General features: G+C 33.2%; 2 protein-coding genes across 3 annotated transcripts; both read right to left on the bottom strand.

Moving 5' to 3' along the window:
* Positions 1–37,213: 37,213 nt before the first annotated feature.
* On the bottom strand, positions 37,214–64,046 carry LOC139898776 (xylulose kinase 2-like). 2 transcript variants are annotated; one of them, XM_071881546.1, is made up of 13 exons: positions 64,029–64,046; positions 44,111–44,209; positions 43,794–43,872; positions 42,663–43,314; positions 40,217–40,305; positions 40,000–40,064; positions 39,809–39,864; positions 39,313–39,433; positions 38,834–38,908; positions 38,650–38,703; positions 38,296–38,390; positions 38,027–38,201; positions 37,214–37,714 (listed from the first exon to the last, which is right to left on the bottom strand). In XM_071881546.1, exons 3-13 carry the CDS (start codon positions 43,850–43,852, stop codon positions 37,485–37,487), a joined length of 1,671 nt encoding a protein of 556 aa, XP_071737647.1. In that variant the 5' UTR covers positions 43,853–43,872; positions 44,111–44,209; positions 64,029–64,046; the 3' UTR covers positions 37,214–37,484. The 2 variants fall into 2 exon arrangements, with proteins under 2 accessions (XP_071737647.1, XP_071737646.1); XM_071881545.1 differs by lacking the exon at positions 64,029–64,046 and having other exon boundaries at positions 44,111–44,259.
* LOC139898775 (xylulose kinase 2-like) lies at positions 59,573–63,768 on the bottom strand. Its single transcript, XM_071881543.1, has 5 exons — positions 63,613–63,768; positions 62,498–63,149; positions 60,052–60,140; positions 59,835–59,899; positions 59,573–59,699 (listed from the first exon to the last, which is right to left on the bottom strand). Exons 1-5 carry the CDS (start codon positions 63,669–63,671, stop codon positions 59,608–59,610), a joined length of 957 nt encoding a protein of 318 aa, XP_071737644.1. The 5' UTR covers positions 63,672–63,768; the 3' UTR covers positions 59,573–59,607.
* Positions 64,047–72,089: the final 8,043 nt, after the last annotated feature.

Here is a 72,089-nt window from a genome sequence, read left to right as displayed (position 1 = left end):
AGCGTAAGATGGTGATGTTGTTCGTTTTCCTTCTTTACTTAAATAAGTTAAGATGTCATCTATAAATACGATAACAGATTAGTCTATATGAATTTGCATACGCGGTTCAAGAGGTTTATGGATACGGGCGAGCCCTAAATAAATCAAGCGGTACTAAGAGAGATTTACAACTAACGTTGCGAGTTCGGAAAGTGGCTTAGGAGACATCGTCTCACTTAACCCCCAATTGATGATAACCGGAACGGAGGTCGATTTGGAACATACGGGATTCGTGCAAATAATCATGAGGTCATGGATGCGAGGGAGAGGGTATCGGTTTCCAACCGAAAATTACTCAGTTCACAATAATCTATACAAGATGATGGGGAAACATTTTTTTTTTTTTTTTTTTTTTTTTTTTTTAACGAATAGGTTTCGAGCTCCCTAGTTCTATAGGTGTCAAGTCAAAAGTCTTAACGTATTTCCTCCAATAAAATTTAAAGGCACACAATATTTTTCCGTCGGTCACTTAAATCGTCTAAGTAGTATCTGGGGGAAAGAGGTGGAATATAAAGAGCATGAGTCAAATCCTTGGTTATAAAACGTCTAGCGGAAATCGAATCGAACAAGTATGAAATATACGGTTTGTTGTGAAGAAACGTACCCGTTACTAGTCCATCGTCGTTCCGGGCATCCTTGGTGTCGATGTCGAAGGTTCAACGGCGTGCGTTGGGGTTGATTTTCTTATTTGGGCACACATTCCTAAAATGACCCAGTTGGCCACATTCGAAGCAAGCACCCGTTCTGTGTGCGTTGGGCATCTTTCGAGCGACGGGTCCTTGGCGCCGGTGGCAAAACCTGCCACATCCTTCAAAGTGATGCTTGTGGCATTCGTCACAAAAAGGCAGTTTTCCGGCATAGCCTTTCTTGTCGTTGGAGGTAAAAGGCTTCTTGGCGGGGTTGTTGTTATTGTTGTGGTTGCTTGATTGAGAGGCTTCCCATGTTCTTTTGTTGTTACTCGGGTGGTTCTCGACCATTGGTGCCGGTGCTTCCATTTCATTCACCGTTTCTAAGGCTTGGCGGGCCATTGTTAAAGCCTCTTGTAGGTTAGTGGGTTGAGATGTCATTACCTTGTGTTGAATGCTCTTAGGGAGGCCATCCATGTAAAGTTCGACTCTTAGGGATTCGGGAGTCATGAGAATTGGACACATCGAGACTAGTTCGGTAAACCGTTGATTATAAGCCTTGAGGTCATTTCCGGCCGTTTTTAAATTCCTTAGACCCTGTTCGAGCCTTCGAGTCTCGTCGCGCGGGAAGTATTCGGTGATCATTCTTTCTCTTAATTCGGTCCAAGAGAGTGTGTGGGCTTCATCGCTTCCCACTAATTGTACATACGTGTTCCACCATGAGAGAGCAATACCGGTGAAAGTGAGGGTGGAAAACTTAACCTTATCTTGGTCTCGACAACCGCTTGTGTTAAAAACGGTCTCCATTTGTTCAAACCATCGGGTGAGAGTAACCGGTCCCCCGGTTCCATCGAAAGTGGAAGGATTGTACTTCATGAAGTTCTTGTAGGAGCAACCTTCGATTGAATTACCGGCTCCATGATTGTTGTTGTTAGAAAAGTGATCGGCCACGGCCGTACCCACGGCGGTGGTTATCATTCGTTGAAGAGCTTGTTCTAGAGTTTCGAGAGGAGTATTGTGTTGACCTTGGTGAGCCATTGTTCCTTCATGAGACAAGAATATCGTTGGTTAGTATTTTCAACAATACTAACCGTGGCATGGAATAAGGATAGAGAGAAAATTTTCCTTGACTCGCCTTAAATTCTCTATGTCATAATGTCGGAACGTCCATGTGAATCACCGTAATATAATCCCGGAAATTATATTACCCTGATTCTCATGTGCATTTAACATTACTTCATAAAGTCAAGGTGGCGCACCAACAAAATTTATCAACGTAAGATCAAGATCGAATACGAGTTAGATATGATAGAAGAGTTCGAGTATAAATGCACAATTAGTCAAATAATTCCTACTTCAGTCTATATGCCGGTTGTAGTCTAGATTCACCTATGTACCCTATGACTCGGGGTGAACACAAATGAACTCTAAATCCCTACAACCAAGGCTCTGATACCACCTGTAGCGACCCTGACAAATCGTCAAGTGACGGCGTCGGCTATGTGGGTCCCATTACCTGATTATAAGTCTTTAAGATAACGTTTGACCAAAATATGTCGCCTTCATTTCAAAATAAAGATTGTTTCAAAGTTTACAAGAATTGTTCAACCAAAAGTTAAGTTACAACGTTATAGATACGATTGAAATCTAGGCGACACGGTTTAAAGTAAAGTCAAAAGACGCTCCATGAAATGCATGTATACTCGACATCGGATGCAAGTATCAAATAGTAAGCGGAAGCATGTTTCACATATCGTGCAAGACCTGAGAAAAACATAGAAATCTGTCAACGAAAAATGTTGGTGAAATCATAGGTTTAGTAAGTAAATTGTATTGAACCACAAGGTTCTTTAAGAATTGCTCAACCAGAATCATTCACATTCCAAAATAGTATTTGTATCACGAGCACCCAATTATCAAGGCTTAACCGAATCTTCCCTCTGAATTTTGAATTTAGTGTTAGAACTTACACTATACATTGTTGAAATTATATTTCATTCACTAACGGTAGCGAACCGTCTGAATGAGGGTTTGTTAAACCCGTATGGCCACACAACATAATTACACGCTTACACTTACACCCTGCAAGTGGAACTAATGATAATTGGATTGAGGACTTTTGTTCAAACTCGTATGCATCTTTGTATTCGTATTTGTTCACAATGTAAAAGCATGAAAAGTAAATAAGTATGAAATGTATGTGTTTCTCAGCCCACGATGTAAAGAATAAAAGTGATTGAAAAAGTGGGACTATGATCTCACCTTTGATTGCACGAGTATAAATGTACTTCACAAAGTAAACGTGTGCATGAATGTTGCTTAGCCTTGACCTAAACAAATAAGTTGTATCAATTAACCGGTTACGACACAAGGTCGGGTGAAATGTGTTCAATTAGTCCTATGGCTCAATACGACTTGAATAGTATAGCATGTGAATCACGTTGTCAAGTTTCATGCAAGAATCACGTACAAAAGCATGTTAGAACGATTGTATAAAAGTTTGGTTAAGTTTGACTAAAAGTCAAACTTGGTCAAAGTCAACAAAAAAGTCAACACGTTCGGGTCGGGTCCCGGACTATTTTTCTATGCTAAATATTCATATACAAGTATATTAAAACAAGTTTCATGTGAATCGGAGGTCGATAGCTAGTCAAACATTTCGCGTGAAATGCGCCAAACAAAGCAGAATCTGGCCAGGCCAATCCGCGCGCCGCGCGGGGATGGGGCGCGCCGCGCCACCATCTGGGCAGAGATTTCTGGTCAGTTTTTCAAAGTATGCACGAACCAAACATCAAACATTCACCATTTATGATCCGCAAACAACCAAAACATGTATCTTATATCCTCGGAAAGGTATTTTGACGAGCAATACAACTAACCACATATCATCAAACAAAAACATCATTTACAATAGCCGAAATCTCATCAAGTGATCAATAAAAGTCCATTTTCAAAGTTTCAAGTTCGTAAAACGTATTTTATGATTCGGGAATCCAATTTACACATACGATATGCCGTTTCGAAGGTAATTAAGCATACATTGCATCTAAACACTTACTAACAACATTAACAAGTATTCAACGCATCAAAAGTTCGTTTCAAAGTCTATCAAACCCTAGTCAAACATCACAAAATCCTTAATCGGGTTTTTGAAGTTTTCTTAATCAACCTACACATCAAATTGAAGCTAATGATGCTAGTAACACATTTAATACATGAACTTTAACAATTAAACAACATTTACTCATCCAAAATCAAAGATTAAGCACACCCATTTCAAAGTTCATACTAGTTACTCCCAATCAACAAATCGAGCAAACAAAACATATATTAATGCTAGACACGAGCCATAGACACTAACTAACACAATTTCAAGTCAAAAACACGAATTTATAGAAATCTAGAGTTTTTAGAAAGTTACCCAAACTCGATGAAATTGGTACCAAAATGTAGAGGATGAAGAGAGGATCACGAAAATGTAATTTGTTTTGAAGTTTGCTTCCAATCCCGAATTTAGATGATGATTTTATGAAGTTGGGGTTTGTGTGTGTGTTCTTGCTAGAGAGAAAGAGAGAGAGAGGGAGATGGTTGAATGGTGGTGATTGGGGTGGACTAGTTGACCTAGTCAACTAGTTTGCCCCGTGTCAATTTTAGTCCCTCGAGTTTAGAAGCGGGTGCGGGATTTAACCGATCGAATATTTTAAATTACACGAGAGTACGGGAGACGTTATCTTCCAACAACGAGAATATTTAAAATGTTACATAACAAAGGATACGAATCTAGATACGAAGGGTATTATTTAAAAAGAAAAAGACGGGCGTTAAAATAATTTAACGGAAAAATGCGGGATGTTACACATTACAGCAAGCATTAGGAACTCGTCTAGACATGAGTACTGCCTATCATCCACAAATTGATGGGCAGAGCGAAAGGACGATACAAACGCTTGAAGACATGCTACGAGCATGTGTTATTGATTTCGGAAACAGTTGGGATCGACATCTACCATTAGCAGAATTTTCCTACAACAACAGCTACCATTCAAGCATTGAGATGGCGCCGTTTGAAGCACTTTATGGTAGAAAGTGCAGGTCTCCAATTTGTTGGAGTGAAGTGGGGGATAGACAGATTACGGGTCCGGAGATTATACAAGAAACTACCGAGAAGATCATCCAAATTCAACAACGGTTGAAAACCGCCCAAAGTCGACAAAAGAGCTACGCTGGCATTAAAAGAAAAGATATAGAATTTGAAATTGGAGAGATGGCCATGCTTAAAGTTGCACCTTGGAAAGGCGTTGTTCGATTTGGTAAACGAGGGAAATTAAATCCAAGGTATATTGGACCATTCAAGATTATTGATCGTGTCGGACCAGTAGCTTACCGACTTGAGTTACCTCAACAACTCGCGGCTGTACATAACACTTTCCACGTCTCGAATTTGAAGAAATGTTTTGCTAAAGAAGATCTCACTATTCCGTTAGATGAAATCCAAATCAACGAAAAACTTCAATTCATCGAAGAACCCGTCGAAATAATGGATCGTGAGGTTAAAAGACTTAAGCAAAACAAGATACCAATTGTTAAGGTTCGATGGAATGCTCGTAGAGGACCCGAGTTCACCTGGGAGCGGGAAGATCAGATGAAGAAGAAATACCCGCATCTATTTCCAGAAGATTCGTCAACACCTTCAACAGCTTAAAATTTCGGGACGTAATTTATTTAACGGGTAGGTACTGTAGTGACCCGAACTTTTCCATGTTTATATATATTAATTGAGATTGATATTTACATGATTAAATGTTTCCAACATGTTAAGCAATCAAACTTGTTAAGACTTGATTAATTGAAATAGGTTTCATATAGACAATTGACCACCCAAGTTGACCGGTGATTCACGAACGTTAAAACTTGTAAAAAACTATATGATGACATATATATGGTTATATATATAGTTAACATGATATTATGATAAGTAAACATATCATTAATTATATTAACAATGAACTACATATGTAAAAACAAGACTACTAACTTAATGATTTTGAAACGAGACATATATGTAACGTTTATCGTTGTAACGACATTTAATGTATATATATCATATTAAGAGATATTCGTACATCATAATATCATGATAATATAATAATTTAAAATCTCTTTTGATATTATAAACATTGGGTTAACAACATTTAACAAGATCGTTAACCTAAAGGTTTCAAAACAACATTTACATGTAACGACTAACGATGACTTAACGACTCAGTTAAAATGTATATACATGTAGTGTTTTAATATGTATTCATACACTTTTGAAAGACTTCAAGACACTTATCAAAATACTTCTACTTAACAAAAATTCTTACAATTAGATCCTCGTTCAGTTTCATCAACAATTCTACTAGTATGCACCCGTATTCGTACTCGTACAATACACAGCTTTTAGATGTATGTACTATTGGTATATACACTCCAATGATCAGCTCTTAGCAGCCCATGTGTGTCACCTAACACATGTGGGAACCATCATTTGGCAACTAGCATGAAATATCTCATAAAATTACAAAAATATGAGTAATCATTCATGACTTATTTACATGAAAACAAAATAACATATCCTTTATATCTAATCCATACACCAACGACCAAAAACACCTACAAACACTTTCATTCTTCAATTTTCTTCATCTAATTGATCTCTCTCAAGTTCTATCTTCAAGTTCTAAGTGTTCTTCATAAATTCTAAAAGTTCTAGTTTCATAAAATCAAGAATACTTTCAAGTTTGCTAGCTCACTTCCAATCTTGCAAGGTGATCATCCAACCTCAAGAAATCTTTGTTTCTTACAGTAGGTTATCATTCTAATACAAGGTAATAATCATATTCAAACTTTGGTTCAATTTCTATAACTATAACAATCTTATTACAAGTGATGATCTTACTTGAACTTGTTTTCGTGTCATGATTCTGCTTCAAGAACTTCGAGCCATCCAAGGATCCATTGAAGCTAGATCCATTTTTCTCTTTTCCAGTAGGTTTATCCAAGGAACTTAAGGTAGTAATGATGTTCATAACATCATTCGATTCATACATATAAAGCTATCTTATTCGAAGGTTTAAACTTGTAATCACTAGAACATAGTTTAGTTAATTCTAAACTTGTTCGCAAACAAAAGTTAATCCTTCTAACTTGACTTTTAAAATCAACTAAACACATGTTCTATATCTATATTATATGCTAACTTAATGATTTAAAACCTGGAAACACGAAAAACACCGTAAAACCGGATTTACGCCGTCGTAGTAACACCGCGGGCTGTTTTGGGTTAGTTAATTAAAAACTATGATAAAGTTTGATTTAAAAGTTGTTATTCTGAGAAAATGATTTTTATTATGAACATGAAACTATATCCAAAAATTATGGTTAAACTCAAAGTGGAAGTATGTTTTCTAAAATGGTCATCTAGACGTCGTTCTTTCGACTGAAATGACTACCTTTACAAAAATGACTTGTAACTTATTTTTCCGACTAGAAACCTATACTTTTTTTGTTTAGATTCATAAAATAGAGTTCAATATGAAACCATAGCAATTTGATTCACTCAAAACGGATTTAAAATGAAGAAGTTATGGGTAAAACAAGATTGGATAATTTTTCTCATTTTAGCTACGTGAAAATTGGTAACAAATCTATTCCAACCATAACTTAATCAACTTGTATTATATATTATGTAATCTTGAGATACCATAGACACGTATACAATGTTTCGACCTATCATGTCGACACATCTATATATATTTCGGAACAACCATAGACACTCTATATGTGAATGTTGGAGTTAGCTATACAGGGTTGAGGTTGATTCCAAAATATATATAGTTTGAGTTGTGATCAATACTGAGATACGTATACACTGGGTCGTGGATTGATTTAAGATAATATTTATCGATTTATTTCTGTACATCTAACTGTGGACAACTAGTTGTAGGTTACTAACGAGGACAGCTGACTTAATAAACTTAAAACATCAAAATATATTAAAAGTGTTGTAAATATATTTTGAACATACTTTGATATATATGTATATATTGTTATAGGTTCGTGAATCAACCAGTGGCCAAGTCTTACTTCCCGACGAAGTAAAAATCTGTGAAAGTGAGTTATAGTCCCACTTTTAAAATCTAATATTTTTGGGATGAGAATACATGCAGGTTTTATAAATGATTTACAAAATAGACACAAGTATGTGAAACTACATTCTATGGTTGAATTATCGAAATCGAATATGCCCCTTTTTATTAAGTCTGGTAATCTAAGAATTAGGGAACAGACACCCTAATTGACGCGAATCCTAAAGATAGATCTATTGGGCCTAACAAACCCCATCCAAAGTACCGGATGCTTTAGTACTTCGAAATTTATATCATATCCGAAGGGTGTCCCGGAATGATGGGGATATTCTTATATATGCATCTTGTCATTGTCGGTTACCAGGTGTTCACCATATGAATGATTTTTATCTCTATGTATGGGATGTGTATTGAAATATGAAATCTTGTGGTCTATTATTATGATTTGATATATATAGGTTAAACCTATAACTCACCAACATTTTTGTTGACGTTTTAAGCATGTTTATTCTCAGGTGATTATTAAGAGCTTCCGCTGTCGCATACTTAAATAAGGACGAGAATTGGAGTCCATGCTTGTATGATATTGTGTAAAAACTGCATTCAAGAAACTTATTTTGTTGTAACATATTTGTATTGTAAACCATTATGTAATGGTCGTGTGTAAACAGGATATTTTAGATTATCATTATTTGATAATCTACGTAAAGCTTTTTAAACCTTTATTGATGAAATAAAGGTTATGGTTTATTTTAAAATGAATGCAGTCTTTGAAAAACGTCTCATATAGAGGTCAAAACCTCGCAACGAAATCAATTAATATGGAACGTTTTTAATCAATAAGAACGGGACATTTCAGTTACTACCCGTTAAAGTTCATATTTAATAGCTTAGTACGGAAATCAATTACTACCACCCAAATAATACTCAACCATGGAAAATTATTGCATTTCACACTTCACTATTTTACATATGCTTATCTTACATCAAACATCAAGCAAACCACACTAGTAATATTATACAAAACGTTATATGATCCCATGGTTTAAAACAACAGCGCATCTTTTAGCCTATATCCCAAAACGTTTGTGTTCAGGGAATCGCTTAACGCTAATCCTAGCTGTCTCCCTACGTTTTGGCTGAGGGGCCGAAGAACTGGATGCCGGGATAGAACTAATAGGAATAGCAAGAATAGGGGTGGAAGTGTCTGGTGGAGTTGGTGCCACAACATCCTCACTAAACTCGGGATTTGGATTTTCCAATTCAATAGCCTTTCATTTTTTTCCTTGTTCGAACTTGTCTTTCGTAATTTCCTGTATTTCTTCCTCATCAGGATCACTTTCCGGTTCCTCTTCAATTGATTCATCCGGAAATTGTGAGTCTTCCCCAAAGGTGTTGTTTTCATCATCGGATAGGTTAATGACAGGAACACTATCTGAGGATTCTGGTTCGGAGTCGCTGAATGTAATAACAAGTTCTAAGCCAGACATCTATCACACAAAAACTAGCACGTTAGTACCACATAATATTTACATATTAATTTTTAACCAACAAGGATAAGCAATAGTTTTCGAAATCAAACACGGTCAAAGTCCGGACTCACTAATGCATCCTAACAAACTCGATAAGACACACTAATGAAAATTTTCTAGTTCTCTAAGACCAACGCTCTGATACCACCTGAAGCGTCCTGTTCATATCGAATATAAACGTCACGTACTCATTGGTGTCATTGCGAGGTATTGACCTCTCTATGTGACATTTTTAAAAATCTGCATACGTTTTTATGATATAAACCATAATCTTTATTATAACCAAAGGCTTAAACAACATAATAATGATTATCGTTTAGCGATAATCTTAGTCTTACAAACTTTACATTTGATAATAACAATACGATTTTCAACATATTTCACATTACAAATCTTCCGATATGCAGTTTTATTTTTGACACAAACATGCATACTCCAAATCTTGCTTAAATTCGGCATAATGCAGCGGAAGCTTTTATTTATCACCTGAGAATAAATATGCTTAAAACGTCAACATAAAGTTGGTGAGATATAGGTTTAATGCTAGCAGGGTTATAAATATAGACCACAAGATTTCATATACATAAACGTTTTAATAAAAATATTCTAAGTGGTTGAGCACTTGATAACCATACTTAACATTTAATCAACGTCGCATATTCCCTTTATTATGAAATCTCACTACACCGTACCAAGTGTAGTCACCGAAACGAAGTACTGTGCAACCGTTGAATACTGGTCGTCCAGTCTGGTTGGGGTTGTCAGGCCCGATAGATCTATCAACAGGATTCGCGTTTACAATACCGCATGTAAATAGTAGTTACCAAGTAACAGGGAAGTATGCCAGTGGTACAACTCAACGTAGAATATATATTTTTAATCACTTGTGTCCATAACGTAAATCATAAAATGCATGTATTCTCATCCCGAAATATTTAGAGTTTAAAAATGGGACTATATACTCACTTTTGCCTTGAAGATATTTAACACGACTTGGTCTCCGATAGATATCACGAACCTAACCATATATATAATATATCAACATATTTTCTTTTCAAATAATCGTTACATATATACTTATAATACTTTTAATATCTATTAGTCCGTAGTTAGCAGTCCGATGTTAGTGGTCCACAATTAGTTGCTCAATAAAATAAATAAAGACCCCATCATATTCGTATCGATCGGAATTAATCTCGACCCATGGCACCGTGTTGTCAAATGACGTGTTGCGTACATAAAGTACCGTGTTGTCAAATGGCGTGTTGCGTACAATCATGAGGTCTTATAATTAATCTTCTCGTGTTGTTTACGGGTGGTCTTGAAATATGTAAAATCAAATCATGAGTAAATATATATAAAATATCATGTTAATTAGCCAAGATATGATTAGTTTGGTTTTAGTCAAAAAAATTTCGTACCTAAACTAGCTTCGGATACCCGATTTTATTTTAGTCGTAGTTTCTTCAATACAACTCCGTTTTTGTTGATTCAACTTGCCATTTTCTTGGATCGAGTCATTATTTATGAATATGAACTGTAAATACCTTAGTTTACATTCAAAATCACAGGTTATAGGTCAAACTTGGGTGAATCTTATGAAAGTGATCATTTTCATCATAAAAACAACATCTAAATGATCATTTTTAAAAATACTTACACTTTGAGTTAAACCATGAGATTTTTATATGTTAACATATTCATAAGAAATATCATTTTTCCAGAATATAAACTTCCAATTCAAAGTTTAAGATGGTTTTTAATTATCCAACCCAAAACAGCCCCCGGTTGCACTCCGACGACGTAGATTCGGTTTTAAAGTGTTCTTTGTAAAATCAAGTTGTATCTTGTTAAGTTAGCATATCATTATGATATATTATAGGTCTTGATGTGTTTTAAAAGTCAAGTTAGAAGGATCTATTTAGTTTGCGAACAAGTTTGAAATCATTCAAACTATGTTCTTGTTGTTATAATTTATAACTCAAAATAAGGTAGCTATATAAATATGAATCGAATAAGATTATGAATAAGGTTACTGCCTAAAATTACTTGGATAAAGCTACTGGAAAGGAAGTATAACTCTTGATCCTAAAGAGTGGTGAAGTTGGATTGAAAGATTGGAAGTAAACTTAGAATATAGACTTGAAATGAAAGTAGTATCTTGTAGTGTTCTTGTTTGATCTTAATATGATGGTTATTAAGGTGATTCTTGAGAGAGTTTTTGCTGGATTTCTTAGAGGTGAATGAAGCTTACGAGTAGGTGTTTTTAGCTAGAGAAAATGTGTAGTAAAAATGAAAATGGAATGGAGTATAAATGGTGGTGAAATGATGTATAAGTTTGTAATATTGTGTAAAAGTCTTGTAATATGCCAAATTGATTAATCATGCATGCTAAGATCCAAAATTTACTGACTCATGGCTGGTAATAAAGTGATTGTGATGTGTATATACCAATAGTAAATACGTATAGAAGCTGGGTATGATACGGGTACATATACCCTAGATATACTTGTAGAAATCTTGAGGAAACGGAACGAGGATTCAAATATAGCTATCTTTTGTAAATATACTTATATTGTTTTATGTATATAATCCCTTTAAAAGTGATTAAATACATATTTATATGATACTTGTATAAACATTATAAGTTATAGGTATATATGTCAAAGAACGTTACATATAGTTATCGTTTTGAAAACTTAAGTTAGTAGTCTCAAAGTATACTTATAACTCATTGTTATTAGTACACAATGATATGTTAAACCATCCTTAGATCATGTTAAATATGTATAAATATGTATATGTACACAATCGTATAATTATCATATGTTATATAGTTCGTGATATCATCGGTCAAATTGGACGGTCAAACATTGTGTAAAACTCTTTTCAAAAACACAAGACTGAACAATTTGGATTGCTTATCATGTTGGTAATGTTTAATTTATGTAAATATTAATCTCATATGTATAAAACGATCGGAAAAATCCGGGTCGTTACACATATAGAGGTCAAATACCTCGCAATGAAATCAACTATCGTGAATAGGTTATAATCAGTATGAACGGGTCCTTTCAGTTGGTATCAGAGCGGTGGTCTTAGCGAACCAGATCTTGCATTAGTGTGTCTAACTAGTAGTTGTTAGGATGCATTAATGAGTCTGGACTTCGACCTTAGCTGCATGTCAAAAGTTTTGCTTATCATTTCTAGTCGGAAATCATCTGCTTATCATCTTTAGGAAATTACCTGCTTATCATTCTTAGTCTAGACACATCTTACTGCATTAATTGCATGAATAGTGTATAGAAAAAATTCATATCTTAGCGTATCTGCTAATTCATATCTTAGCGTATCTTTTACTGTAAGCTTTGCCTGACATATTCCGTAAATTCCCCCGTAATTTACGACATCTTCTGTACTATAAATAGGTATTAGGTATTCTATGTAATTAGAATATCATTCGATATCCGAAAATCATTTCATATCGAAAATCCTCTATCTAACCGTATAGGATGAATTCTGCAACCAGTTCAAGTTCCTCGGATTCCGACAGCTATTTCGATATGGATTTTCACTCGAGCTCCGAAAGCAGTATAACTGGAATGGATCAACAAATCAGTCATCACCAATTTTGGATGAATTAGGGATGGGTTCGTAGTCGACTTAATCAATGGAGACGCGAAGAAGGCGATCCTTTCTACCAACCGAATTCACCTCTTGGTGAAGAACTTGAAGCACTTACCGGCGAACCTGTTCGTAATACCACTTTCTCTCTCATTTCCAGAGTACCTCGTCACGATTATATACTATCTCAATTTCTGAATCTTATTCATCCGCTCGTTCGAACCAACAATCATCCCGGAGTAATACAAGAAGTCAACGAACTTCATGCTCGAGTAATAGCTTTGGAGAATATGGTGCAAAACTTACCAGCTTCAGCAACATCACTGACATCAACAGAACTACCATCAACAACACACGCCTCAACATCACAATCCGTACCTCGAGCATAATCATCGTTCTACACGACGATTTATCTTCGTTCGACATGGCGATTATATAATCTCTAATGTTTTAGAGATTATCTATTCTTGTTCTAACGGTAAATCAAATGAGTTTAATATCATATTAACTCATTAAATCCATGATTACATCTGAAGAAAATATATATGTATGTATATTTTCATAAAGATTGTAATTAAAAATTCTTTTATATAAACTGTTAATGGTGAAAATATTTTAACGGGTAGGTAATACCCGAGGAATATTTAGATTTCACATTAATAAGTTACACTGTACCATTCTTCGAATCTGATTCAACGGTCATTTACTATCTTACTTACATCCACAGATATACGAACCTGTTCAGCACAGAATAACCATTTTCATTCAATTTCATATTTAGATTTTGACTTATCAGAATCCAACAAGTGGCATAATGAAGAATACATTGGACAAAAATAAAATTTGTTAGAAACAAACAAATTAACTATGAGAAATTTTGTTAAGAAACCACGCTAACAAAATCCTAGCTAACTGCTAATTCCTTATTACATTTTAATTATCGCAATTTATTTTATTGCAATTTTAATTCTCGCAAGTTTATTTATCATCATTTAATTTCTGTTATTTATTTTACGCACTTTATTTATCGTCATTTACATACTGTTAATTACGCATTTTAAATATCATGACACGTATACAAGGTTTTGACATATCATATCGACGCATCTATATATATTATTTGGAATAACCATAGACACTCTATATGCAGTAATGCTCGAGTTAGCTATACAGGGTTGAGGTTGATTCTAAAATAATATATATACCTTGAGTTGTGATCGAGTCTGAGATATGTATACAATGGGTCACGATACATATTAATTAATTCGAATATTATATATTAAACTATATATGAATTATTGAATTACTAACTGTGGACTACTAACTGTGGACTACCAACATTGGACAATTAAAATGAATTAAAATATTGATTATAACATATGAAACTAAACATTTCTTCAAGTTTGCCACTTGATTTCATCTTAAACCTCATTTGTATCTTGACGATTACAATCTGCGTTCAAACCTTTCTTGATTCTTTAAAACACCTCAATCGAAAGGATGAACCAACCGCACATCATCTACGGAAGAAAAGATTGATGCATATAGTTATGCACCTGAAAATACTCGGAACCTGAGTAAACGTTTAACACGTATCTGTGCTAGCTCCTTTGGCATTGCTATTACCGAAAATAACATTGCAATTCCTTTTCAAATTAGCCAATTTTGTCACAGCTCCAGCAAATCAGCTTCAATTTTTCATTCGAATAAACCTTATTATAAAGATTACCCCTTCATCATCGTTACCGGAGAACTGTATATATCCCATCACATTAGCTAGTAAACTTACCAACAACTTCATTGATCCTTGACTTCCCCAAAAAAAAATTTATATTCATTGAAACCCTATCAAATACTCATCCACATCTTATAACGAGAATTACCATACCAATTACTGGGAAGTAGCAATCAGTATTTTGAATCTCGCAACGTTTCTACATCAACGGTTATATGTATACATATAACATTTATCTCTTAGGATTATGATCTTCCATTCTGAAATTCTGAAAAGCACCCAGTTTACGAATTAATACTCTAAATTTTGAGAAAACTGAATGAAGCAGCAGAAACTGTAGACAACCGTAAACGATCTTAAGCATCGAAGGTTTGATGATAAAGAATAGTATGTTGGCAAAGCTCAGAAAAGTTGGAACTGAAGAACAGATAGAGCAAATCATGAAGGGGACTGTAGATAAATCACAAGGACTAAACATGCCTTCAAAGAATCCAAATGATTCAGTATCTGCTGAAGTCATTAACGAATACCTTACTCCTGACTCTACACTTTTACGAACAATCTTCTTCTTCATCCTTCAATATTAGAAATTCTAAGATATCATTGTATCTTTCATTATAATTATCCTCGATATTTCTGAATATATTTTCATAACTATTCTTATCTGAAATCATTTATCTCTTCACGCTATCTGTATTACATCATAAAGGAAACTGTTTAGTTTCTATATTCTGTAAACCTTCAAGTTTAAATTATGAATGTTTTTGAAATAGTGTGGGGAACTGAAACATGAGTTAGTATAATATAATGATACTTGATCAACGTGATTATATTATAGTAAGTCATGCTGAGTTTCTAATGAAACGTGATGATTCACAGGTCATAACATCATCATGTGCCACGTTACACGACTCTTACATTCTATCTAATCTATAAACACATCAAGAACATATTTTCTTGATAGTTCTATCTTTTCCCTTGAATTCTGATAATTTAACCAATCAAAATCGTGCTATTACAAATTCTCTTTTGGAACATTAGTCATGTTCATTCGAAACTTCATACCTACGAATCCTGGACCATTATTCGTTTGACTTAAAGTCGAAAAGGGAAAACAAAAGGATGGAACTACAAAATATAAAGGAAATGAAAAGGGTGGATTTATAGTGAAATATCAGACAGAACAAGCGAGACAGATCATCGCATTTAACCAAAGAGGATTCTAATTTCCTTAATAACCGAAGAATAAAATCTTATTACGAAGATTTTCTCTAAATCCCTTGAACTCCGGAAATCAACCCTATCTACATCAAAAGATATGACAAAACTTTATTTTCTCATTTCACTCTTTTGCGATAGTTTCAGTCGTACTCTTCACATAAACGAATTGTTTTATCCATATTACTCAATGATGATAAAACTTCAATTTTCAACTCGTATGTGTCAGGAAAACATACTTATTGTCAGCCATGATGATCCCAATCAAATTTCGGGACTAAATTTCTTTAACGGGTAGGTACTGTGACGACCCGGAAATTTCCGACCAAATTTAAACTTAATCTTTTTATGATTTCGACTCGATAAGCAAAGTCTGTTAAGTTGAATCTCAAAAATTTTTGGAACTGTCTACATGAACTCATTTATCCATTGACCATTCCCGACAATTCACGAACAATTATGTATATATAAATATGTAATATATATATATATATATATATATATATATATATATATATATATATATATATATATATATATATATATATATAATTATAAATATAAATATAGATGTATATGTAATATTTTGAAACAATAAAATACAATTTAATTATTTGAGTTGAATATGTAAAGTAGTACACAAAATAATGAAGTTGCTATTAAAATATATATATATATATATATATATATATATATATATATATATATATATATATATATATATATATATATATATATATATATGAATCTATACATAATTAATGTTATGAATCTATACATAATTAATGTTGTATGTATATTATTATATATAAAATGTAATATTCGGAATATGTAATCATATATATATAAATATTAAATAACACATGTAACATTAATATATTAAAGAATATAATTACAAGTTTAGATATAGTGATATATCAATATTATTATTATTACTCTCATTATTATTAATAATATTATTATTTGTATTATTAATATTATTATAACATATACTATATAGATATGAAAAATGAGACATGTAACTTGTTATTATTAGTATTAATATTAAGTATTATCATTAAAAATTATTATATTTATTAATAATATGATCATTATCATTTTTATAATTATTATTATAATTATCATTATTTATATTAGTATTATTGATATTATTATCATTAGTATTATTTCTATTATTATTATTATTAGCATTATATTGATTAGTAATATTATTATCATTTTTTTTAAGATTATCAGTATTTTTATATTTTCTAAAAATATTAATAATATTATTATTATTAACATATTTTTATTTACTAATTATTATTATTAATATTAATTATATAAATTATAAACAAAGAGAATTCGTACGAATCTTGTTACAAGCATCCATCAAACTGTTTTGAATTTTTGTTTTTGTCCCTCAACTGGATCACAGATCGAATAAGATCATAGCAAACCAACAAATTCTGTTAACAATCGTAGTCTAATTTTAATATTTTATTTTTCATTCGTCCTTTCTTTTGTACGAGTGTTATAAGTCGACAACAACAATTATTTATAAATTAACCTGTACCAGTTGATATGAATCATTCTATAAACCTCTGTTAATACAGTTCGTTTGGAAACCAGAAAATTAAACAGAAATTTTAAACAAAAACGTCGGTTCCCCTGTTCTTACTTCATTTTATAAAAAACTTGAATTTGATTGAATTTTCAAGAAGTAAAAATGCAGATAGGTGAGGATTATTTTACTTAATCTATCTGTAAAATATCACATGCTAATTCTTGCTATCGATTTCCAATTCTTGAGTCAAAGTTTTAAAAATAAAAAGTCAACCATTGTTCTTCATTAAAATTCAAACTGGTTTTGATGATTCAAGCTAAATTGAGGTTACAAAGAGTTTACAGGTTTGATTTAGGATCTTTTTCAAGTTGAAAATATCATCTAAAACGATCTATAATTTAAATTCAGCAATCGAGTGTTCTTCGTGATATTTCACTGCCGCTGCTATATTTTTTGTCAAATTTTTTTTTCTTTCTTCATTCTCTTTATGTTAATTACAACAAGTCTTTTCTGTTTCAATTTAGAATCACAACCCAAACCATAAGTAGTCGTATGGTGGTTTTGATTTCTGGTCGATAGTTGTTATGAAGAAGAGGAAAGGGGAAACAATAATAAACGAGCTAAATATATTTATGTGGAGATATTATTCAGAAAAATAGAAATAGGCGAGTGGTTAAGGGGTGTGTCGGGTGAACGGGAGGTCGCGGGTTCGAGCCTCGTCTGGGGCATTCTTTTTAGAAAATCTTCTTAGAGGGTATACACTATTATTATTATTATTATTATTATTATTATTATTATTATTATTATTATTATTATTATTATTATTATTATTATTAATCTGATTATTATTATTGTTGTTATTATTATTATTTTTAACGGCTATTGTTGTTATTATTGATATTATTAAAAGTATTATTATTTAATTATCGTTACCAATTTAAGTAGTAAATATTTTTTTTTTTACAAAAATGAATATTATTATTATTATTGTTAAGTTAAGTATTATTATAACTATTATACTACAATTTATTATTACTATCATTAAAAATTAGTGTTTTCATCATATTTACAATTGTTATTATCATTATTATTATTATTATAAGTGTTAGTATTAGTATTACAATTATTATTATTAAAATGATTAACATTATCAATATGGTTATTCTGGTTAAGTTAATTATTAGTAATACTATAATAATGCAATTACATATTGTTATCATTAAAATGAGTATTATTAACATAACTATAAATATCATTATCATAATTAATATTGATATTAAGGTTATTATTATTATTGTTACCACTAACATGATTATAAGTATTATTAGTTATATTATCATGAGTATTATTATTATGTAATTACTAAAAATCATTATCATAACTATAATTAACAGTAAAATTAATATTTTTTTATAGTTATTATCATTAATATCATTATTATTATCACTAATAGAATTATTAACATTATTACTTTTCTTAGAAATCTAAAGTATTATAATTATTATCATATAAAATATTATTTTAATATTATTATAATTACTATTTTCATTAGCAAATAAATGATATATATATATATATATATATATATATATATATATATATATATATATATATATATATATATATATATATATATATATATATATATATATATATTTAATACATATAACATAACAAAAATTAATATTTTTATATACAAAATGAATATAGGAAACATATACATATTACTAATATAAATATGATGTAACTAATAAATTCACATATATATAATTGTTCGATTGCAAATATGTGTATTAATATATATACAAATGATCTAGGTTCGTGAATCCGAGGCCAACCCTGCATTGTTCAATTCCGTCATATGAATATTTTTACTACAAAATATTGTATAGTGAGTTCATTTGATTCCCTTTTACTCCTTACATTTTTGAAACTGAGAATACATGCGCTGTTTTTATAAATGCTTTATTAAATGTTCTTGAGATATATTTTTGAACTGAGAATACATGAACTGCTTTTATAAATGATTGACGAAATAGACACAAGTATTCAAAACTACATTATATGATAGAATTATTTGGATTCAGAGGTTCGATTTCTATAAAGATTGTATTATCGACCATCGGTGAGATGATTTTGCATTGCACTACGCACTAGCTACCGAAATGGTTCGATTTAGTAGTTAGTAACGGTGAGATGATTTTGCATTGAACTACGCACTAGCTACCGTTTTAGCTACCCTCGGTGAGATGATTTTGCATTGTAATACGCACTAGCTACCGTTGTAATATTGTTTATGGTTCGATTTAGTAGTTAGTAACGGTGAGATGATTTTGCATTGAACTACGCACTAGCTACCGTTTTAGCTACCCTCGGTGAGATTATTTTGCATTGCACTACGCACTAGCTACCGTTGTAATATTGTTTATGGTTCGATTTAGTAGTTAGTAACGGTGAGATGATTTTGCAGTGCACTACGCACTAGCTACCGTTTTAGCTACCCTCGGTGAGATGATTTTGCATTGCACTACGCATTAGCTACCGTTGTAAAATTATATTGTATTAACTACCACGGTGAGATGATTTTGCATTGCACTACGCACTAGCAACCGTTAGTGAATTGTTTTGAAAGGTTCCGGTGTTCTTCATATGAATGATTTTATAGCAGGAGTAGACCTGCACATATTGTTTTTCTAGATATGAGTATCTTGTGGTCTATTATATTATTGAAAATAATTGTTTATGATAAACTAATGAACTCACCAACCTTTTGGTTGACACTTTAAAGCATATTTATTCTCAGGTAATAAAAAAATCTTCCGCTGTGCATTTGCTCATTTTAGAGATATTACTTGGAGTCATTCATGACATATTTCAAAAGACGTTGCATTCGAGTCGTTGAGTTCATCAAGATTAATATTAAGTCATTCATAGTTTGGATATATTATGAAATGGTATGCATGCCTGTCAACTTTCGATGTAATGAAAGGTTGTCTTTTAAAAACGAATGCAATATTTGTAAAATGTATCATATAGAGGTAAAATTCCTCGCAATGAAATCAACTATCGTGAATCGTTTATGATCGGTATGAATAGGTCCTTTCAGTAGTATTCAAGAAATCCCAGTTCACTGTGTCATACGCCTTTTGAATGTTAACTTTGAAAGCACATCTCGGCATGCCTCTACTAAGATGATAGTTTTTCATGACCTCTTGAGTGAGCATTATGTTGTCCGATATACGTCTACCAGGAACGAATGCAGATTGATTCTTACTGACAATGTCATTCAGACTAGTTTTAATCCGATTTGTGATTACCTTGATAATGCACTTATAAAGCACGTTACGACAAGAAATAGGACGTAACTCAGACACCTTAGTAGGCGTTTGAACCTTCAGAATTAACGAGATTAAAGTATGGTCAATCAATTAAGAAGCAAATATTGACTATAAATTTGGTAGGCTCAGATTTAATATTGGGTTTCAGGACAATAAAAGGTTCGAAATCTGTGATGGCTGCAAACACGCACAGTTGCATAAATTATATGTCTTCCGGGTGTTGCCCCGCCAAAATTCGAATTCGATATCCAGTTTCCCTTAGACATCAACTCAAATAATAACAACAATCATCCTAGCCATTGTTTAGGATATCTTACTACCATTGATACAACAATGCCCTTAAAATAAGAATACATATAACAACTTGATGTTGATATCATCGCACATGAATCAGAAAACAATTAACAACACGAACTAATCAATTCATTATCTTCTAATTATCGACACAAGAGATACATTCACCCTAAAACCGAATTATATAATTATTTTGCTGATTTTTTTGGTTTGATTACTTGCTACTCCGAAATTTTGGAGTACCGATTGAAATCCATACACTAAAAGAATCTAGTCGATTACCCACGGATCAAATTCGTGTGTAAATCACATAAATTCGCGGGTAATAAGTCAATACACACGAATTACCCACAAATGGAGATACATGGGTAAACCCTTCGAGGGTAATTCTTTAACCACGAAATTTTAACTCCGTGGGTGATTATACACACGGCATTTTCAATAGATTAACGTGGTAAATCCGTGGGTAAATACGTCGTGGGAGTTTTTGGTTGAACACAAAATACCCATAGATATATTCGTGGGTAATCTAATTGCATGCGTTAAATTGGGAATGAATATCTTAAAGTTACGTATTAATTTTGCGAGTGAGTTTATCATATACTCCGATATCTAAATGGTTAAGTAACCATTCGGGCATAGCCTGGATGGCCACTGAGCTATCCCCATGATAGCATCCACCCGGGTTCGAGTTTGAGTTCCGCCTCGGCTTGTTCAAAAAGGGAGATGACTGGAGGGATGTCGAAAGACAATTCACCCGGTAGCGGGTCTGGCACTTAGCGGGCTCGTTCCCCCAGGTTTACCCTCTGCGGGGGAGTCAAAGATTCGTTCGTAGGGGGGTTCCTGAGTAACCAAAAAAAAAAAAAAATGGTTAAGTATAATTTTACTTTTGTTAGCAAATTTTCCAAAATCATTGTGTTAGAATTAATATAATCCTTATCAACGATCAAGCATCAAATAAGCAAGAACTACTAAAACAAACACAATAAAGCAACATTATATTATAATATAATAATAATGAATAATGTTATTGCTCCTTATTAAATAAAGGCAATCGGATACAAATGTTAGATCACGAAACCAACATAAACATAACATAGATTTTACTGTAAGAAAATCATCATATTGGCTTGAAGTCTATATATGACCATAGATTCATCTTCAAGACTTCAACACTTTCACTTTCTCATGTATGATAAGATCTCATTCACTTTCTTCACAAAGCACATGTCCTATAACAGTACACATACATAAGAGAATTTTATATAATAACAAAAAATGTTGTTGCATCTAGCAACTAAACTTGCTTAATAAAGATGTTATTACGGAGTAGTTACCTCTAATATGAGTGCAGATGAATAGCTTAAATCGGAGTAAACGTCAACATTTCTGCAAGAAAATTACAACAATAAAAAATAAAAAACATGAGAAAATAAATTATACTCTGTATTTCACAGTACACGTACATATATATATATTACATAGAAATTGACCGATAAAAAATTTAACGTGAAAAGCTACTACTCCATACCTAAATTTAGATAGAGGATTTGTTATAAGAAATTAATTTTGCACCTTAAAAGATATGTAGTACTCCATATGAATTTGAAAAGAAGCACTAGTGTCAAATTTATCGTATGGATCCGGGAATTTTGGTCAATAACCGCAAAATTAAAAACACGTTCGAAAAATTCAGCGCGTAATAGACTTTCAAAATTTTTAGTCGTGGCAATTCTGTTTTTCCTCTTATAAAACCCAATTTTACCTGGGCCAATAATTTGTGGCAGAGACGTTTGATTATACGTATATTTAGTGTTAATGTTTTGCAAAAAATATACTATTTCATTATATGTATAGTGTATACCCACTACAATGGTTTTTTATTTTCTCAGTTGGTTTCTATTATTTTTTTAGTAGTGACTAGTGAGTCAAAAAATTATATGACATGTCTAAAATTCTGAATGCATTTATACTCCTACATTCTCCACATAATTTTCTCCACATAATTGTAGAAACTAAAAAAATAGCCACAAAATCGAGATGTGGGCAAAAGTACAAAACTGAGTATTATAGCCTCACACTAACCATTTAAATTTACCCATGATCATAAATTTGTGTCTAATTACCCACGAAATACCCATATTTTTACCCATAAAATTTTAATTTGTGGGTAATTCGTGTGAAATATTTTGTACTCTCCATTTTAGTCACAAATTAGACTCGTAAACAAAAATCATGGGTAACTTTATGGGTAAGTGCGTGAGAAATTTGTGGGAAATTTTCGATAACAAATTAAATTTTCAACAATGGGTAATACGTGGGTAGTTTGTGGCTAATTAGCCACAAATTAGTATTCGTGGGTAAAATTTGTGGGTATTCGACATGTTTCTTGTAGTCCATATCTTCTAAAAACAAAATCTTTTATTTCTATACTCCGTATAAGAAATATAGACATACGAACTTTAACATTTAAAAAACGTAGACGAACAAACTTTAAAAATAACAGTGAACACTCCTTTAGCACTAAAAATCACAATAGCGAGTTAACATTTTGTGATTGACACTACATCTTATAATCTAAACCATTTGAGTCCAAATTTGTATGCCAATTTAAGTAGTAATCATGAACTGCAAATTTCAAATTTTTACACTTGTTGACTCTTAGAAGTCAAAGTATCTCAACATTCTATCAACCCAAACTGAAATACATCTACATTAATCCTCAAAAAAAAAACCACATAAACCAAAATGGCAAGAAATGAAAATTTCAAATAAAAAAGCAAATCTAGTACAAATATTTAGAAGGTAAATAGCTTACCTACAACTTAATACCTTCGAATTATAAGCAAAAAACATGAGCGTATGGCAACTTAGGTCAGACACTCTTATCGATTGGTTCAGAAACCAACAATCGTTGACCCATAAAACCATCGGTACCAATCATCGACACAAAGAGGTACAATCACTCAAAACCAAAATTTCAATCGAAGAAACAAACAGATGCGCCTCAATCGACATATTAATCTGTACATGGCGGTGGTACCACTTATAGCCTTCATTCGGCACTACAAAATCGAACCAGATGTAGATGGCGGTGGTGAAATTTGCTTCCACCGTCGACCGGATAAAGCCTTCAATCGATGAATATGGAGACGGTGTTTTAAGACTGGTACCAATCATTGACACAAAGAGATACAAACACCACAAAATCGACATTTCAATAAAAGAAACGAAAATACGCACTTCAATCGACATCTACATCCATAGATAGCGGTTGCACCACTTGTAGCTTTCAATCGACACCCCAAAACAGAGCCTGATGTAGAAGGCGATGGTGTTTTGGGTTTTTTTGGGGAGAATTTGTTGAAGTCCCAGAAACCGTCGCCAAATTAGGGTTATTTACGGGAAAGAAATAGATTAAATAAATAAAGGCGTGAGGAGATGTCGTGTTGAGGTACTGAGACGACACAATCCTACGAGGTAAATAGTATGTAAGGGTTAATATATATTAATTAAGTTTGTACATGTCTTTATGTAAGCCAAACGTCCAAATTCGGTAGTTCAATTACTATATATGATAAACATCCGAGAATTAGTTAGAGGTTTCATCATTCACAAAGTGGGAAATGATTTATCTACCTCTGCATGGTTCGATACATGGTGTAACTATGGACCTCTTTCCTCAATTATTTCGATGAGGGATATTGGTAGATCAGGTTATAATGTTTATAATGTTGGTAGAACGGTAGCTGATTTAATTTTTAACTTGACATGGAATTGGCCGAGTGAGTGGAGAACTAAATTTCCTTTGTTACTATATTTTGGTGCTTGATGCAAGCTGCCCAGATGTGGTTAAATGGAGGGGTCCAACTGGTGATTTGCATGATTTCTCTGTTCGGTTAGCATGTGACTCATTACGGCATCGTGATACTACGATTGAATGGTTCCATATGGTTTGGTTCTCGCTAAATATGCCGAGACATGCTTTTATCTTATGGTTGCTTATTAAAGGCAAACTCAATATGCAGGACTGTCTGAACTCTTGGGACCTTCATGTGCAAGGAAATATATCGATGATATGCTCGTTGTGCAAGATGCAACAGGAATCTCAAGCTCATTTGTTCTTTGAATGTAGTTTTTCTGCGCAGGTTTTGGTCGAAGGTAAAGGGTATTATTCACTTACCAAGCCCATCAATGGAGTGGAAAGTGTTGATGGATGTTGTTTCTCCTTATGTGCATCGACGTGTTGCTTGAGTTATAGTGGCCAAGATTGCTTTCGCTGCTTCTATTTATTTCTTATGGCAAGAACGCAATTCTCGTTTATATAAGGGTGATTCTCGTACGGTGGAGCAAGTGTTTCATACTATTTTCTCTACGATTTGTCTTAAGTTGATGTCCATGAAGTTCAAGGAATCGGTGCATGTTAAGCATATTCGTTCGGTATGGTTGCTCAACTAGATTGGTTGTCGGGGTATGCTGTTTGTCTCATATGCATGCCGGAAGATTTGCCTTGTTGGGTGTCGCTAGCTTTTGCTAGCTTTGGTAGTTTTGGTTTGTACTTAGATTATAGGGCATTCTCTTGTAGCCACTGAACTCCTCTTGTAATTGTTTTAATTTTTATAATTTTCACCCAAGGAAAACCCTTTACCAAAAAAAAAAATATGATAGTGAGAAATTTGATGTGAAAGAAGGATATGAAGGACATTTCTCGCTTCATTTGTTATAAGATCCAACTCCAAAAATATTAAATCTGAACATTTATGTACGGCATCAATCAATACATACCACGAGTAATAATACTCATTAATTGTTAGCAATAAAGAATTTAAAAATATGAAAATTAACTATATTGATAGTAACACTAAAACATACAGTATCTAGTAGGGTCTTTTGAGTATAAAGAATTTATACTTTTATTTTTTTGTATATTGTGAAAAATCTGGGTTTTTTTTTTTTTTTTTTTTTTTTTTTTTTTTTTTTTTATTTTCATCTTCAAATATAAATATAAAGAAATGACTAAATAGAGTGGTTAATTAGTTTGATTTTAGATTTTCAATTTTTTAGGTTTATTCGATTAAATTTATTTGGTTTTGATATTTGTTGGTATTTTTTTTCGGCTAGCGGCTAATATATACCAGTATAATACTAGAAATGCTTAACGTGGGGCTATATGTTGTCGATTGATGTTTGCCCTCGGAATAAATCCATGTAGCCCAGATCACGGATGAGTTCTCCGTGAGGTGGCCTTATCAATCTTCTGGGACCAAACTGTGAATCGGTCCGTCTAGCGTGTTGCTGCTAAGCGGTCGAGTTCTAGAGTGAGAATGTATTGTGTGTGTGAGAAAGTGTGTTCTCTGCCACAAGTCACTGAATCCTGAAATGTGAGGACTCGGGGGGTCTATATATAGGCACAGATCCTCCGTTATATTCGGATACACTTGTCACATGATGATTGATTGATTTATGTGAAATATGCGTGAACAGACTTGAGCTTCACGCTGACATGGCATGTGTGCTGCTCACGCGCTTATTTAAGGGCTTAAGCATAGAAGTTGAACGGCTATACAATAAAAAATACCGTTTGATGATATTTTTGTGCCTTTCGAGTGCTTCTTTTCTGTAACAATGATGTTTTTATGTGTGTAGCCCACATGCTACACCATTGATATTCATGGGAGCAAAATTGATAATCAATCATAGATCGAATCCCAAATTGAAAATCAAAATTAGACCAAATCCAAAACCGAATTAAGATTCAATTAAATTTTATTTAAAGTCAAATTCAAATTTAAAAACGGATTTGACACTTATTGCTTATGAGATGAACAAACACTCTAAAACTATAAATGAAATGTAAAAAAATAAAAATTGTATGTCATATAAAACTGTGAACAGTGGGTAGTTTTTTTAGCTTGTAATGACTAATAAGTGGATATTTTTTAATAAACAAAGCACAATGTCCGTGATTGAAGTCTTGACACTCTTATAGTTACTACCATTGAATCATATATAGCATAACATTATAACTATAAATATGATCAACAAAATTTTGGTTAGATAATTGGAGAGGTGATGGACCTTTGAGCATTAAATCTAATAGATTGTACCATCTAGACTCTAGTCCTAATTGTTGCATTGCTGATCGCTACCAAAATAATATGTGGGTGTGGGACTGGAAACGAGAGCCCATTGGGCCTAGAAAGTCACAGGCAGTTACTATTTTAATGGAGGAATTGGGCATTCTTGGTCTAAATCAGAAAAGAGACAAATGGGAGTGGACTCTTGCTGCTGATGGGATCTTCACATTGAGTAGCTCTAAAAAAGGCATTGCCAAAAGTATTTTACCTATTTCAGACACTACTACGAGATGGCTTATATTGTTTCCACGCGCGGACAGTTAATATTTTTATATGAAGACTCGCATGAAATAAGCTACCAAACGCGTCTTAATTTTTCTGTTCGCGGTATGGATATTCAGGGATATTGAGTGATTGTTATGTGATTATAGAGTAGAATCATTGGACCATTTATTGTGTAGTTGCGGTTTCTCTAAGGAGATTTGGAGAAAAGTGAGAATTTGAGTCCGTATTCATGGACTTCGTGAATTCTCCTCATGGACGGATTGGATAGGACGGTTTGATTCTTGATCTTCTTCTATTGACTCAAAAAATAGGCTCTATGTTATTGTGGCTTCCTTACTTTAGCATGTTTGGAGATTTCGCAGTGACACCTTATTTGGTCGTTCCATGAAGAATGACACTTTATTTGATTCTATTCGTTACTTTTCCTTTAGTTGGTTTTATAATAGGGGAAATTGTAACATTAGTTGGTTGATTGTCTTGTGAAGCCTTTGTAATATGTATTTGTTTTTTTCCTTTCGTAGCGCCCTGCTAGTGGGGTTTTTTATATAAAAATATCATTTTTGCTGGTTAAAAAAAATGTGGTGTGATTTAGTTTTCGTTCACGATGGCAGTTTTGTATTCAAACAACCAATAGTAAATCAATTTGAATATTCTTTTTTAAAACAACCGTACGGGATCACTCAGGTGGGACTTAACCACCCACGTGTTCATCTCTCACAGTTGTACAACCCGTCCCCAATTGCTGATCAGGAGGACACCCGGCCCAATCTGAGAGTATGGGAGGTAAAATCCCCCTCCCCACTGCCCCGCAACAATTTGAATTATTAATTATCCACCTTTTTGAAAAAATTATCACAAAGATTAAGTTCTACCAAAGAAGAAATAAAGATAAATGTGTTAAATGCCTATAATAGAGTTATATAGAAGTAGCAATATGTTTAAATGCCTCATACATGTACCTATAAATGTTTTTAAGTAACCTTCTTACACAAGACTCTTTAATGTGTATGATGACACAAATCTCTTCCACCACATACTTTTAGGATAACCATTATACATTGCATAGTTGCAGGTATATGAAATATGAAGTAAAAGAAATAACCACAGTCTGAGTAATTAATACTCCGAATACTTTAATAAGTGTACAAATGTAGCTTCTCTAAGTAGCATATGCTACATTTGACAAAAATGATATCTTAATCTACAAAAGTTGACATTAAATTCTCTTACACTATATTATAGGAGTATATATCAATCAAATAGTATCAATGTCAGTATATCAGTTAAATCACTCACTTCCATCACTAAATTTTCTCGCTTCATACAGTCACATCAACTTCATGTCAACATTTTCTTAAACTTCCTCTCGTAACATAATGAGAGCTGGATCACTATCATTCAAGACAACTTAAACCCACTATACTAACTAAATAAACCAAATATGAGTCTTAAAGTTATATGTACTTTAATATAAGAATCAAAATCTATTCTCAAATATGCTAAATAATCATGAAGTGCATGAAAAAATAAGTGAGGGTGGATGAGGAAGCTTGAGGACATGGTTGGTGTCATTGATGTCCTCGACGTGTGAGTAGGATCAATAAAAGTGACTTAAGCTGATGATTTTTAGACGAAGTCTAGGCTAATTTCTAAACCAATTTATAGTTCAAAAAAGATAAAGTTAAAAAAAAAAAAAAAAAAAAATTATAGTTCTAAAATTATTTCCACTTTTACAAAGTATTATGTTCTCTAGATAACTTAAAGTTAAAATCTAATGTTTTATCGTAGTTTGTGAGACACACACGGGCTAAGTTGTGGCATGTGTACTATAAAATCCCTTTATATATAGGGAAAACGATGGGCGGAAAAAATTCGTTATTTGCAAGTGTCCGTACATGTGATGGGGCGGATAGCATTAAAAAATTATACCCTCGGATACGGAACGTGTAAAATTTTGTACCTATTGAGGCGACACGGGCGAGTCGTGGATGTATAATACTCGTGAAGGATAAAATCCAATCCGCGAATTTGTGATAGTCGTTTTAAAAAACCCGCGGGTATACCCGTTAACTTGCATAAGTATCTTTAATTATATATTTTATATTTTATATACTTATAAATTTTATGCATATTCATAATTATTTCGAGTTTAGTCGCTGGTAGTGGGTATCTATGAGTACAACTTACATAATATGTATGTTTATTTAAACCCGTGGGTATTTCCGCGGGTCGAAGGCGAAAAACTCTACGCGTTGATAGGCAGACTGCCCCCACAAGTAATAATTTTTTTTTTTACAGGTAGTGTATATAATGAATCGTTACCCATTATTCGCAGACGTCATCCATATAGCTTTATAGGCCACATTCATCAATCAATCTTCAAGTTGATCGTAAAAGTTTTTCCCTTTGATTTTTCTTTTTTTAATTAAATAAAAATGTTACAGTAAAAGATTTTGTCGTTGGGTAAAATAGGTTGAGGGGTATAAAGCAGGGACAAATTGTAGACTTGTTGCCACAAAAAGGAAACATAAATAAAGTTAGAAATTGTCTCTCAAATCCCAATACTATTATTTTTTTATTTTCCATTATCTTTCATCACCTTTCTCTCTCTAAAAATTCTGTTAACAAAACCCCATTCCCATTGCTCAACCCCATTACCATTTACCATACCCTCATTTCTTGTGCAAATAAAAAAAAGATGGTGCTTTTACTCCACATTTTCAATCTGAAACATACCCTTTTGTTTCTGGTCCAAAAAGAGCAACAATGGAGGTGGTTCTTGATGAAATGCTTAATGACAAAAATACCCTTCTGGGTTTCAAAGAAAAAGAGGTATTTTCATTCATAAAGTAAAGGTGGATTTTGGGGATTTCACAAAATTTGATTTTGTGTTGTTGGGAAGATTTTAGGCATAACAGGATGAAGCCAGGCATGAATCTTTTTCCCTTTTTGTTAACTTAGAAGAAAATGTGAATTAATTACTGTTAGTTAATACTATGAGGTAGTATATGTTTCTGCTTTTATTTTATATTTTTGTTTTTTCAAGAAATATTTGACTCCTTTTTATGTTTTAGTTTAGACATGAATCATGATGGGTGATTTTACAGGCTAATGATTTGTTAATCATGCTTAATATATTTATTTATGCTGAATGCTGATGTTTATTATGATCAAGCTTTAATTTTATGTTTTCCCCAATTTTATAATAGCTGTTTTGATGATGAATTTAGTTATTGTTCTGGTTCGATATTTTGTTTTATATTTATTCAGGAAGAAAGAATGATATAGTAAGTCAAACAATGATAATTCTGACTCCAAATTTGATCTATTTGGTGATTTGTGTGTTAGGGTTAATGATATTTCATTCAGTCTAGGTATTTCTATAGCATGTTGAGTAAAATTTTGATTTCTTAAAATTGCTACTCCGTACTTATTTATTTGTTTGTTAGTTAATATATCACAATCACAATCAAAATTCAAAATCCATATAAAAAGGTAAGTAACAAAAACAGTTGAATCATTTCTTGTTGATGAATGGTATCGTTATTTTTTTTTTGGCCGAAGTGAAAAGAACTTTTTTTTTTTTTACTTTTTCTTCTTCTTTCCGTTATACTCCGTAACTTTTTTTTTGTCTTTCCTTTTTAATTCCTCTATTTTACTTTACGTTCAAACTGACTATTAACCGACCAAAATCACATTCCTTTCATTAACTAATTAAAACCACCTCGCAGCAAAATACGAGTTTATTTCCCTCGTTAATATACATTTATATCATTTCATCGAATGAGAAGCATGGTCAGTATGTTATACAATTAGTCATGAAGGAAATTACTTCACGAGACCATACATACCAATTGTTAAATTAGTTCCAACCTCCATACAACAATAGTTGGACTAGGGCTCGTGGTTGGATTCGTTTGTAACTGTTGTAATGTTTGATCTCCGGATCCATTCTAATGTTTTCGTTATTTTATCATAAAGAACAATCGTTAAATTAGTTCCAAACCTCCGATAAGGTTTCTGGCAGAGAAATCGGTACAAGCGAAAAATTTGACCTTCGATCTGACTTCTGAAGTATATTCATGACCAGATCTAGAGGTTCAGCAACGGTTTGGGGACGATTCGAGAAATTAGTGCAGTCATATGTCAGTTTTTTCAATCCTTGTGACGGAGGTTAAAACCTTCGATCTGAACGTTTACAATTGATCTGAAGATTCCGACAATGTTTGGTATGCCCTCACGTGATGAACATGTGACGTTAATTAACTGTGGTTTTAGAGGTATTGAACTCCGCACACGACGTTTGTATACTACGAGGACTTTTCAGGCAACGATTGTATACTACTACTACTACGAGGACTCCCCATAATTTTGGACTAGGAGAGCTTTTTTGAACATACCATAGGGGCTCAGAGCGCAATTTTGTCTTATTCCTTTTACAAAAAAAGCTAGAATGTTTTCAATTTACAAAATTTTTAATAGAATGTGAAAGACGCTAAATGCCTGCATTTTCATAAAAAGAATGTTTTGTGAAGTTTACTTTTTATAGTGTCATTTTAATGGATTGTCATGTCTTCACCACCATTTCCTATAAATTCACCACCTATACTCGGTATATATTAGTACCACATGTAACACGTTATACAGAATAACTTGTTACCCAATAGTAGACTTTAATAAATTTATGATTTTTTAATTTTATTTTAAAAAGAAACATTTAATTAAAAAGATATAATCTAAAAACCAATGGAGTTACATTTACCTAGATCGAACAATTTAGATGAAACGACCATATTGAACATCATTGAACCCAAACTCTACACAAACAATACAACCACCAATTGAAATCTTAATCCACACCTCGGAAAAATGAAGACGATAGCTAGAGACTTTCTAATGAAACCGTAGTTTGAACTGCAAAACGATGAAAAGGGGAGCACCGAGACAACCACAAGAAGTACCCCGGGAAATGAAGTAGTACATCTACCTACCGAACAACGAAAAAACCATCCAGTTGGGACTCTGACCCTCTCAAATTTCTCCACCTGTCAACGACCAAACCTCACCCGAACCCATAAGTCAATATAAGATAATAAAAAGGATCGTTACTAATAAACCACTGAAACACCTTACCGCAATACCACCTAAGGAACCACATTACATGTTAGAAAATCCCAAATATCGGGGAATCCAAGAACACTATCCTCAAGACCGACTAAAAACCAAGAAAACTAGTGTTCGAATACCGATACAAACATAAAGCGCCAATCACTGGAAACCATATAAACTATAACTCAAACCCACAAAACTACCGCAAAACACCTCCTAATGGTGGGAGACGCTTGGACATCCGAAAGCCAGTGAGGTGAAGCTAAGGCCAGGAACAAGGTCGGATTCCTCCGCAAGAAGGAAAAAGACTGACGACGAGAGCAATGGAGCGGACTAAGCCAAAAAAAGACAACATCCGCAAGAAGTAGTATGGGGAGGAGGAAGAAGATGCGGACGGTGGAGCCAAGGGGAGTAAGATACACTGAAGGAGAAAAAAAAAGTAAGGCAAGAATCGTCAGTCGTGCAAATGATTCTGACGAGCCCACCCTCGCTATAAAATTGAAAGACATCAAATTCGACAACAACCAAGGGCTTAGACACCCCAATACGAAACCTTGACAGGTAATCATGGAGTACGATGAACAACCACCCTACTTTTCGCATGTGAGATTGTGACGGAGAAAGAGAGATAAGAAAATTACTAGCATTCGAAAATCGATAAAAAACCATATCTGAAAAACCGGCCAAGAAAAATTCCACCATCGCAGCAAACCCTACCACGACGACCCACAAAGTATAAACATCCTCGCCGCTTGGGGTGTTCATCGGTTCGGTTTTTGGATTTTCGGTTTATTCGGTTCGGTTTTTTCGGTTTTGAAATTTATAAAATCAAAACCGAAAACCAAACCAAAATCAAATTTAAATATAAAAACCATAACCAAAACCGAGCCGAAAACCGAATTTGATTTCGGTTTGGTTTCGGTTAAAACCGAACATCACTACAAATAAAAATCCTAACAAGCATAAACTTACATATAAATTAGGAATAACGGTTGTGGAGTTAATTTAAGTATATAGGGTATATAACGTGTTTATTGTTTAATAAAAATGTAATATTACATCGAATATAATATAAATATATAAATCTTATAATTATAAATATGTTTTAATATGTTATTAAATTGAGTTCGGTTTTTAATTCGGTTATTGGTTTACCGAATAAAAATTTTCAAAACCGAAAACTAAACCAAAAAATCAAATTACAAATTCTGTTTCGGTTTCGATCGATCCAAAAACCGTTTAAAATATTCAGTTTGGTTTATGTTGGTTTGGATTCGATTCGATATTCGGTTTATTCGGTTTGAAACCAAATGGTGCACACCCCTACTCGCCGCCTATGAACTGGAACCAGAAACGGAGAATGAGGCTAAAATTCCGGCCAAGACGCTGAGAGAGGGAGAAGGGAGAATTAAAAATTAGAGGAAGAAAACGAAGGAGAAGGACGAGAAAAAGGAAAGAAGTTGGGCCAACGTCGAGATGGCATGTGGTTGGAAAAGCACCTAACTATACACGATGATGTTTTTGTTGAGATCTTGGTATTTTAACAAGGGAACATTTTTTAGAAAATTGTTATTGGATATCTAAATGTAGGTTGGGTAAAATCAAAACTTTGAGCATTTAGAGTGGTGACGCGTGTTCGAAGTTCTATTGGAACTTTGAAATGGAAATAATGGAGAAGTGGTTCATTGTCCATATTCAACATTCAGGAGTATATGTGGACCAATAACAAAAAAGAATGAAAAAAAATTAAAAAAATTAGTCTGGAACTTTGAAAACGCAACCCCCAATTAAGGACTTCGAACTGAGAACATCGAGAAGATGCAAGGCTGAACGTCGGTGAGGTGTGGTTGAACGCTGAAAATCCCGCATTGAGGGTGAGGAATTTCGAAAAAAATATAACCACCCCTCGAACTTTAATACGTATAATGACGGAGATGGGTTTGTGATTGTCCATTTTAACAGCCAAATCTAAGAAGCAAAATAATATTTCCATGTAGAGATGGCAATGGCCACCCGATCCAGTAGATATCCGTCCGATCCAGCCGATACATAATGGATATGGATACGTATATGGATGAACCTAAAAGGATACGGATATGGATATGGATGAAAAAATTTCATCCATGGATATATCCATATACACCCGAAATACATTTATAAATACATAAATATAAATATAGCTATATGCAAACACAATTACTATTATAAATGCATTTATAATTACACATATATTTTTCTTGAAATTATATAATGAATTAACCATAAAATATTACAATAAAACACGTATATATAATCAAATATACATAAAAATTACACATTTAATTTGTCATAGACCATGTTTAATAGTAAGCTTAACAAATTATATTATATCTTCGACAAATATTACACGTTCTTATGGATAGATTTTAATTATGCAAAATTATATAAATTTTTGTTATATTACGTTTTTATTTTAATCACATTATGAAATATTGTAATATTTTTTGAACATACAATGGATATCCATTAACCCGCTTAATCCATTGGATATGAATATGGATGGATGAACTGAAATTAAACGGATATGTATATGGATATGGATATGGATGAACAAAAATTAAATGAATATGGATATGGCCTCACCCGATCCATATCCAATCCATTATCATCCCTATTTTCATGGGTTTGTGATTGTCCATTTTAATAACCAAATATAAGAAGCAAATTAATATTTCCACATCTATAGAACACGATCATGAATATATCATTTCACATTTAATACTAAAAAAATATATCTATATCAGAATATTCTTTACGAACATCAAAAGGATGTTTTTGAAAATATATTAACTGGAAGAAAAAAAAAGTACACACATTTTGTTTTCAAGTTGTCTCATAACCTAATCTACAAAGATCATAAAAATACACACATTTGTTACTACAAAGTTTGTACTAATTTTTGAAATGCATAAGTTGTAATTGCTACACTATTAAAGTCTTTAATAGTGACGATCTCTAGTTAAACGGTTTCAAACCAAATACTGATCACCCCTAATTAAAGAAACCACATATGTGTGGCATGCTATTTTGACTTTTCCCAGGAGACATTGTACAATGGCACTAGTTTAAATAATCAAGTACTAACAAATTAAAACCCACATGAATGATTTTAATATAACTGCACTGTGCATTGATAAAAGTAAGTGTCAATAGTCAAGTAACAAATAACAAATTTAAATCCACATGAATCAACAACAACAACAACAGTACCCAATACCACTTGAGTGGTGTATGGGGGAGGTGAGATGTAGACAATCCTTCCCTTATCCGAGAATAAAAACAAGTCATTTCTCCACCCAGAAAAGTAGAGAAAGTCATCCCTCTCTTTATTCGGCGGATAAAGAGATTGCTTCCGAGTGGACCTCCGGCCTTTTTTTATTTATTTATAAAAATAGTAAAATAAAATAATAATAAAAAAAAAAAAAAAAAAAAAAAAAATATATATATATATATATATATATATTGAGACGCCATGAAAATGATAGAATCAAAATTTCATGGGTTTAAAAGTCTCCCTGAAAATCAATTTAGGCTCTAAGCGGCTAAAAAATAAAAATACTAATACTAGTACTAGTGTTAGTAAAAAATAGTTAAAAGCAATAGTAATAATATTAATACCACAAATAATATTAATAATTAATATTAACACACCCATAATACAATAATAGTAATAATAATAATAATAATAATAATAATAATAATAATAATAATAATAATAATAATAATAATAATAAAAATAATAATAATAAAAGTAATAGTAGTAGTCGTAATAGTACCAGTACTAGTAATACCAAGAGTATTATAGTAGTAGTAACAATAATAAAAATAATACTAATAGTAGTAGTACCAGTACTAGTAAATCCACATGAATCATTTGACAATAATCCTTATTTTTATGAAATCCATATTGACCTTTCCACGTATAGAAATTCATACACTTTCAAGATTTCCAAATGTCGAGTGATATATCCAACACGAAAATTACTTCATCCACCACAAAAAATCATTATTTAATTGTACAGTACAAATACATAATGCACAGTTTATGGTCGATGGAGTAAATTTTATGTTGAATATATCAATGCCCTTTTCAAATATTCACCCCGTCTCAAATTAGTACTTCCTACTAATTAATGTTTTCCATAAAGTCCAAAAAACATAAACTTTATATGTAAAAGCAGGGAATGACTAGAGGAGAACAAAGTAATCAACCGCTCAGGGATCACGATTTTCACGAGCCAAATATTTTATAAATACATATATAATTAGAGATTTGAAAAGTAAGGGAATTATAGAAATACAACTAAAGCAGCGAAGATAAAGCACAATATCACAAAAAACAACAATTTAAGGCCTCTAAAAAAGGAATCAAAGATTCAAAGTCCACTACCATCCTATCTAGACCGAAAGGGCCTTTTTTAAATAGTTAATATTATTCGTTAGGGCCTAAGGCCCCTTTTTTCACTTCGTTCTAGACCATTAAATTCTCGGGACCTGTCATGCGTAAAAGTGTAAAATGTATTTGAAATTTGAACAAATATTTTGTAACACATTCGACTCATTTGAATCTTACTATATCGTTAGAAAAAAACCAGGCCTACGTAATCGAACCTGAACTTAATTTATCTTAGAAATTAAGTACTCCTGATACAGTAACAATTTAACATCCTGTTTATGCAAGTAATCTTAGTAAGATTTTAACATGATGCTTATTAAACATTTAATTCTAAATCTGTACTCATAATGTCATTGAACAATCTTTTACTATGAACTTACGTAATTAGAATTAATGAAATCTTATCAGCCCAATTAAACACAAACCTCATCAAAAATCAAAACTTTACTCGACCCGTAACTTCGAATTGATCATATAAGTCGTAAAACGAACCTCATCAACGTCCCATTTTCTGAACAAGCCGATTCTCAATCTCCATTCGTTTCTTTACCAAAAGCCCGTATTTTGCAACAAGTTTATCATCTTTAGCTGTTGCAACAAGTTTACATCCAAAAGCCGTTTTCTCTTGCTTATCTTTATACAAGCGCGAAATCGGCACAAATTTGCCCTTATTCTTGCATAGCCAACCATGGGCTGCCCTCAATGCTGCCCCTAATGAAGCCGAATCTGTTTAAGTTCAGAAAAAAAAAAAAAAAAAATCTTTCAAAAACCCCCAAGGGTATATTCGTCTTCTCCAACGTTGCAAAATTCGCTACTCGGGGAGTACTCAGTTAGGACTAATTAGGGAGTACGACCGAGATTGACTTTGACCGATTTTGACCAAGTTTTGATTGATTTTCCGAGTAATCACAAGTTTGACCGATTTTCTGAGTAAACTCAGAGTTTTGCCCAAGTTTGACTAAGTTTGACCGAGTACTCGCCGAGTAATTCCGAGTTCTGCAATACTGCTTCTCCTACAACTATTTTAGGAGGTTATACCTGGTCTTTGCACTGTATGTACATTGCAGCCGAAAACTATTGCTAGCTCACTCAAAATGGTAATGTTTGCTGATGCGCCACCTGTTGCAATTATTCGTTTTGGAGGAAACGGCATCCCGAATCGTTCTGCATGACCTCTCATGGACAGGAATTGGCCTTCGATTAGTGCTCGAATCTGTGCGTTCAACATTCACATTCTTTAGGAGTGAAATTTTGTAATTTAGCAATGTTTTATAGTATATAAAACTCGGCTAACAAACTGTACTAACCTCGGTAGAAGAATCGAACTCCTTTACTTCATGTTCAACGAGGCCATCCAAGGTGTCGCCTTTAAAATTCTCGAGCGTGTATCGATGGTAACCGACTGATAAAATTAAATAAAATGAAGTACTTATGGACAAATTTTAAATATAAATATGGTAAAAGAGCATTTTAGAGACCAACTTTGACTATGTAAGTAAAATAGATTAGCATTGAGTTTTAGATTGATATAAACCATCGTGACTAAACAGAAAATGAATTCATATAGACGAATCCTCGTATCAAAACAGACGAAATGCTTAAAGGTATCGTATAGTTATGAAATTATAACGTCATATTTTAAAGATAAGGAAACGACATACTTGGTAGAGGAGGAAGTATTTCATGATCCTTGTAGTAAAAACCTATCTTTCCATCTGAAACAAACAGGTTATGTTTGGTTAGGAAACTAAAGTAACCAGCGTAACAACTAACGAGTAGGAATCTAATCTATAAGAAATATTGAAATAGAATACATAAAAGCTTGATAAGAAAGTAAAACGATACCGTTTAAGGGTGGAGCTAGCTTCAAGGACTGATTAAAAACATCCCAAGATTTATCAGCGCATCGGTCACGTATTTCTATACACATCACAAATGTGTTCAAATGTTATACGTAGCATTAGTCTGTTTACTATTATGCAAAGTTGGAGAACTCGGGACTCGGGGAAAACTCGGGAGAACTCGGATGTTTACTTACGTTGAGATTTAGTTTTTTAATAAAAATATATATGTTCTAATAACAATTCTGATGGACTTTGACTAATTTGCCGAGTTTTTAACCGAGTTTCCGAGTTTTTGACCAAGCTGCCGAGTTGGAGTTGACCGAGAACTCCGCGAGTTGGCAGAGAACTCCCCGATTTGGCCAAGAAACTCGGCCGTTGACCGAGTATTGAACTCGGTTGGTGATCTAAACCGAGGACTCAGCCGAGTTGGTCGAGTTTTACAACACTACTATTATGTGCTATGAGAACTTTGAAGTCTACCTTCGCGTGTAAGAGACCCATTTTTGTAACATAACATCACCATGTAACTTTCGGAATCAACGGGGTTTGGAAAAACATGTCCTTCCAAGCTAGGGTTATGATCCATGGTTATCCCGAATACCTGAGAATTGCCCAATCATATATAGCCACATTTACGTATCTGTACTTTTGCATCACACAACTAATTGTTGTTATTCATTTGGCCACATGAATTTTTTATTAACCTGAGTATCCGACCCATTTTGCGAGCCGTTTGAACCACCGGTAGGCCGGTTGCGGGTGAACCTCCGTGGCCACAAAGGGGTATATTTTTTTCTCCTAGGGCTCGGCCTTGGGATCTCTAGGTAATTTCACCCTTAGCGACCAAGTCTTTACCACTGGGTCACCAACTTTGTGTTTCATTTGACCGCATTTTACCAAAGGGTTATTTGGACATTTCACTAGTGAAGTCCAATAAAGCTTAAAGAATATTAAAAAAAGATGAATTTGGACTTACAGTGTCACTGGTGCCAAGACTGATTGCCAAATCCCCTGGCGTGTTGATGGTCAATCCTGTAAATTTTTGTATCCTTTAGTATATATGTACCAAATTTGACTCTCATAGTCAAAAAGGACTAGTTTACTATCAGTCAAAAAGGTCAACCAGTTTGACAATATTAACTGTAAGATAAGGAAATTAAGTTTCACCTGCCAAGCTGTTAGGATTATCTCCGGACCACTGAATAACCAAACAATCCTTGTTGAACTCGAACCTAATAAACAGACCATCATCATACCTTAGAACCGTGTGACATGATTGAAAAGCTCTCGGAACAAAAATTCGTATAATTTTTAACAACATTATCCAAGAAAGTTAGATTTTCCACGCTACAAATACGATAAAGCTGAGATGTCATAAACTAACCTCTCAACAAAATATGGAGCAATCAAGCCAGCAACAGCATGTGCGGGAGCTAGCTTCCCAAGCTTTTCCTCTAAACCAGGAGCTGTTGCCTAAATATGGAGCAGTTAGTATTAATAATTACAAACCTTGTATGTAATATTTTTCTTACAAATGTTACAATATACAGTTTGATAATAAGTGTTGCAAACGATGTCCGCGACAGCCGCCATAACGGCTAGGAGACTTATCTGACTCGTTTCAGCCGAAGTTGGTCAAGGAAATTGGTCAACACGGTCAAAGTTGGTCAAGACGGGATCGAGACGGTCAAAGTCAACAAAAGTCAAAGAAACTCAAATCTGGGCTATAAAACAATAGTTTTGTTTACTGAGGATGTATTTTTGTACATGTTAATCACTTAATCTTTAGTAAAAACTTTTACCACAACACATTTCAGTTATTGTTATTCTTGCTTAATATATTTAGGTTTGAAAAGTATATGTTTAAAATAAATCTGGGTTTAAAAGTCAACGTTGGTCAACACCCGTCTCGGCCCCGTCTTGACCGACTCGACCCTTCAAGGTCCCAACTGACTCGTCTCCGTCTCACGACTTTTTCAACCTTGGTGATAGCTAAAGGAAGTGATTTCAACACTTCTCATTAATGGGTCAAATAGTGTCGTCAATTATCTTAAATGGGTCGAACAGAAATACCTAGGTACAAGAGGATAACATCAGATGTGATAGATCAATTGACAGTCTCTAAACGTCAATTTTTATTTGCAAACAAACCTACATTGTTTATTCAACGTTTGACATTACTATTAGTAATAGCACTGTTTTACAAAAGTAGCACATCATATATACTTGACATAATTACACCCCTCGTCCCTGTGGTTTATCCCAAAATACACTCCTCGTCCTTTTGGCCAAAATTATACATCCCTCGTCCTTGTGGTATTCAATTTCAACATCCCTCGTCCTTCCGTCAATTTTCTGTTAATTTCAGCCGTTAAATGAAGTCATGTGCAAATCATGTGAGGGTATTTTCGTCATTACAATTGCCCCCTTTCTCATTTAATTACTTTATTCTCTTTGACCTAAATTTATACTGTACGTATTTCCATCTCACCATTTCATCCCAACTCTCATCTTTACCTCACCAACCATAAATTGTATCATCTCACCAACCTACTACTCCATCCCATCAACCACCAACACCCACCGCAAACCAGTTGCCGCCACAGCCGTTGGTTTCTCCATCGCTTCCGACACAGCCGTCGCCGCCATCAAATCGCGTTGTTACAGAAGAAACAACAAATTTTCATTCATCTTTCGTTGCAAAATTTAGCGGAACGAAATAGCTTGATGAATACTCGGTACGAAACTCTAGCGCTCTCGTAATCGATTCGCCTGACGCTATTCAGCGATTATGTAATCGTATTTCAATGCCGGAATCTGATGCAGAAAACGCTGAACAAATCGACGGTGAGTTTTTGATAATGAAGGTCAGAACAAACTGAAAGCACCTACTGCGCAAACTGTAGTCGTGACCAATTTGTTCCATGAACTTGAAGATCTTAAGTAAGAAGCTATTTATTTGATTGGAATTGTTTTTTTCAAGAAATTTTATTGTTACAATTTATGTAGGTATTGTTAAATGTTAAAACTGTTGCAATTTACGAATATATACTGTAAATGTTGCAATTTATGATTGTAATCTGTTGCACTTTATGATTTGAGGTTCTGTAAATGTTGATAAAAAATTGTAACATTTACAAGGTAATTATGTTTCTTGGTCACACGATATTTTAGTATGGATTACTCACGTTTTTTTGTTTGATGGAAAGGAATAGGAATCACCAATCCGAGTCCTATAATATTGTATACATTTATGATTTATTTTTTTGATTATATAAAACTAGGGTTCTTGATTTTGGGATGATGAAACATTAGATGATGAGGATGTGAGAGTGAAAAGATAAGATAAATAAATTAATAAATAAGGTGAAAAGACTAAAGTAACCTCACATGATTTGCACATGACTTCATTTAACGGCTGAAATTAATAGAAAATTGACGGAAGGACGAGGGATGTTGAAATTGAATACCACAAGGACGAGGGATGTATAATTTTGGCCAAAAGGACGAGGAGTGTATTTTGGGGTAAACCACAAGGACGAGGGGTGTAATTATGTCTATATACTTTTATACTACATTTGGGCAAAAGAATGTTAGGGGTCAGCCTAACCCGCTCCAACCATCTTTAACCGTCTTATAAAAGCCATTTCAATTCGAACCTGCTTTATTCCGTTACCCAACCCCATGACCCGCCCACCTTGCCACCTCTAACAATAGCTATTATCACATTTTAACTTTCAACTACTCTATTTCAGATTTTCTTTTGAAATGGCACGCCACAATTTATGAGCTGTAAAATGTTAGTGTCAAAGTATCCAAGTAATACTAACCTCCAAAATCTGTTTCGACCAAGCTCGAGCCTTGATATCCATCAAGTTCATACCAGCACCATCAGTATGATCAATACACGCATACCCTCCAATGAGAATCGACGCAACAAACGAGCTCACCAACGCGATACGTTCAGTATCGTTATAAACTTCAGGTTGCGTTTCGAAAATCCTTCGAATCTGTGGGCCCGTGAACCGCTCATAGGCTCGAGATCCAGTCAACTTAGATAACTCCAGTGCACCACCCACAGCTTTCTCAATAGCCTTACATTGTTGTGTTGTGCTACTATCCATCCAAATTGGAGATTCTTTGGTTGAAAATGCTTGACCGAATTGGTCAACTAAAGTCTTCTTAGGATCTAAAGATGATAAAATGACGGAACTACCTTTCTTCCAATACACACTGCCGTGTTGCTGCCCACTACCCGAAACAGCAACAACTTTCTTGAAATCAAGTGAATTTTGAAGTCTTTTAAGTATAAGATCCAAAGCTTCGACCCACATAAGTGTAGGCGAAACGATTCTACCGTTAATCGATGAATCTCTATAGACACCATCTTTGGTTTTGTAATGTGATAATTCGGTATCGAAATTGACTATTTCCGAGGTCACAATGCAGAGATTAGAATCCAACACTGTTGCCTTCAGTGACCTGTGAAGTTATAAAAATAAATTTATTCTAGGGTTTAGCTAATACACTTTATCATATATCAATAATTTGTTGATAACTCAAGATTCAATTTTTACATATCGCCAGTTCGATGAACGCGTAATTATTAGCTTCAAGATTCAATTGCACCAAATACCCAATTTCTTAATTCAAGATATAATGAAACAATGTCAAAATTCTTCATTTCAAAAAAAAAAAAAAAAAAAAAACAAAAAAAAAAAAAAAACATATAAAAAGTTTGTAAGAAATCAATTCATATAGATAAGTGATTACTTAACCTATCTCTAGGCTCAAGATGCAATTTTTATACATACCCAATTAAAAAAATCTTACTTTTTGCTCAGCTACATGTTTAACTATAAAAAAACCCAAATAAATCAAAAGGACAACTAATTAGAAAAAAGAATTTATTTTTAATCAACTTTTGAATCACTAAATTACAGAAAAAGAATCAAACTTACTGTGTGGAGCTATCAAATCCAAGAAAAAGAGCATCCTTTGGGAGAGACAAATCCTCCATTACAACAGATCAAGATAGACCTAACAAAAGTATTCCACTTAACTTAAAAAGATATATAGCTCATTTTTCTTTTTTGATTTAAAGTGAAAAATAAAACAAAATTGAAATTGAAACAAGACTTCAAATTAGAAACCCTATATCTGCAATTCTTAAGCAATTAGTGAGACAGAAAGCAGTAAAGCAAAATATAAATGACTTGATCACACGATTAAATTAAGTAACTGATGTATCTGAATTAAAAAATGAGCATATATATACCTTGAAGTGAATGAATGAAGATTGTAACTTTGTAAGTGATCTTGAACAGCTGCGCAGAGGATTTAATATTAATAGATAACCCTGCGGATGGATTTATTTATTTTAAAGTGTGATTTGGATTTGGATAAGAAGATTAAAGAGAAGTTATGTGTATGTGCGTATATATACATTTTGTGTTTATCTTATTATTATCATCATAACCATTTTTTATCAGTTGTTCGTGAATTATGAATTGCGATTATCTAGTTGAGTAATAATTAATGGTTTTTAAAGATTATTTTGATTTTGATTTAATTTGACTGATTTTGATTTAGGGCAGGATTAGGAAAATGCAAATACTATACAAGTAAAAGTAATACAGTAACTAAACATAAAACTCAAATGTGTGTTTAAGCACACGTAATTTACAATTGAACGTATTTTTTAAAATTTTTTTAAAGGGTTTAAATTTTTTTAAAAACCATTAATAAATCCATACTTTAAAAAATGCTAGGTAATTTTATTCTAAGGTGACGTTTGGTTCGTGAATTTCAAATCCTGGGATTTCAAATCCCTTGGGATTTAAAATTCCACGATGTGTTTGGTTGATGGATTTTATTAAAAAAAGTTCAAAAGGGATTTTCAGTTCAATGACAAAAATAACCTTCATTGATAAAATGCATTATAATATTACTGTACTTATCATCAAGTTATTACCACATTATAACTTTAAAGTCTCCTCTCTTCAAACACATACTACAACACTAGTAAACAATTCTAGCTACTGTAATAATCGACTTATGCACAATTCTATCTACTGCCATGAAAATAATTGTATCTACTGCTATGAAAACAATTGTATCTTCAAACACATATTAAACAATGGTGACAATTTCCATGAAACAATTTTATCTACTGCCATGACACCAAAATAGAGGTGCATTTTTCATAATATTACATCCATTACCCAAAACAACTTTCATAATATTGTTTTAATTAAAGATTACAAACCAAAAGAGTAGTTGAACATTTACAACTTACATTTCAAACATAGATACTGCTAAATTATCTCTGAATGAAGTCCACTCGTTAGAAGTCCCAACGTGAATGCAATCTTAGCACCGCATTGCAAACTTGAGCAAAGTATCTACTAATTGTTTCTCCTTATCGACGAAATAGACTAATTATGCACCGATTCTTTTCATTATGAGCCATCATGTGAAGAAACATGGCAACTTGTTCATCAACATTCATATTTCTACTTGGTTTTAACCCTCCAAATGTTTCAAGCATGTAACACAACTTTTTAAAGCAAGCACGAGTCATTCTAATTTGCGCTATGGATCTAATGTCACTTACATAAACGTTATTGTACATTACCGAGTCTCGGTCTATATTTGATGATGAGTATTGGATACGTTTTTTATCTCGTATGCGTTTAGCTATGACAACCCAAAGAGAGATGACAAAGAATGCAACAGATGTCATCACTATGTGCCAAAATGCCTTTTTCCGTAGTTTACATTTTCTTGTAATTAAACTAAGCTGAGCCATGATCTATAAACTGTCGAATAACAAACCATTACAAAACACATATCACTTTAAATTAGCATAAAAAGTGGGTCTCTTTGAATGCAAATAAGTATAAATGTATAACAAGCATTCATTCATGTACTAGTTTGGCTTTTCAAAAAAATAAAAATAAAAAAATCATGTACTAGTTTTATTCAATCATAACACTCGTTGCTTGTGATGTTTCAAAAAGATGTTCCACATTAGGTCTAGCACATGTGTAATTAGATGCGGGTAGTATTCTTCCCTAATACTGCAAGATCCATTTCTAACACTATAGTCAAGCATCAGTGGTCAAGGCTTCCAAGTCTCGTTCAATGGCCAAAATAATTACTAGGTGGAAGTGAAAATCAAGCAAAATACTACAATAGCAACCACATATATTATAATAATTACCTTGAATTTGATTGTGAAGTCATGGATGAAGGGCAATTTTGTGTGATGAAATAAAAGAGCAGGTAGCGATATCAGTGAAGAACTAGGTTTAGATCTTTTATCTGGAGAAAGAAAAGAGCAGGTGGTGCGTTTTGTTGGGTTGGAGGGTATTTTTGTCCCATTTTGGTCATTGAAACTTACGTATTTTTATAAGATTTGAAATCCGCCCAACACTTCAAGGATTTAAGAATCCTTCCTCAATCCTCTCTACTTATTAAAACAAAGCGTATATTAGCTAATACATTCAAAAATCTCCTATCAAATTAAATCACAACCCTTAAAAAAGATGATCTAATGGCTAAGATTTGTCTTAGCTTTGATTATTGCATCTTAGTTAAGACTAATTGTGTTTATCTATTTTTACCCTTAAAACTTTTCCTTTAACTTCCCCTTAAACTTTACGGTTACTACTCTTAGAACTTCCCCTTTTATCACGCTCAAATTTATGACTGCTCATCACTAAAAAAAAAAATGGGGCGTCCCCTTTTCAATTGATTTAATCAACTTCCTAATTGTGATCTTCCCAGATTTTTCCTTCATACGAAATTCGCCAGAAATCATAGAAAAAAGCCGTACATCATCACCATACACACACATAGATGTGTAGATTTGCTCAATCCTACGTTCAAACCAAATTACATAAACAAAAAATCACGGCTTCTCTGTCTAAACCAAATTACATAAACAAAAAGCTACTGAAATCATTCTTCGAACCAAAAATCAGAGAAACCCAAGCAACAAAAATTTCGATCTGAACATAAAAAATTGTTTGGTGAATATAATTAAATTCTTCTCTTTATCTTCTACCCAACCCAAATTGATGATGTCAATGTCGCATAAGGATCCAGGGTTCATCCATGTTTTCCCAATATTTGCATCTATCATATCGTGAGGTTTGTTACTTCTCCTTATACTATCTATTTTAATTAGATTGTATCTATTTTTGACCTAATTGTACAAATATGAAATACTTGCTAATTGAATGGATATATATATATATATATATATATATATATGTATATGTATATATATATAACTCCAAAAACAATGGATTTCAGGATGGAAAAATATATGGTTTGTTTTCCTAATCAGATTGGTGAAAAGTGGATTTCAGGAGCTGACATGGGTTCGAGGAGCTGACATGATGCAAGGTATGCATCTTATTATTTCTGGTTTATTGATTTTATAAGAGACTGAATATCATGTAGTTAGATTGAATATCATGACCCTACTACAAGTAGTTATTTGTTCTATTCACATGAGCAGTCTGGAAAACAAAAGTGAGAAACACGGGTCAATACATCCTTTAATTCATAGTTACCTTGAATTGTGAGTACTGCTACTTCGTTACACAGTGTGAGTGTCTTAGATGGAAAAATATTTTATTTGGATAGGCTGGATTTAAGATAACCGACTAGAATCAAAACAGTAAGTCTAAGTCCCAATATGCAGATACTTTAATGGTTTAAATCTAATCAAGGGAAATCAAATCCTACAAATTTTCCTTAATGTAAACCGCCTCTTCGTTTAATTATAAATGGTAATTAGTTCAAAATAATACTAAACATTCCATGAGCTGTTTATGTATACCTGTTTAAACATTATCAAGTGAGGAAGTTCGTTGACATCTCATCCCATTTATATAAGTCCAGAGAACTTACTACTAATGGTTTATTATCGTGGTAGTTGATTTGAAGATTATTGTTACTTTGTGTTCAAGGGGTTACAGTTGAACCCTTATTTTTAATGAAAAATAGGAACATATTTTAGTAAAAATTAGTAATAAAAGGATTGATAACACCCATGAACAATTAGGAGAATACTCTGTCATGGGAATACCCTTTTGATGGCTCATCGTTGAAACTTCAAGTAAGCATTTAATATATATATATATATATATATTAACACTTCTCCTTATATTTCAATCTTTAGGTGCATCACCTTCTAATGTCTTGTTCGTATTGAATATAGGATGTTTCGTTACTCAATGATACATAATGTAAAAAAAATAACTTCATTTTCATGCTTTCCTATTTAAAAGCAGTAGTACATAATATAAGTTGGGTAACAGATTGCACTTGTGAAATTATGGAGGTCAGCTTATCCCTATATATAGGGAACTTCAAGCCCTTAATTAAGAGCTTTGGAAATAAATGAGCTAGCAAGTAAATTAATGATCTTTCTTTATACTTCAGGTATTTTTATTATATATTAATCAAGTAAAAATATAAGTGAGATTTTAATTTGTAATTGAGTTTCCAAGTTTAATGCTTAATTGTCAGGTTGATTTGAAGTTGTTTTGAGGTACAAACAATGGGTTTCTGTTTGCAATACCCGGAGCCTAATGAAGCAAAGGTGTGTTCGTAATCACACTTGCATATTGTTGGTTCATATGATTTTAATTTGTTTTGTAAGTGGTATATCAATTAAATAGTGTGTATGATTTGAAGTTTTTTTTTTTTTTTTTTTTTTTTTTTTTTTTTTAAAGCAATTTGAAGTTGTTTTGAACTATATACATGTAAGTAAAGCATAATGCACGATAGTTGCTGCCTTGTGCTGAAATGGCCCTTACATGAATTTGTAACAAACTTCTTAACATGATTCACCGTGTATTGTCTCTTAAATTAGTCGTATTTGTTGGGGTGTATATATAGCATGTCACTTTTTTGTGTTTCGTAATCCTCCCGTTCTTTTCAAATAGGATGTCGATATTTTCGTGTTGCATTTGAAGTTTTCCTACTGAAAAGTCTGACCTTTTTTCCCAATAAGGGGAGGATATTCGTATTCATATGAACCTCTAGGGTAGGCATGGTAGCCAATGAGTTCCTCTATTTTTTCATTTGTGTCGATGTGTAGACTTAAATGTCACAGATAACGGGAATAGTGTTAATGACATTCATTTTCTATGACTATGTTTCCATAAGTTTGTACCAATATTGAGAAATTCATTTGGCATTCATTTTCTAATGATTATTTGGGCAGAGAATCCGAATATGTATATGTCGAAATTGTGTATCTTTCAGGGACTGTCAACAAGTAAATGGGTCAAACATGGTGAAATCTATCAAATGTCTTTTAGTTTCACCATGTCATCATTATCGTATCTACATTGACATTGTAACTTTAAGGTGCTAGGGAGTTTTTCTTAAGATGAATACTACTTGTGAAAGAAAGCTTGTGCGTTCTGTGCCAAATCAGACCCTCGCCAAATGGTATTCTTCAGGTCGAATGATTATCAAATTCAGAAAACATACTTAATAGCTAATATTCTACATTTTCTTCAAGGTTAGTTGTTAATTTCTTAAATGTTTATCATCCACAACTCAAGATTTTGTCAACAGTTTAACTAAAGAAGCTAGGAGGTTAATAAGAGAACAACTCAGGCCGAAAAAAATGGTAATTGTCCTCCCATTCCATGTACTGGACCCTTTTTCTTAGTCCTTCAAGCATCAACTTCAAATCAATTGTTAATTCTATAAGCATTTCTTACTACTCATTTCACAGAAGCGGTTATATTCCTTTAAAGGTAGGCTCTACTAAAGCTTAAAAAGGTGCAACGTTAGTTTAGGTTCCTCCTTTTCCATCTGTTATTTGTTTATTAAATCTACCATTTGTACACTTATAGGTCACCAAATGGTAAAGCCAGCAGTCGGTCAAAGCGAGTTTGTGTCCAAAAAGTTAATGTTAATGTGTGTCGATAAGAGTTCGATTGACCAAAAACTTTATCTAACTCTATTTTCCTTTTAATTAAAATATATAATGTGTTGATTATAAATACAAAAAAAATGGCTTAGTAATAGTATTAATCTACTTTTTGTTAGCATAAAATGATTCAGGAGGTTGTCATTCTATTAAATTTGGAATTCGACTCGTTTGACCCGTTAGAAATAAGTAACCGATATTGAAGTGCGATTACTGATTTTATTCAATTTACTTTTCAGGGAGCTGCAACAACGTTGCTACTTGGAGTTAGATCAAAGGTGAAATGCATTACATATTTGTATTTTTCATTTTATTAATAATGCATAACGATCACCCATAGCTAAATATGAAGAGTTAGTCAAAATTATGTTGAGCACTTGAGGTACCTAATAAATCCCCATGACAACCCTATGTGAAATTGTTTGCTGATGAGACATAAAGAAAGTTATTTGTTCTTGAAATGCAATTTTAACTCAGTTAGGTAACTCTCTGTATTATTTGAAATGAAACACGATGTTCCTTTAAGTTGCAGTTCAATGATGTATTTCTGTTGCTCATTATACGTTAACAAGGACTACAGAGCATTTTGGCTGTTATGTTAAAAAAAACAAGAACCAAGACAGAATCATGTATGTTCATTAGAAATTTGTAAGTGCGTTAGACAGCGTGTTTAACATTGTTAATAAATTAAATTAGTTTGTTATATTATTGCTTAAGTGAAAGTGTGAAACATGCTTTTATAACCGGAAGTGAAACTTCTGTTTGTTGTATTAAACTAAGTATTTAATATATAATTATATCCAACATGTTCTCTGTATGTAGTTCGTCACTAAAGATAGCTAATTGGCAGACTTTTTAAAGACCAATAAAGAAATTTTCAACAAGCATTATGCCACATACCGAATGCTTTCTTTATTTATAATGATGGACATATGTACATATCAGGAGCCTACTTTGTTAGCAGATGATGAAATGATTTTATACAACAAAAACTATTACTGGTAGAAGACATCAACTGTGGGAGTTCATTTAACATGACAAACTACTTGGTGGGAATTGGTGCATTAACATCAACTGTGGGAGTTCATTCAACATGCTTATAAAATAAACATTTTATCTTAATGACTTTTGATGCATTAACATGTTTCCATGATAACGTTTGAGCCTTTGTAGTAAGTGGTCCATATTACTTTAACGCATGTAATATTTTTTGCTAAATTTTTTTTGAAAAGCAAGATGAATTATATTCACACAAATAGTACAAGAGTACAATGGTTGTCAATTTGACAGCATAATACAACTTGAGACTACAATCTATACAAACAACGAATTGCACGAACACGAGATTAACCATCTAAACAAACGACTAAATTGCAAAGGAAGCAATTACACCACCAACGGCTTTGTAAACCAATTATGCCACTCACAACACCAGTGTTTATGTCTTCGCGAGATCCAATCAAAAGCGAGTGCTTGAATTTCCATAAATAACGAAGGAACCGTCGTGGTCTTATTCTTGAATACTTTTGCATTCCGACATTTCCAAATCAAGTAACACGCAATCCAACACACCGCTTGCCATACCATATGCTTACTATCAGTAGCTGTCGAACCAAATGTACCTAGAAAAATATCGTCGAAGCCAAAGATAGCCGAACCATAACCCCACCAATTGAGAACTTTTAGCCAAACGTCTTTCGCGAATTGACAAGAGAAGAGGATGTGTTCCACCGACTCGATCCCCCCATCACAAACCGGGCACCGCAAACTATGTAAATCAATACCTCTTTTATCTAATTCGACCCTTACCGGAATTCGACCCCTTCTTGCTCGCCAAATAAAGATCTCAATTTTTTTAGGAACCAAGCGATTTCGAAGCGACTCAATGTAGTGATTCCCCCTAGATAAAAAGCTGCCATCGATCAGTTTAGACATCTTCTTAACAGAAAATATCTTGCTCGCGTCTAACACCCATTGCCACCCATCAGATTTGTCACGATCCATTGCGATGAACTGCAGCAACCTTTGAAGCTCTCTGAATTCTGCATCCGTACGCCCCGAGGGTTCACGGACCCATGTCCAGCCAGGTCCTGACCCCTCACCCGAACCCATTTTATCTTTTACACTTGCATCTTTGTTAACCTCAAGCCTGTATAGTCTTCCGAATTTATTTTTAAGGCAATGATTATCGATCCAAATGTCTTCCCAAAACAAAGTAGTAGCCCCATCCCCGATTAGGCGAGAGAATGAGCTAGAGAAAGCAATCCCTAGATCATCCACCCATTTTCCTGCATCACAAATAGAAGTCCAAGGACTAGTGAATGAGGGACGAGCAAGCCCGCCCTCAAGCATAAGTCCCCCGTTAGAACCATAGATGCTTCGAATCACGGTATACCACAAAGTGTTGGTTTCGGTTTTAAACCTCCACCACCACTTACAAAGAAGTGCAATATTTTTACATTTGAGTGACATGATATTTAACCCTCCTTCTTCGTAAGGAAGAAGGATTGAATCCCAATTAACCCACGCCATTTTTGAATTAGATCCCGACCCGCCCCAAAAGAAATTTCGCCTCACACTCTCTAACTGTTTAAGCACACAAGGCGGGGCCCGAAAGAGCGAGAAATAGTAAAGAGGCAAACTAGAAAGAACCGATTTAACAAGAGTTAGACGTCCACCGAATGACACCGATTTAGCCCTCCATGCCGCTAGCCTATTGTTGAACTTCTCAATAACCGGGGACCAATCACTCAACTTTTGCTAAATACAGTATGTTTTGTTTTGCAACTATGTGCTACATAAGTTGTGTATACGATCATTGTAGAGCGTGGATCATGTACATCCAAGTTATGATGCTAAAGGTGGTTGGTCGCGTATAATTTATGAATATGTGGAGAAGCTAACTGAAAACAACATAATTCAAAATGGCGGGGAGAAAAGTGTGATTATTAAAAGACTATGAGCTAGCATATGTTTGATAATTTCAATATATACATACTTGCCTTGAAAAAAAAAACATATGTTTGATAAGACATGAAAAATGAAGACCCAGTCTTTAGCTACATGCCGATTTATTAGAAGAATTATTAAAGGATACTGGGAAATAACACAATTTATCTTTTCTTTATAATTTGTATATGTAAATAGTGCACCCGTGTAGGGTATTCTCTAATTAAATTTATGAATGTGTTCCAAATGTATGAAAGTAGATTGTTCTAATTATACAAATGTGTTCTAATTGGAACATTTCGATGACTTTATATGACGTGAGAGGATTACGAATGTGTTCTTATTGTTTAAAAATACAAATTTATCCTCACATGCAATGTATATGTCAAGAATTAACAGATTTTTTTAACGGAAGTTAGCCGGAGGGACCATCCACAAAACACTTGTAAAAATAAAGAGATTAACCTAGCTAAGAAAAAGATAGGGACGCCACATGCAAAATAGGATAAAATCAAGAGATGAACCGAGTAAAAAGTTTTGCGATAATGACGATTCAAATAATTTTCTATGTCGAACCCGCAAGATTGCGGGTATTAAACTAGTAGGATTTAAAATCCTTTCCTTAAACCTCCAACCAAACATATCATTTTGGGGATTTCAAATGCAAATCCTACAAAATCCCATGAAATACTACAAACCAAACGGACCCTAATAGTATTTTAAGTATAATGAAAGGGCAGGGGTGAGCAAAAAATCGCATTAATCAAACCGTAACCATATTAACTGATAAAATCGCATCAAATTAACTGAACCAAATGGATAACCGCGAGTTTGGTTAACGCTTTTGAATTAACAGCACTTTGTGGGTACGTCGTGGAAATAATAAGTATCCGCACCGGATTAACCGCACCCGCATCATTTAGTATTATATATACAATCATTTTAATGAAAGATAGTAAAATATTAAATCTTGTATATTAATATGTAGCATTATTAATTTGACTTTTATGTTTAGAAAAGATATATATATATATATATATATATATATATATATATATATATATATATATATATATATATATATATATATATATATATATATATATATATATATATATAAATTATTTCAAAAGGAAAGACACCAATAAAAGACACTTTGATATATGACTCTCGGATTAAAGGAGAATAAAGTTTAAAGAAAAATTTATATTTTAAAATTTTCACGCGAACTTATGTTTTGTCTAATTAATTATCGTCTTTTGCATTAATTTAGAATGTAAAAACGACATTAATCTACTTTTATTTTCAATTGAAAATATGAGACAATGACCAAGTCTAATATTAAAATATTATTTTATGTAGTATCGAAACAAACTTATTTAATTATTATTTTTCCGTAAATGGTTAACCAAATTAATCTTTATATAATTAAACATTAACCAAATTAACCAAACCATTTTTAACTGAACCCAATGATTAAAAACTAGTTAACCGCAATAATGGTTATGGGTGTGGTTTTTGCCTCAAACCGCCCAACCCGCACTATGCTCACCCTTAATGGAAGGACAATTATTAACCAAATTAACCAAACCGCTTTTAACTGAACTCGATAGTTAAAAAAAAAAAAAAAACTAGTTAACCACAATAATGGTTAGAGCACTGGGAGTGGTGACTGAGGTCACTTGGCATGTCAGGCGTGATTTGCTGAGTCAGAAAAAGTAGGGAGTGGTGACCTATGTCAGTTAGTGTGTTAGTTAGTGTGTTAAAATAATATTTTATTATATTTAATAATGTATTCATTTGAAAAAAAAAAAGCAAAAAAAAAAAAAATGTGGTAACCTCCGTCGCCTATGCGACTGACATGGGGGAGACTTACAAAAGTGACTTGACTGGGGAGTGGGGGACTAAGTCACTTGGGGTGTAACGGGGCATGTGACATACTCCACTCCCATTGCTCTTATGGGTGTGGTTTTGACCTTAAACCGCTTAACCCGCACCATGCTCACCCTTAATGAAAGGACAATTATTTAAGAATAAAACATTCTAATACACTATTTTTGTACACCTTTTTTAATATGATAATCTTTTAGTATAATTATTTACTATATGTATTTAAAAGTTTTAATGTTTTTAAGAGTTCATTTTTTATGTTCGAACAATGAGCCCTCTAAACCTCTATATATAAACAAACTAGGTTTTGAGCCCGTGCGTTGCACGGCTACTCAAAAACCTTTGAAATTGTAATTGCCGTCCAAATTAAGTTTTCAATGCTTCCTTGTCATATATAAATTAAGATCGGAGATGGACTTTAAGGCGTATGCAACAATAAACAATAACCGCATGTAATAATATGTGCTCAGTTTCATACCAATCACAACAAAATAAAGAACTGCAACTACAACTGGATGCCCGAGGAGACATTTTTAGACGGTAACGTTCCATATTAAATATGTGCAATGACAACCTTCAAAATAAGTAACACCAAACCAAAACTAACAAAGGGACTTAAAATGCAAAAAGTAACCAAATTTTGACTTTCAATAACATTGTCTTCAAAATCATCTTTAAATATCAGCTTCACAGCCATAAAATACCAAAGCCCATCATATTATAATCATCAAAATAACATATTCAAACTCGATCAATTGACCCAAAAAAATTATTTGACTTTTAAACCTCAAATTACCCTCACTAATTATAATTAACTGTATGAAACCAATATCAGCATGACCTGGGCCATGATTCATATCACCATACTCACTAATTTTCATAGCATACGAAGACTAACTCTATTATCAAAGCTAAACCATAACCATAAAAATACCAAAAACAAAATTTTGACTTACACAAGTCAAACTATAATAAGGAAAAAGGAAAATTAAGCATCACATACCAATATACCATTCCCTTCTTGATGTCATCTCCTTATAGCAAAACATTTCCAATACCCACACAATCACCACCATGATCAGTGCTGGCATTTGTTATTGTTCTTCAATATCAGCAAAACTACGTATCTTCCGGTCTTCTCAACACTTCTAATTCTAAGTGACAGTTGTAATCGTTATATATCCGTCTGCCATCGAACAATCTATATCAGAAACAAAGCAATTCATATAGTAGATAATAGACGTGTTTGACATTCACTTTAACTCAAATAGTTAATAACAACTGATGAGTATACAAATTATAAAAAACAATTTGATAATAGTTTTTCAATTCGGACGACAATGCTAGATATGAAACCGTTTGATTACAGCCTTTGATTTTCCTTATTCGTTGATCACTGATAATACATCGTGAATATTGGTCGTGAATTTTGGGTTTGTAGGGTTTGTTTGAGGTTAGTTAGAGACATTTTAGAGATAAGGAATAGCGATATATATTTTAAAAAGGGAAGAGATATTGTTAGTGAAAAAAGAACTCGGCTCTGTTTTGTATATATTTTTTTTATTAATTGCTTTATTATTTAATTTCTATTGATTATCTATTTATCTCCTACAAAACGTTTTTATTTATCATTTTTATTTAATAGATTATAATCATAATCATTCACAATTTGACAAGTGTAAAATCCACTTGTCATTCAACCCTATAAATATGGTTTTGTTGACAATTAGGATAAACAATTCTCTTTTTTATATAAGTATATAGATTGATGAATTTTATTATTAAGGAAGCTATAAATCAAAAGAATAACGATAAACCAATTAAGTACATATAAATACGACAAGAGTTATGAGGTCTCGCTTCGTTGGGGTGATTTTAATTAAAAAACATCGTGAACAAAAAAAAATCGTGAGTAATAGTTCTTGTATGTTTTCATATACGCTATTTCACTTACTTTCCTCAGGTAATAAAAGACATACTATGTGTTCATATATGTTATGCCACCCACCTTCCCTAAGTGACAAAAGACGTACTAAGGAAATCAAAATATTAAAAAATGTTAAAAATAAAAAAATGTGAGAGTAAAAAAAAACTCGTAAGTAGTGCATGCCATTGGTTGCTAGAAAAAAAACTATGAATAGTAAAATAAAAATAAGTTGTGAATGGTACCCCTGACCAATCAGAGGGCACCATTCACTTATGTATATAATATATAGTATAATACGGAGTATAATATATAGAGTAACCTTAACCAATCAGTTTTCTAAGATCATTCTCAATCATGACGTCATTTTTCAAATTAATACACTATCACATCGGCACATGGATCAAAATGAATTCAAACAAAACAAGTAAGTCAAACATACATTTATGTCTAACAAGTGTTTCCAATTGTTTAAACTCAGGAAAAGTCCAAAATGTTTGAATCAAACGGCTATATTGTTATTCAAACGGCTTTATTATCTGAACTCCAGAACACGGTCAACTCGACGGTCAAGCTATGGATCGACCGTAGGAACTCTGTCAAGCTTCTCTCTCCAACTATAAAACGAACACTCATTAAAATCTTGAAGATTGACCTTCTCCGACTCAAAATATTCAAAATCACTCGGATTCACCAAGTCTTAACTCATATATCCAAGAAGGTGATCATCAAAGGAGATATTTTTTATTTTAATATAATTATTTGCAGGGTTAAAGATATTAATATGCCGTATACTTTAACCCATTTATGTAAACTCAAATCTTAATTAGTATCATTTGTGAGTTTGTATTTTAAACTACATTCTATAGAGTGATAAAAAAGTTGTGTAATTCTTAATTGAGATAATTTGTGTATCTTGTGATAAGAAAACTAACTGACTTAGTGATCCAACTTTTTTAAAAGGATCTAAGAAGTTGATCAAATTTCTATTGGAACACTGGTGCTTGTCCAAGGTGAAGGTACGTGTCATCTAAGTAAACATATATTTTTTGAAGGGATAGAAAGATCGTGTTAGTGTGGCTTATTGAGGATCATTTGTTGTAATTGGATCTCCACCAGGTTTGGAGAATTATTTAGTGAAGCTAACTCTTGATCAGGTTTACCTTTGAGTGGATTAGAGAGGATTACTTAAATACTCCTCAACCAATATAAATTCTTGTGTTTGTGTTCATTCAATTCATATTACATGTGATGACCCGGAAATTTTTGACTTATTTAAACCAATTCTCTATACGATTTATTATTTTAACACGTTAAACAAAGTCTGTTAGATTGAGTCTCAAAATTTTAGAACTGTTACATATATACAATTACCTTTGACTACTCTCGACGATTCATGAACAATTATATGTATGTATATATATATGTACAAGTAAAAACGACTTTCCTACAGTAAAACCCTATTTGCTACAGTAAAAATTACTTTGCTACAGTAAAACACCATTTGCTACAGTAAAACACTATTTGCTACAGTGAAACCGTATTTGCTACAGTGCTACAATGAAAACGAGTTTGCTACAGTGATTTGCTACAGTAAAACACTATTTGCTACAGTAAAACACTATTTGCTACAGTGAACGCTATTTGATGTCGACGAACTAGCAAACAAAAACAGAAAAGGCGGCCATGCGATCGCATGGCAAAAACACTGAAAACTCATGCGATCGCATGAGCTACAGTAAATCGAAAAGTAATATAAATACGCAGTTTGTTCGACGAAGTTTATTATATTTCTCTCTTAATATTTATATTTATATTATAATTATAATTTTAAATTTAAGTTTAATAATAATAAGGTATATACGAGGGTGTTTTTAATTCAGGTTTCAAACCGCTTTAAGCTAAGGAAATATTAGGTATTATTCGGGGTATTGTTCTTGAATCCAAGGCCAACCATACAGTCATCTACCATCATTACGTCTACGCAATTTGCCTACAATATTGAATCGCAATATTGAACTGTGAGTTTATAGTCTCCCTTTTTAAATACTTTAAATATTTTTGGGCTGAGAATATATGCAATTTATTTTAAACGCGATAAGACACAAGTACATACTAAATTCTACACTGAGTTAAACTGAAAATCCCTTAGCTTTGGTAACTAGTAGCTGCCAGTACATGGATCCATAGGGCTTGACATCCCCGTCCGAGCTAGAGCGCTAGCCTTTTAACGGACGTATGTTATTTGAGTTTAAGACACGTTGGTTTGCGTGTATTAAAACGAATGGGGTAATTATCACTATAGCGTTAAGTTTAGTTACCAGGGTGCTCTGTTACGTAGAATCTATTGATAAACTTTTGATGAAATCTTGTGGTCTATCTTTATATATGTTTATGACTCGAGCAATTAAACCTATAACTCACCAACATTCGTGTTGACTTTTTAGCATGTTTTATTCTCAGGTCCTTAGAATGCTTCCGCTGTGATGTGCTTGTTGCCTGCATGGAGTCTCTCATGCTTTGTACAAAGTTTATTGCATTCAAAATAAAACTGCGTTGTGTAATAAATAATTGGACTGTGATGTCAACCTGTAAATTAAAGACTTATGTATTTCGGGGTTTTGCTTATACCTAAGCAATCGCCCACATGTTTATAACTTTATATGTTTAGAAAGTCACTTATTTTAATGAATGCAATATTTTATCAAAACGTATCATATAGAGGTCAAAACCTCACTGTGGAATCAATGATTAACGTGCCGCGTCAATAGCGATTTTGACGGGTCGTTACATTACATCAACTAGCAACAAACACAATCAGTTCCGTGTTATGACTTACACGTTGATTTTGAAATCTACAAAATGATCGAAAATGTTTTAGCAAAATTAGTTAAGAACTATTCAAACCCCCATTCCAATTCTTACAAATATGACTATGGATGTATCTGAATCATCGAAAAAGGAGACAAAACAATACCTTCTTGACTATGGTTTGCATTTTACCAAAGGGTTATTTGGACATTTCACTAGTGAAGTCCAATAAAGCTTAAAGAATATTAAAAAAAGATGAATTTGGACTTACAGTGTCACTGGTGCCAAGACTGATTGCCAAATCCCCTGGCGTGTTGATGGTCAATCCTGTAAATTTTTGTATCCTTTAGTATATATGTACCAAATTTGACTCTCATAGTCAAAAAGGACTAGTTTACTATCAGTCAAAAAGGTCAACCAGTTTGACAATATTAACTGTAAGATAAGGAAATTAAGTTTCACCTGCCAAGCTGTTAGGATTATCTCCGGACCACTGAATAACCAAACAATCCTTGTTGAACTCGAACCTAATAAACAGACCATCATCATACCTTAGAACCGTGTGACATGATTGAAAAGCTCTCGGAACAAAAATTCGTATAATTTTTAACAACATTATCCAAGAAAGTTAGATTTTCCACGCTACAAATACGATAAAGCTGAGATGTCATAAACTAACCTCTCAACAAAATATGGAGCAATCAAGCCAGCAACAGCATGTGCGGGAGCTAGCTTCCCAAGCTTTTCCTCTAAACCAGGAGCTGTTGCCTAAATATGGAGCAGTTAGTATTAATAATTACAAACCTTGTATGTAATATTTTTCTTACAAATGTTACAATATACAGTTTGATAATAAGTGTTGCAAACGATGTCCGCGACAGCCGCCATAACGGCTAGGAGACTTATCTGACTCGTTTCAGCCGAAGTTGGTCAAGGAAATTGGTCAACACGGTCAAAGTTGGTCAAGACGGGATCGAGACGGTCAAAGTCAACAAAAGTCAAAGAAACTCAAATCTGGGCTATAAAACAATAGTTTTGTTTACTGAGGATGTATTTTTGTACATGTTAATCACTTAATCTTTAGTAAAAACTTTTACCACAACACATTTCAGTTATTGTTATTCTTGCTTAATATATTTAGGTTTGAAAAGTATATGTTTAAAATAAATCTGGGTTTAAAAGTCAACGTTGGTCAACACCCGTCTCGGCCCCGTCTTGACCGACTCGACCCTTCAAGGTCCCAACTGACTCGTCTCCGTCTCACGACTTTTTCAACCTTGGTGATAGCTAAAGGAAGTGATTTCAACACTTCTCATTAATGGGTCAAATAGTGTCGTCAATTATCTTAAATGGGTCGAACAGAAATACCTAGGTACAAGAGGATAACATCAGATGTGATAGATCAATTGACAGTCTCTAAACGTCAATTTTTATTTGCAAACAAACCTACATTGTTTATTCAACGTTTGACATTACTATTAGTAATAGCACTGTTTTACAAAAGTAGCACATCATATATACTTGACATAATTACACCCCTCGTCCCTGTGGTTTATCCCAAAATACACTCCTCGTCCTTTTGGCCAAAATTATACATCCCTCGTCCTTGTGGTATTCAATTTCAACATCCCTCGTCCTTCCGTCAATTTTCTGTTAATTTCAGCCGTTAAATGAAGTCATGTGCAAATCATGTGAGGGTATTTTCGTCATTACAATTGCCCCCTTTCTCATTTAATTACTTTATTCTCTTTGACCTAAATTTATACTGTACGTATTTCCATCTCACCATTTCATCCCAACTCTCATCTTTACCTCACCAACCATAAATTGTATCATCTCACCAACCTACTACTCCATCCCATCAACCACCAACACCCACCGCAAACCAGTTGCCGCCACAGCCGTTGGTTTCTCCATCGCTTCCGACACAGCCGTCGCCGCCATCAAATCGCGTTGTTACAGAAGAAACAACAAATTTTCATTCATCTTTCGTTGCAAAATTTAGCGGAACGAAATAGCTTGATGAATACTCGGTACGAAACTCTAGCGCTCTCGTAATCGATTCGCCTGACGCTATTCAGCGATTATGTAATCGTATTTCAATGCCGGAATCTGATGCAGAAAACGCTGAACAAATCGACGGTGAGTTTTTGATAATGAAGGTCAGAACAAACTGAAAGCACCTACTGCGCAAACTGTAGTCGTGACCAATTTGTTCCATGAACTTGAAGATCTTAAGTAAGAAGCTATTTATTTGATTGGAATTGTTTTTTTCAAGAAATTTTATTGTTACAATTTATGTAGGTATTGTTAAATGTTAAAACTGTTGCAATTTACGAATATATACTGTAAATGTTGCAATTTATGATTGTAATCTGTTGCACTTTATGATTTGAGGTTCTGTAAATGTTGATAAAAAATTGTAACATTTACAAGGTAATTATGTTTCTTGGTCACACGATATTTTAGTATGGATTACTCACGTTTTTTTGTTTGATGGAAAGGAATAGGAATCACCAATCCGAGTCCTATAATATTGTATACATTTATGATTTATTTTTTTGATTATATAAAACTAGGGTTCTTGATTTTGGGATGATGAAACATTAGATGATGAGGATGTGAGAGTGAAAAGATAAGATAAATAAATTAATAAATAAGGTGAAAAGACTAAAGTAACCTCACATGATTTGCACATGACTTCATTTAACGGCTGAAATTAATAGAAAATTGACGGAAGGACGAGGGATGTTGAAATTGAATACCACAAGGACGAGGGATGTATAATTTTGGCCAAAAGGACGAGGAGTGTATTTTGGGGTAAACCACAAGGACGAGGGGTGTAATTATGTCTATATACTTTTATACTACATTTGGGCAAAAGAATGTTAGGGGTCAGCCTAACCCGCTCCAACCATCTTTAACCGTCTTATAAAAGCCATTTCAATTCGAACCTGCTTTATTCCGTTACCCAACCCCATGACCCGCCCACCTTGCCACCTCTAACAATAGCTATTATCACATTTTAACTTTCAACTACTCTATTTCAGATTTTCTTTTGAAATGGCACGCCACAATTTATGAGCTGTAAAATGTTAGTGTCAAAGTATCCAAGTAATACTAACCTCCAAAATCTGTTTCGACCAAGCTCGAGCCTTGATATCCATCAAGTTCATACCAGCACCATCAGTATGATCAATACACGCATACCCTCCAATGAGAATCGACGCAACAAACGAGCTCACCAACGCGATACGTTCAGTATCGTTATAAACTTCAGGTTGCGTTTCGAAAATCCTTCGAATCTGTGGGCCCGTGAACCGCTCATAGGCTCGAGATCCAGTCAACTTAGATAACTCCAGTGCACCACCCACAGCTTTCTCAATAGCCTTACATTGTTGTGTTGTGCTACTATCCATCCAAATTGGAGATTCTTTGGTTGAAAATGCTTGACCGAATTGGTCAACTAAAGTCTTCTTAGGATCTAAAGATGATAAAATGACGGAACTACCTTTCTTCCAATACACACTGCCGTGTTGCTGCCCACTACCCGAAACAGCAACAACTTTCTTGAAATCAAGTGAATTTTGAAGTCTTTTAAGTATAAGATCCAAAGCTTCGACCCACATAAGTGTAGGCGAAACGATTCTACCGTTAATCGATGAATCTCTATAGACACCATCTTTGGTTTTGTAATGTGGTAATTCGGTATCGAAATTGACTATTTCCGAGGTCACAATGCAGAGATTAGAATCCAACACTGTTGCCTTCAGTGACCTGTGAAGTTATAAAAATAAATTTATTCTAGGGTTTAGCTAATACACTTTATCATATATCAATAATTTGTTGATAACTCAAGATTCAATTTTTACATATGGCCAGTTCGATGAATGCGTAGTAATTAGCTTCAAGATTCAATTGCACCAAATACCCAATTTCTTAATTCAAGACATAATGAAACAATGTCAAAATTCTTCATTTCAAAAAAAAAAAAAAAAAAATATACATATAAAAAGTTTGTAAGAAATCAATTCATATAGATAAGTGATTACTTAACCTATCTCTAGGCTCAAGATGCAATTTTTATACATACCCAATTAAAAAAATCTTACTTTTTGCTCAGCTACATGTTTAACTATAAAAAAACCCAAATAAATCAAAAGGACAACTAATTAGAAAAAAGAATGTATTTTTAATCAACTTTTGAATCACTAAATTACAGAAAAAGAATCAAACTTACTGTGTGGAGCTATCAAATCCAAGAAAAAGAGCATCCTTTGGGAGAGACAAATCCTCCATTACAACAGATCAAGATAGACCTAACAAAAGTATTCCACTTAACTTAAAAAGATATATAGCTCATTTTTCTTTTTTGATTTAAAGTGAAAAATAAAACAAAATTGAAATTGAAACAAGACTTCAAATTAGAAACCCTATATCTGCAATTCTTAAGCAATTAGTGAGACAGAAAGCAGTAAAGCAAAATATAAATGACTTGATCACACGATTAAATTAAGTAACTGATGTATCTGAATTAAAAAATGAGCATATATATACCTTGAAGTGAATGAAGATTGTAACTTTGTAAGTGATCTTGAACAGCTGCGCAGAGGATTTAATATTAATAGATAACCCTGCGGATGGATGGATTTATTTTAAAGTGTGATTTGGATTTGGATAAGAAGATTAAAGAGAAGTTATGTGTATGTGTGTATATATACGTTTTGTGTTTATCTTATTATTATCATCATAACCATTTTTTATCAGTTGTTCGTGAATTATGAATTGCGATTATCTAGTTGAGTAATAATTAATGGTTTTTAAAGATTATTTTGATTTTGATTTAATTTGACTGATTTTGATTTAGGGCAGGATTAGGAAAATGCAAATACTATACAAGTAAAAGTAATACAGTAACTAAACATAAAACTCAAATGTGTGTTTAAGCACACGTAATTTACAATTGAACGTATTTTTAAAAAAAAAATTAAAGGGTTTAAATTTTTTTAAAAACCATTAATAAATCCATACTTTAAAAAATGCTAGGTAATTTTATTCTAAGGTGACGTTTGGTTCGTAAATTTCAAATTCTGGGATTTCAAATCACTTGGGATTTGAAATCCCACGATGTTGTTTGGTTGATGGATTTTATTAAAAAAAGTTCAAAAGGGATTTTCAGTTCAATGACAAAAATAAGCTTCATTGATAAAATGCATTATAATATTAGTGTACTTATCATCAAGTTATTACCACATTATAACTTTAAAGTCTCCTCTCTTCAAACACATACTACAACACTAGTAAACAATTCTAGCTACTGTAATAATCGACTTATGCACAATTCTATCTACTGCCATGAAAATAATTGTATCTACTGCCATGAAAACAATTGTATCTTCAAACACATATTAAACAATGGTGACAATTTCCATGAAACAATTTTATCTACTGCCATGACACAAAAATAGAGGTGCATTTTTCATAATATTACATCCATTACCCAAAACAACTTTCATAATATTGTTTTAATTAAAGATTACAAACCAAAAGAGTAGTTGAACATTTACAACTTACATTTCAAACATAGATACTGCTAAATTATCTGTGAATGAAGTCCACTCGTTAGAAGTCCCAACGTGAATGCAATCTTAGCACCGCATTGCAAACTTGAGCAAAGTATCTACTAATTGTTTCTCCTGATCGACGAAATAGACTAATTATGCACCGATTCTTTTCATTATGAGCCATCATGTGAAGAAACATGGCGACTTGTTCATCAACATTCATATTTCTACTTGGTTTTAACCCTCCAAATGTTTCAAGCATGTAACACAACCTTTTAAAGCAAGCACGAGTCATTCTAATTTGCGCTATGGATCTAATGTCACTTACATAAACGTTATTGTACATTATCGAGTCTCGGTCTATATTTGATGATGAGTATTGGATACGTTTTTTATCTCGTATGCGTTTAGCTATGACAACCCAAAGAGAGATGACAAAGAATGCAACAGATGTCATCACTATGTGCCAAAATGCCTTTTTCCGTAGTTTACATTTTCTTGTAATTAAACTAAGCTGAGCCATGATCTATAAACTGTCGAATAACAAACCATTACAAAACACATATCACTTTAAATTAGCATAAAAAGTGGGTCTCTTTGAATGCAAATAAGTATAAATGTATAACAAGCATTCATTCATGTACTAGTTTGGCTTTTCAAAAAAATAAAAATAAAAAAATCATGTACTAGTTTTATTCAATCATAACACTCGTTGCTTGTGATGTTTCAAAAAGATGTTCCACATTAGGTCTAGCACATGTGTAATTAGATGCGGGTAGTATTCTTCCCTAATACTGCAAGATCCATTTCTAACACTATAGTCAAGCATCAGTGGTCAAGGCTTCCAAGTCTCGTTCAATGGCCAAAATAATTACTAGGTGGAAGTGAAAATCAAGCAAAATACTACAATAGCAACCACATATATTATAATAATTACCTTGAATTTGATTGTGAAGTCATGGATGAAGGGCAATTTTGTGTGATGAAATAAAAGAGCAGGTAGCGATATCAGTGAATAACTAGGTTTAGATCTTTTATCTGGAGAAAGAAAAGAGCAGGTGGTGCGTTTTGTTGGGTTGGAGGGTATTTTTGTCCCATTTTGATCATTGAAACTTCCGTGTTTTTATAGGATTTGAAATCCGCCCAACACTTCAAGGATTTAAGAATCCTTCCTCAATCCTCTCTACTTATTAAAACAAAGCGTATATTAGCTAATACATTCAAAAATCTCCTATCAAATTAAATCACAACCCTTAAAAAAGATGATCTAATGGCTAAGATTTGTCTTAGCTTTGATTATTGCATCTTAGTTAAGACTAATTGTGTTTATCTATTTTTACCCTTAAAACTTTTCCTTTAACTTCCCCTTAAACTTTACGGTTACTACTCTTAGAACTTCCCCTTTTATCACGCTCAAATTTATGACTGCTCATCACTAAAAAAAAAAATGGGGCGTCCCCTTTTCAATTGATTTAATCAACTTCCTAATTGTGATCTTCCCAGATTTTTCCTTCATACGAAATTCGCCAGAAATCATAGAAAAAAGCCGTACATCATCACCATACACACACATAGATGTGTAGATTTGCTCAATCCTACGTTCAAACCAAATTACATAAACAAAAAATCACGGCTTCTCTGTCTAAACCAAATTACATAAACAAAAAGCTACTGAAATCATTCTTCGAACCAAAAATCAGAGAAACCCAAGCAACAAAAATTTCGATCTGAACATAAAAAATTGTTTGGTGAATATAATTAAATTCTTCTCTTTATCTTCTACCCAACCCAAATTGATGATGTCAATGTCGCATAAGGATCCAGGGTTCATCCATGTTTTCCCAATATTTGCATCTATCATATCGTGAGGTTTGTTACTTCTCCTTATACTATCTATTTTAATTAGATTGTATCTATTTTTGACCTAATTGTACAAATATGAAATACTTGCTAATTGAATGGATATATATATATATATATATATATATATGTATATGTATATATATATAACTCCAAAAACAATGGATTTCAGGATGGAAAAATATATGGTTTGTTTTCCTAATCAGATTGGTGAAAAGTGGATTTCAGGAGCTGACATGGGTTCGAGGAGCTGACATGATGCAAGGTATGCATCTTATTATTTCTGGTTTATTGATTTTATAAGAGACTGAATATCATGTAGTTAGATTGAATATCATGACCCTACTACAAGTAGTTATTTGTTCTATTCACATGAGCAGTCTGGAAAACAAAAGTGAGAAACACGGGTCAATACATCCTTTAATTCATAGTTACCTTGAATTGTGAGTACTGCTACTTCGTTACACAGTGTGAGTGTCTTAGATGGAAAAATATTTTATTTGGATAGGCTGGATTTAAGATAACCGACTAGAATCAAAACAGTAAGTCTAAGTCCCAATATGCAGATACTTTAATGGTTTAAATCTAATCAAGGGAAATCAAATCCTACAAATTTTCCTTAATGTAAACCGCCTCTTCGTTTAATTATAAATGGTAATTAGTTCAAAATAATACTAAACATTCCATGAGCTGTTTATGTATACCTGTTTAAACATTATCAAGTGAGGAAGTTCGTTGACATCTCATCCCATTTATATAAGTCCAGAGAACTTACTACTAATGGTTTATTATCGTGGTAGTTGATTTGAAGATTATTGTTACTTTGTGTTCAAGGGGTTACAGTTGAACCCTTATTTTTAATGAAAAATAGGAACATATTTTAGTAAAAATTAGTAATAAAAGGATTGATAACACCCATGAACAATTAGGAGAATACTCTGTCATGGGAATACCCTTTTGATGGCTCATCGTTGAAACTTCAAGTAAGCATTTAATATATATATATATATATATATTAACACTTCTCCTTATATTTCAATCTTTAGGTGCATCACCTTCTAATGTCTTGTTCGTATTGAATATAGGATGTTTCGTTACTCAATGATACATAATGTAAAAAAAATAACTTCATTTTCATGCTTTCCTATTTAAAAGCAGTAGTACATAATATAAGTTGGGTAACAGATTGCACTTGTGAAATTATGGAGGTCAGCTTATCCCTATATATAGGGAACTTCAAGCCCTTAATTAAGAGCTTTGGAAATAAATGAGCTAGCAAGTAAATTAATGATCTTTCTTTATACTTCAGGTATTTTTATTATATATTAATCAAGTAAAAATATAAGTGAGATTTTAATTTGTAATTGAGTTTCCAAGTTTAATGCTTAATTGTCAGGTTGATTTGAAGTTGTTTTGAGGTACAAACAATGGGTTTCTGTTTGCAATACCCGGAGCCTAATGAAGCAAAGGTGTGTTCGTAATCACACTTGCATATTGTTGGTTCATATGATTTTAATTTGTTTTGTAAGTGGTATATCAATTAAATAGTGTGTATGATTTGAAGTTTTTTTTTTTTTTTTTTTTTTTTTTTTTTTTTTTAAAGCAATTTGAAGTTGTTTTGAACTATATACATGTAAGTAAAGCATAATGCACGATAGTTGCTGCCTTGTGCTGAAATGGCCCTTACATGAATTTGTAACAAACTTCTTAACATGATTCACCGTGTATTGTCTCTTAAATTAGTCGTATTTGTTGGGGTGTATATATAGCATGTCACTTTTTTGTGTTTCGTAATCCTCCCGTTCTTTTCAAATAGGATGTCGATATTTTCGTGTTGCATTTGAAGTTTTCCTACTGAAAAGTCTGACCTTTTTTCCCAATAAGGGGAGGATATTCGTATTCATATGAACCTCTAGGGTAGGCATGGTAGCCAATGAGTTCCTCTATTTTTTCATTTGTGTCGATGTGTAGACTTAAATGTCACAGATAACGGGAATAGTGTTAATGACATTCATTTTCTATGACTATGTTTCCATAAGTTTGTACCAATATTGAGAAATTCATTTGGCATTCATTTTCTAATGATTATTTGGGCAGAGAATCCGAATATGTATATGTCGAAATTGTGTATCTTTCAGGGACTGTCAACAAGTAAATGGGTCAAACATGGTGAAATCTATCAAATGTCTTTTAGTTTCACCATGTCATCATTATCGTATCTACATTGACATTGTAACTTTAAGGTGCTAGGGAGTTTTTCTTAAGATGAATACTACTTGTGAAAGAAAGCTTGTGCGTTCTGTGCCAAATCAGACCCTCGCCAAATGGTATTCTTCAGGTCGAATGATTATCAAATTCAGAAAACATACTTAATAGCTAATATTCTACATTTTCTTCAAGGTTAGTTGTTAATTTCTTAAATGTTTATCATCCACAACTCAAGATTTTGTCAACAGTTTAACTAAAGAAGCTAGGAGGTTAATAAGAGAACAACTCAGGCCGAAAAAAATGGTAATTGTCCTCCCATTCCATGTACTGGACCCTTTTTCTTAGTCCTTCAAGCATCAACTTCAAATCAATTGTTAATTCTATAAGCATTTCTTACTACTCATTTCACAGAAGCGGTTATATTCCTTTAAAGGTAGGCTCTACTAAAGCTTAAAAAGGTGCAACGTTAGTTTAGGTTCCTCCTTTTCCATCTGTTATTTGTTTATTAAATCTACCATTTGTACACTTATAGGTCACCAAATGGTAAAGCCAGCAGTCGGTCAAAGCGAGTTTGTGTCCAAAAAGTTAATGTTAATGTGTGTCGATAAGAGTTCGATTGACCAAAAACTTTATCTAACTCTATTTTCCTTTTAATTAAAATATATAATGTGTTGATTATAAATACAAAAAAAATGGCTTAGTAATAGTATTAATCTACTTTTTGTTAGCATAAAATGATTCAGGAGGTTGTCATTCTATTAAATTTGGAATTCGACTCGTTTGACCCGTTAGAAATAAGTAACCGATATTGAAGTGCGATTACTGATTTTATTCAATTTACTTTTCAGGGAGCTGCAACAACGTTGCTACTTGGAGTTAGATCAAAGGTGAAATGCATTACATATTTGTATTTTTCATTTTATTAATAATGCATAACGATCACCCATAGCTAAATATGAAGAGTTAGTCAAAATTATGTTGAGCACTTGAGGTACCTAATAAATCCCCATGACAACCCTATGTGAAATTGTTTGCTGATGAGACATAAAGAAAGTTATTTGTTCTTGAAATGCAATTTTAACTCAGTTAGGTAACTCTCTGTATTATTTGAAATGAAACACGATGTTCCTTTAAGTTGCAGTTCAATGATGTATTTCTGTTGCTCATTATACGTTAACAAGGACTACAGAGCATTTTGGCTGTTATGTTAAAAAAAACAAGAACCAAGACAGAATCATGTATGTTCATTAGAAATTTGTAAGTGCGTTAGACAGCGTGTTTAACATTGTTAATAAATTAAATTAGTTTGTTATATTATTGCTTAAGTGAAAGTGTGAAACATGCTTTTATAACCGGAAGTGAAACTTCTGTTTGTTGTATTAAACTAAGTATTTAATATATAATTATATCCAACATGTTCTCTGTATGTAGTTCGTCACTAAAGATAGCTAATTGGCAGACTTTTTAAAGACCAATAAAGAAATTTTCAACAAGCATTATGCCACATACCGAATGCTTTCTTTATTTATAATGATGGACATATGTACATATCAGGAGCCTACTTTGTTAGCAGATGATGAAATGATTTTATACAACAAAAACTATTACTGGTAGAAGACATCAACTGTGGGAGTTCATTTAACATGACAAACTACTTGGTGGGAATTGGTGCATTAACATCAACTGTGGGAGTTCATTCAACATGCTTATAAAATAAACATTTTATCTTAATGACTTTTGATGCATTAACATGTTTCCATGATAACGTTTGAGCCTTTGTAGTAAGTGGTCCATATTACTTTAACGCATGTAATATTTTTTGCTAAATTTTTTTTGAAAAGCAAGATGAATTATATTCACACAAATAGTACAAGAGTACAATGGTTGTCAATTTGACAGCATAATACAACTTGAGACTACAATCTATACAAACAACGAATTGCACGAACACGAGATTAACCATCTAAACAAACGACTAAATTGCAAAGGAAGCAATTACACCACCAACGGCTTTGTAAACCAATTATGCCACTCACAACACCAGTGTTTATGTCTTCGCGAGATCCAATCAAAAGCGAGTGCTTGAATTTCCATAAATAACGAAGGAACCGTCGTGGTCTTATTCTTGAATACTTTTGCATTCCGACATTTCCAAATCAAGTAACACGCAATCCAACACACCGCTTGCCATACCATATGCTTACTATCAGTAGCTGTCGAACCAAATGTACCTAGAAAAATATCGTCGAAGCCAAAGATAGCCGAACCATAACCCCACCAATTGAGAACTTTTAGCCAAACGTCTTTCGCGAATTGACAAGAGAAGAGGATGTGTTCCACCGACTCGATCCCCCCATCACAAACCGGGCACCGCAAACTATGTAAATCAATACCTCTTTTATCTAATTCGACCCTTACCGGAATTCGACCCCTTCTTGCTCGCCAAATAAAGATCTCAATTTTTTTAGGAACCAAGCGATTTCGAAGCGACTCAATGTAGTGATTCCCCCTAGATAAAAAGCTGCCATCGATCAGTTTAGACATCTTCTTAACAGAAAATATCTTGCTCGCGTCTAACACCCATTGCCACCCATCAGATTTGTCACGATCCATTGCGATGAACTGCAGCAACCTTTGAAGCTCTCTGAATTCTGCATCCGTACGCCCCGAGGGTTCACGGACCCATGTCCAGCCAGGTCCTGACCCCTCACCCGAACCCATTTTATCTTTTACACTTGCATCTTTGTTAACCTCAAGCCTGTATAGTCTTCCGAATTTATTTTTAAGGCAATGATTATCGATCCAAATGTCTTCCCAAAACAAAGTAGTAGCCCCATCCCCGATTAGGCGAGAGAATGAGCTAGAGAAAGCAATCCCTAGATCATCCACCCATTTTCCTGCATCACAAATAGAAGTCCAAGGACTAGTGAATGAGGGACGAGCAAGCCCGCCCTCAAGCATAAGTCCCCCGTTAGAACCATAGATGCTTCGAATCACGGTATACCACAAAGTGTTGGTTTCGGTTTTAAACCTCCACCACCACTTACAAAGAAGTGCAATATTTTTACATTTGAGTGACATGATA

This window comes from Rutidosis leptorrhynchoides, chromosome 3 (genome assembly GCF_046630445.1).
Source record: "Rutidosis leptorrhynchoides isolate AG116_Rl617_1_P2 chromosome 3, CSIRO_AGI_Rlap_v1, whole genome shotgun sequence".
NCBI lineage: Eukaryota > Viridiplantae > Streptophyta > Magnoliopsida > Asterales > Asteraceae > Rutidosis > Rutidosis leptorrhynchoides.
The sequence above is the reverse complement of the archived record's forward strand: the minus strand, read 5'-3'. Positions and strand labels throughout refer to the sequence as shown.

Coding starts and splice junctions, on each gene's coding strand:
- LOC139898776 (XM_071881546.1), bottom strand. CDS start 43,852: ATGGAGGATTTGTCTCTCCCAAAGGATGCTCTTTTTCTTGGATTTGAT. Junction 39,434..39,808: donor GTCTTGGCACCAGTGACACT/GTAAGTCCAAAT, acceptor GGCAATTCTCAG/GTATTCGGGATAACCATGGA. Junction 38,202..38,295: donor AGTTCGATTCTTCTACCGAG/GTTAGTACAGTT, acceptor TTGAACGCACAG/ATTCGAGCACTAATCGAAGG.
- LOC139898775 (XM_071881543.1), bottom strand. CDS start 63,671: ATGGAGGATTTGTCTCTCCCAAAGGATGCTCTTTTTCTTGGATTTGAT. Junction 63,150..63,612: donor GGATTTGATAGCTCCACACA/GTAAGTTTGATT, acceptor ATAACTTCACAG/GTCACTGAAGGCAACAGTGT. Junction 59,700..59,834: donor TAATCCTAACAGCTTGGCAG/GTGAAACTTAAT, acceptor AAAAATTTACAG/GATTGACCATCAACACGCCA.